This window comes from Malus sylvestris, chromosome 6, assembly GCF_916048215.2.
Source record: "Malus sylvestris chromosome 6, drMalSylv7.2, whole genome shotgun sequence".
NCBI lineage: Eukaryota > Viridiplantae > Streptophyta > Magnoliopsida > Rosales > Rosaceae > Malus > Malus sylvestris.
Genome location: NC_062265.1, coordinates 23,528,621 through 23,600,709, shown reverse-complemented (window position 1 = coordinate 23,600,709; position 72,089 = coordinate 23,528,621). Strand labels below are relative to the sequence as shown.

The 72,089-nt window shown below is 39.0% G+C and overlaps 3 protein-coding genes and 1 pseudogene across 3 annotated transcripts; all 4 read left to right on the top strand.

The window, feature by feature from the left end:
* The first annotated feature begins 2,522 nt into the window (after positions 1 to 2,522).
* On the top strand, positions 2,523 to 6,954 carry LOC126626032 (mitochondrial inner membrane protein OXA1-like). Its single transcript, XM_050295192.1, has 9 exons — positions 2,523 to 3,281; positions 3,622 to 3,712; positions 3,899 to 3,946; positions 4,317 to 4,375; positions 4,825 to 4,900; positions 4,996 to 5,127; positions 5,513 to 5,620; positions 6,037 to 6,091; positions 6,257 to 6,954. Exons 1-9 carry the CDS (start codon positions 2,809 to 2,811, stop codon positions 6,526 to 6,528), a joined length of 1,314 nt encoding a protein of 437 aa, XP_050151149.1. The 5' UTR covers positions 2,523 to 2,808; the 3' UTR covers positions 6,529 to 6,954.
* Positions 6,955 to 38,504: 31,550 nt separating this feature from the next.
* On the top strand, positions 38,505 to 45,359 carry LOC126626299 (long chain acyl-CoA synthetase 4-like). The gene is made up of 20 exons (XM_050295570.1): positions 38,505 to 38,692; positions 38,812 to 39,020; positions 39,715 to 39,778; positions 39,887 to 39,976; positions 40,093 to 40,149; positions 40,483 to 40,531; positions 40,680 to 40,756; positions 40,975 to 41,014; positions 41,113 to 41,207; positions 41,605 to 41,772; positions 41,892 to 42,002; positions 42,085 to 42,172; positions 42,646 to 42,712; positions 43,069 to 43,144; positions 43,262 to 43,379; positions 43,494 to 43,739; positions 43,831 to 43,970; positions 44,218 to 44,400; positions 44,514 to 44,633; positions 45,138 to 45,359. The coding sequence occupies exons 2-20, from the start codon at positions 38,863 to 38,865 to the stop codon at positions 45,171 to 45,173; spliced, it is 1,983 nt and encodes a 660-aa protein (XP_050151527.1). The 5' UTR covers positions 38,505 to 38,692; positions 38,812 to 38,862; the 3' UTR covers positions 45,174 to 45,359.
* Positions 45,360 to 49,154: 3,795 nt separating this feature from the next.
* Positions 49,155 to 50,643, top strand: LOC126625192 (probable protein phosphatase 2C 8). Its single transcript, XM_050294271.1, has one exon. The coding sequence runs from the start codon at positions 49,424 to 49,426 to the stop codon at positions 50,519 to 50,521; it is 1,098 nt and encodes a 365-aa protein (XP_050150228.1). The 5' UTR covers positions 49,155 to 49,423; the 3' UTR covers positions 50,522 to 50,643.
* A 7,149-nt stretch (positions 50,644 to 57,792) lies between these two features.
* Positions 57,793 to 59,232, top strand: LOC126626912 (uncharacterized; annotated as a pseudogene).
* The last annotated feature ends 12,857 nt before the right edge of the window (positions 59,233 to 72,089 follow it).

The window sequence follows — 72,089 nt, the reverse complement described above, 5'->3', positions numbered from 1 at the left end:
ACATTCACAATACAACCTGCACAAAGAATCTATAATCACGCTTGAATTCAAATTTGGTCAAACATACCAAAAACAAAACATAAACGCAGAGAGGCAACCACAGCCGGCCCGCCTCTTTTGTAACTGCTAAATTCATCTAAATTATGAGGAGAGAAATTCAGTTGTAGGTGTAAAGGTATAGCGCATGCTCTAGACAACTTGGCTTAAAATTAGTCTATACTTGATCTAATTTTATACTTTCATTTGATCAGGCAACAGCCCAACCATGAAATCCTTTTTCCTGCGTATTATACAAATTTCTCGTCTCAACTCTTAACAATAACCCCCACAATATGGTTCTTGACATTTACATGACAATAATTAAATTTTAACCACACAAACAAACACCCCATTTATCTGAAAATAAACTTTCATCGCATTAACACAACACATCAACTTAACTAATCAATATTAAGCCCCAAATATGACTCGTCTAACTAGGATCATTGCTATTGTTCTTTTGTTTGTGACTTCTGCTTCAACCAGGGGCACTGTGCCCTCCTGTCCGGACATTATGAACCGGTTGACCCCATGCATCTCCCACCTGCTGCAGGGGTGGCAAAGCCGCCTCCGGCTTGCTGTAACGGTGTGCAATACCTCACCAAGTACTCAAACGGCAGGGAAGATAGGCGGGCTATATGTGGCTGCATCAAAGGTGCAGCTAATATGATGGGGTCTATTGATTTTTCTCTCATTTCTGATCTGCCTAGCAAGTGTGGTGTTTGTGTTAACCTTCCACCTATCTCAAGAAACATCGATTGTTCCCAGTAAATACTCTTTCGATTGCTATAATTAACCTTCTCCCCTTCCTTTTATATATGGAAAGGGAAACACTGATTTTGGTTTTCTTTTGCAGGGTTTGAAAATAGAAGAAGGAGAGTTTGGTGATGTTTGAATAGATGTGGTTGTGTTCAAGGAAATTAATGGGGTTAATTACATAGATTTGAAATGTAAAACAAATGTGTGGAAAAAGAAATTGCAATTTGAAAATAATGGAACATGTGGATCATATGAATACCAGCTTGTTTTACTTGTGGAAGGTGAAATTGCTTGCATCTACTCTTATATTTGCAACTCCAACATCATTACTTTTTTTTTTTAATTTTATTATTATTAGACCAAACTCAACCCTGGGCTAAATGCTATTTTTTAGATTTTATTCTCCTCTCCCAACCCAACCCATGCTAAATGTGTGGGCTAAAAGTTAAAAGCCAAACAAAAACCAAATTCTCCCCAAGATTTAGCCCAGAAAATGGTGTGGGCACCACTAGCGAGACCCCACCCACATGGCTATATCTCCCAGGATTTATTGAATCCAACGACTGAGATTGAATATAATCAAATCTAACAATAGAAAAAAGGTCTAATGGCCCAAATTTAAATCCAATGGCTAAAATAATTAAAAAAATTATTTAACTCAAAATTCACCCAAATTTATTGATTTTTCAATATTTATCGGAATTAAAATTTTTTAGGTTAAAATGTTCATAAAATTAATTTATGATAGTGTACATAAATTTTTTTAAATTACTTTAAAAGAAAAAAATTAGCCTAAATTTATTATTTAATAATCTCAGGCTAAAAATTTTAGGCCATAAGGGTTAGAGTAGAAAAACTGTTTCTGGATTAAAAAATTTAGGTTTTAGCCCAATGGTTGGAGATGGTCTTAAGGGGTGGAATGGTTCCAAACTATTACAATAATTTAGAAGAATATGAAGTTTTGAAACTAGAATTCCTGGATAGAAACCCAACACCATATCCATTAGGATATTAGACCACATGCATAAGTTGAGTGTGTGCAAAAAAGGGGAAAGCCGGCACAATTTTTCCTTGGGATAGTACTTGCAATTCCAACTCTACATTTGCATGCACATGTTTACATCTTTTGCTATGGTCGGAAGTTGATAATCTTCTAATAAGCGACTAATCTTTTTATGTGAATAGAGAGATATTAACATGAATATATATTTGTAGAATCTCTCTAAATATAAATCTAAGATGATTAGGTTTTAGAAGTCTCAAAACCACCTTGCAAAACAAATTGCAAATTGGCAAAAACTAACAAGTCTAGCCGTAAAAATTCACTTCTAAGTTTTTTTTTTTTGTTCTTTTTGCTCAAAATCAAATTTCAAAGTGGCACACACTTAAGTCTCTAAGCAAATAGTGTTTTATCGTAGTGGCAGAAAATAATTATGTTTGTGCACTTCAGAGGAAACTCAATCATAACCGATCCTCCTCTCCCCTAGTAAGTATTAACTAACCATTTAACCCGCTAATGATATTGTTTGTAAAAAAAATCTTTAACAGAATAGCTTATCATGAAATAATTGTATGTGACATTGGGGTAATTAGGTGAATGTAAAAAAAATCTCTCAAAGATTTTCCGAAGTCATTTTTCCAAATCCTTTCAAAAAATGTTAACATTAAAAGACTAATGTGCCCTTCAACAACTAAAAGGCCAACGAACTTAAACGCGGGCACAAACCTACCCGCGCCGCCATTGCTCTGCTTCATCTCAGTTCCACCACTCTCGAACAGCAAAATCCCGGACTCTCCCTCCCTCCCTCCCTCCTCTCCTCTTTCGCTCTCCTTTCTCTCTCCCCCTCTCTCGTACGCTCCAACGGTCAACCCAATAAAAAAATTCAATTCGATTCAAGATCCCATTTTCCTGGAGAATTCGTTATTAGGGTTTTATTAGGGTTTAAAGATTCCATCTTTTCTCACTAATTCGTTTCAAATCTTGCCGGATAGAGGTATTCATATACATCAATGGCTTACCGGCGGAGCCTCACGACGACGAGCAGTATAGCTCGACGGCACCAGTACCATCCGTCCGTCACTCACATCCTCCGCGACGACGACCGCAAGCAAGATGTCGTTTCCGAGCACGCATCTGCTTCGCCGATATTGAATAAATTTCTCAGCCAGAAGCGGTTTTTCGGAAACAATTTGAGCAGAGTGTCGGGTTTCGGCGGTGGGTTCGCTCAGGATAGGAGGATTTCGAATGCTCTGCTTTCGTCCACTTCGGGATTCGCGTTCTCTCGATCCATGTCGTCGGCTTCGGAGAAGGTTGAGCTGTTGAGTGATGTATCTGGAGTTTTATCCGACACTGGGATCGAAGGCTTGACTTCTCAGGTACCGGCAATGAGCGAGGTGGCGGTTGCTGCCGCGGATTCGTGGTTGCCAGTTAAGGGCTTGCAGTACTTTATTGAAGCTGTGCATGTTCACACTGGCTTGAATTGGTTAGAAAGCTATCTGCGTATGCTTTTTTGTTAAATTTTAATTATTTGTTGTGATATTAAACCAATTATTTAAATTTGTGAAATTGAAAAAAGTGAAGGGAGTAACTCACAGATGAAACCATAGACCTCATAGATAGCAGATCATAACTCTGAGTTTGTAAAAGTTAGTTGATTGTTGTTAACATCTTGTTAAAGACGGAAGAGCTCAATGACGATGTGAATGGATTAGTTAGAGCAGTCTCTTAATCTATTTTTGTATGAATTCACAGTTGTATGTTCGGTTTTGGCAGTGTATTACATTATGATTGTGTATATATGTATTGTGTCGATTACTCTTCAGGTGGGCTGCCATAGCGATAACAACTATTTTGATTCGGACTGCCACGGTTCCGCTTTTGATTAATCAACTTAAAGCAACCTCAAAACTCTCTGTAAGTTTGTTGTTGTTAGTGCATTTCTTCTAAACTTGTACGATCACACCAAGCATGTTAACCACCGCTTATAGTCTCTCAGTGCGTCATTTTTTACAAGCTTTAAGCGACTGTACTCATAATTTAGTAAGTGTTCATTTTCTCGCCTGGAGGTGGTTCTTCTGTTGACTTTTGTGCTTTCTGCAGCTCATGAAGCCTCAACTTGAAGAATTGAAGCAAGAGATGCAAGACAGGGTATGATGTCTGGTTCTTCCTTATTATGCTACCACTTATTAACTTACAAAACTGTTGTGAATACATGTTAATGCATCCCTTAGCCTCTCCTGCCCAAGTCATTCCTATATATATATAGTGGAATTAGCAAGGTCACCTTTGTTACAGCAATCTCTTAGATAGACACTCATTTTGTTGTGCTTGTCTACTTCTACTTGCTCATATGACCAATGAATGTAATAGGATGGTGCGCGCTTTACGAAATGATTCTTTCTACTAGGCAAATTTAGAGAACACCATCCAGGGCATAGATTGTGTTAGTGAGCTGTCTAGGAGCCTAAGAAATTACTCTTTCGAGTATGTTTAACCATGCTCTTTACTCTTTTGTCAGGGTTCAGATCGTTCTGCTCAGCTTGAATTTCAACAGAAAACAAAGAAGCTATTTAAGGAGTAAGCAGCCTTTTCTTGGAGACTAAGAAATGTACAGAAATTTCTTTGTTTGTTGCCTTCTATATCTGTTTTCATGTAGTTATGTTTCAGTTAAGACAGAAGTATATAAAATTAAGCTTTAAAAAGTATTACTTGGTAGTTATGGCGATTCCTTTTCGTTAGGTGTCTAAGCTGTAATAGACTTTTGGTCATAAATCTTATGCACCAATCGGAAATTTATGTACAAATTCTTTGTTTGCCGCTTTGAACTCTTTTGTGTCCTTCCCCCTTACTTTGGTTTTCCAAATATTATGTTTTGACAAATGAAATATGAGATCCAGTGCAGTTAACTGGGATAAAAACTTGTTCCTTATTATCCATCGTTTTTGTACTAATTGTCTTCCCATCATTATGTCTCCCAAATCATCCCGAAAATTTTCATTTTACTTATTATGATATCGGGTTTGCAGATATGGTGTAACCCCATTGACTCCAATGAAGGGACTTTTGATTCAAGGTCCTGTATTCATCAGCTTTTTCCTTGCCGTAAGATCTTTCTCTTAACACCTTCGAACTGATGAAGTTTGATTTTGGTTGTGGTCTTTGGAGGTCTCAATATAGCTTTGTTTTTTGTTTGGCAGATAAGTAACATGGCAGAGAAAGTGCCATCCTTTAAAACTGGTGGTGCCTACTGGTTTCTTGATCTTACAACTCCAGATGCCATGTACGTTTTTCCAGTTTTGGCAGCCATGACATTCTTACTGACCGTGGAGGTAAGCCAGTTGTTTTTCTTATAATATGTTTAAATTTTGTTACTTTCTTTTAGAAGGGTTACTTCCACGAGGAAATAGTGTAATATACATGCTTAACACCTTGATATCATTTTGTTATTTACAGTAGAATGAATTTTGACAGGTTTCGATCGACAGATCTGAAACCAAGGCTTTTGCTTTCTTTAAATTTGGTCATGGAAGGTAAAAGGCATTCTAAATATATGGGAAAGGATAACATTTTTGAAAGAAAAGGATCAGTTAGTCAATCCTTGCCCCTGATAGTCTGTCAAGTTAGGGTGCTTGTGTGTGTACTTGTGCAATCAGATTGATTCTGAACCTTAGTTAAACCAATGAAAGAATTTATTTGCTTCGCTTTGCTCTTTAGTGCAATCTGCAAGAAGGTATGGAGGGAAATCCTGCTGCTGGCACCATGAAAAATGTTTCAAGAGGCCTTGCTGTTCTTACAGTTCCATTTACCATGAGCTTTCCAAAGGTATATTTGCTAATTTTAGTGGCTTCTGATACATTCTATGCTATCTCTAGTCATTTCGTTAGCAGATGTCAGTATCGATCAAGGCACATAGTTACATTTCAGGATGTACAGTCAAATAGTTGTTTCATATATGTCATTAACGATAGACAATTAAATAAAGGTCTCGTATATGTCTCCTGTCTCCTGGTCGATTGAATGTAGTTTTAAAGACCATAGTGCAGGCCACTTTTAAGACTTATTTATTAATTTAATTATGATAGTACCTGCACAGCAATAAAAAGGTGCTTAAATTCTTTTTATGTGGTTGATTTGTTTAGCTTTTATGTTATATACCGAAGTCACATGATGACGAAGGCTAATCATAGACTTTGAAGCCAGGCTGACACTATGTTGTGCTTGGTCTGTCAACTGTGCAGGCTGTATTTTGTTACTGGGTTACATCCAACTTGTTTTCACTCTCGTATGGGCTGGGTGAGTCCTTTTACCTTATACTTTTATCAACAATAGAGAAGCTTTCCACTGATGTCATGTGCACATTATTTGTGCAGCTTCAGAAATTAAAAGAATATCTCAACTTATTGTGCTGAAATTCTGGTGCACTTTTCCCCGTTTACTGATTCTGAATTTTGATTTCAGTGCTTAAATATACTGGGCTGAAGGAGGCCTTGGGTATTCCTAAACCGCCACCTTATACTGCTCCCCCTCAAGGATCACAACCTGCATTTTCACTATTATCCACACTGAAACAAGTCGCTGAAGGGGCTCGTGGCTCAACCTCCTCACCTGGTGAAGCATCAAAGGTTCAAGATCGAAGTACATCATCGTCGTCGTCATCATCAGTTCTTAGTCAAAGGATTAAAAGTTTAGAGAAACAAGTGAAGGGAAGAAAGAGAAACAAGAAGAGGTAGTGAGTATCGATTTTTACAAGTTCAACCATTACCATGCCCCATTGATGGGGATGTTTCATTGCTTTTTACCCTTTTAATATAATATCCCTTAAATTGGCGACTCGTCGGTTCACTTAATTAGAGATGATGGTAGATTAAACTATCAGAGTATGTAATTTTTGCTCAGAAAGTTTGAGAATTTTGTGGGAAGTATTTTTGCCGGTGGTTCTGTGTATGGTATACTCTGCAGAACCCAAGACGTCCACTTGCATTGTAGAAACAAAATAAAATAAAACTACAGAGATCTTTTGGTGGTGGTTTCTCTATAAATGTAGCTTGGAGTTTAATGCGAGAGTAAGTCAATCAAGACGTAGCTCTCAGTTTGTAACCGTTTAGACAATTTCGTTTATTTGTTTTTCGTTATTAAAACAATAATGTTCATAATTATATTTTGTTTGTTCTTCGTTTATTTTCAACTAGTTTGTGGATTGCCAGCCACTGCTCAAGTGTTTCGTGGCGATGTCAATCGTGAATTCACAATTGCTTCAGTTTGGTTACCGGGGTGGACGATATACAAAATGGCGAGTTGTGGCTTCGTCAGGGCGTTGAACGCGATCGCAAAAAAAATTGAGAAAAACGCACCTCGTGTAATATGCCAATGCATTCAGGGCATGGTTGATGGCATTCCTAAACACCCTAAACACTATGTGTGGATGAAGAAATTTAAAATTATTAAGGAATTTTAAAATGATGGAAATTGAAATGACAGAATTTTATTTTTTAAAATTTGTGAATTTTCTTGTTTGATTAATTTAAAAAAACAATGGAATTGAATACGAAATTTATTATTTTTAAATTCTCAATCATAGAAATTGAAAAATGACATCTATTTACATGGAATTTAAACTTGGAAATTGGAGGTTCTAAATTCTAAGGTTTTTTTTTTCCACAAGGAAATTCTAAATATCTATGTTTATGAATCTAAATAAAGGAATTGGTACATATCAATTTATAAATTCTGACTTGTACCTAAATTTTAAGTTTATTTTCTTCATCCAAACATAATGTAAAGGCTTAACTCAACTAGACGAACTATTTATATATGAGAAATTATTAGGTAATACAGTATTACCACGTCAGCATATGATACTTCCACTCAGAATTTAACACATGTACAATTATTATTCAATTGGACTTAAAAACTTATTTTAACATAAAAAGTCAAACTTAACATGTCAGCATATGATACTCTCCTCTCTCCTCCCTCTGATGCACTAACCCTCGCGGCAGGAGGATTCTCTACCCCATATTCCCATCCTTTTCCATCACCTCCTCTCACACATTATTTTTTATCTTACTATCTCTATAAAAAAATTAATATAAGATGTTGACGTAACTTAACCGTGACCGCTCAAATAGAAGGGGATTGAAGGGTAGAGAGATTAGGAGGGTGGAGAATCTTCCTCCAACCCTCGCGAGGCTAGCATCGTCGTCTCGCTCGCCATGACCGAGACCTTCGCTAGACTCGTCGAGGCTGCGCTTAGATTGCAAGCCCATGTCGTCTATTCGGACAGCAAGCCCATCCCGTCCACTGATTTCTCGCAAAGGCTGCGCTCCTCTCCATCTTGTCCGCTGATTTCCAACAGCAGGCAGGCATGGCTACAAAATTGGAATTATTTTTATTTTCCTCTTTTAAGATTTTGATTTTGTTTTAACAAAGTAAATATTTATGCCAAGGGTAATTTCTCATTTATATATATTTTTATTTCATTCCAAAGCTGAAAGGGCAAGAATTGGATGGACGCTTAAAACACCGAACAGTTCGGTTTTACGGTTTTGGAATAGAACCATAGAATAGAAAACGGTTTGATTTCAATTTTGATTTTTAAACCCGTATAAAAACCGCACTTCAAATTAAATGTGCATCCCTTTTCATTCCTATTCCACAAAATATCAAATTATCACTCTTATCACTCAATACAACCAAGGCCACGAGGGATTGCTTGAGCGGCCCACATTGCATTGTTTTACAAATGATCAAAATTGTCTAACTTTTGGGTCTATTTGTATATATTATGTTTGAAAAAATTGAAATTGATCAAAATTCATTTGCCCATTTGTTTGTCATCATAAAACTTTAGTGTTTTTTGGGCTCAATGTTCGTTAATTTCTTAAATTCATCAAAATTCATTTACCCATATGTTTGTCATCATGAAACTTTAATGTTTTAGGACTCTATGTTCATCAATTTCTTTTTTTTCAGTGATCAAAACTTATAACTAGTTCATAATTCAAAGACTAATGCTCCAATAAATTTCATACAAGTTAATAATTCATGGAGAGAAAAGACGTCTGGTCGTTTTTCGGTTTCTTATGCATGGCTTTAAATTTGAATAAATGTTTGGAAGTATTTGCAATATTTTTGTCACATCACTATTGAATTGAATTGGACTGCATTCCATTTCCATGTCTAAATATGTTTGAGCAAAGAAAGAAGAAAAGGATATGTGGGTTTTATTGGTTTGCGTGTCACAACTTCCCACCAATCTGCACCCTACGAATTTAATAAGGCTTTTAAATTAAAATGGTTTGTGAAACTGAGATAACTCTTCAGATTGATTTATGAGATTCAAAATCGATATAATTTTAATTTATTTTCTGAGTTTGTTTATCATCAATCATATTTTTTCTTCGGTAAAGAAAATATTCGTTAAATAAGGAAAAAATTACAAAATACTCTCAATTTTTGTCAAATCATTTTGGCTTATTGTTTATTAAATTAACATGTTTTTTTTTTGTTATTTTGTTCCTTATTTAACAAAGATTTTCAAAACTAGAACCAAAATAATTGACGGTGAACAAATTCAAAGATAAGTTCTATCGATTTCAAATTTCAAGTAGGGGTGGGCATAAAAACCGCCAAACTGGAAAACCGAATCAAACTGTGACAAAAAAAACCGTAAAAAACAGCGTTGACTAAAAAAGTCAAAACCGGAACAAAAGCCAAACTGAATGGTTTCAAACAGTTCCGGTTACGGTATGGAAATATTAAGAACCGGATAAACCGGACTGAATCGCTTTTAATATAAATTATTGTTTTATTATTATCTCTAATATCTCTAATATTAGAAAGCCAGAATGACATTTTGGTGTCTCAAGGCTTCACCAAAAAAAATGGGACCGAAAAGCCCCTTAAACAAAAAAAAACTAAAACTGGCTGAAAATAATGCAATCAAAATACAGGGATACTTCTGTCACAAAAACATTAGAAACAAAATAGAATTAAAAATAAAAAGAAAAGAAAATAATTTCGTGGGGAAAAGAATCACCACGTCCAGCACGTTTGTTCAAACTGTATAGCAGTTCCGTTCATTTTTCGAACTCCCACGTCCATTTATGAAATCACGTCAAAGTTTGAATTTTTTATAGACGTGTTTTTGGGATTTTGGGATTTTAGGTTGCTAGCAGATGGTCTATACTTTCAATGGGATGGATATTTTCGATCATTTTAGCCATTGCGTTTTTTGTACTGTCTTGGCAATCTATGAAGCATGGATACGGATACGGATACGGATACGGCGATACGATACGACACGACACGGCAATACAGAAAATTTCTAAAAATTAAGATACGATACGCTATGGATACGGCAAATAAAAATGTATATACAACAAAAATATACATTTTAAAACATAATTCATTTCAAATTCAAGTACATTTGAGTTATTAGAGAAGGAAAATTCGAAATCTAATCCTCTTTATACAGTAGAAGAAGTGTGAGAGTCGTATTCATGGTTTTAATTAGAGGGAAGCTCTTTGTATTTAGCAACTTTCAATTATAGATGTCTCATATTAATTTTCTCCTCCTCATTACCTTTTTTTGAAAGTGTAACTGTATCTTAAAAGCAGGATACGTTTATCCTAAATGTAGGATACGCATATCCATCATGTCAAATTCGTGTCCATCAACCAGGGTACGTGTCGGACGAGTATCCGAGAGTATCGGACAAGTATCGTATCCGATCAAGTATCGGATAGGAAATATGGGACCAAACAGAAGTATCCGTGCATCATAGTTGGCAATTGAAGATATCATACATGGTTTGAGTGAGCGTAGGATCATCCAGTTATAAGAAAGGTTTATATTTGTGATACAAACTAATACAACCTGGGTTGTGTGCAGTGGCTGCTCATCTTACAGGAATTCACAGTGCCATCAAGATGCTAAATAGCAGAATTAGAGTGCTTCATCACTATCTTCTTGCTATGCAAAAAGGTACGCACATACTTATAGTATAATTACAAGGTCCAGAAGTCATATTTATAGTATAAATTCAGAGTTTCTCCACCCAATTCTGTATTATAATATTTAATGGTGTCAGTGTTGTCCAATCCCCAGCCCAATTCTGTATGGTCCTCCAATTTCATGTTTTCTTTGTATTCAGATTCCAATTGCATGTTTGGGAATGATCAGGGTTTCAGTTTTTGCTTTAATCTTAGCTGAAGGAAGATATAAAGGATGATGAGGGCAGTCGAGAAAAAAGATGATGAGGGACCATCAATTCACCAAGGACTGTAGCGGCAAAATAGGATATGGAATGCACCAAAGCATCTCGGGGATTTACACACTTTGATTAGGTTTGTATCTTCGTTGGTTGATGTATTTTATTTTTTGTATTCAATTGCTGTGATTTTTTTTCTTTTCTTTACACACTTTGATTAGTTTCATAGTTTTAATAAGCAGAACAGTTCTACCATTTTTTTCATTTTAATTATGCTCTTACATGTACAATATAATCTAGGAGGAAGAAGAACGAGAAAGAATGCCACCAGTAGAAAACAAAAGAAGAAATCGGCACACAAATTACATATTATGGATTCTAAAGCAAAAAATATGAGTTAGAGCATGATTATGAATAAACGTGGTATATTTAAAAGATTTTTTAAGGGTCCGTAGCTCCCGTGAAAAATAAAAGGTCTAACAAAAGAAGAAATAGGCAAAGAAATTAAACATCATGGATTAATCTAAAGTAAAAGATAGAGGGACTCAGAGTAAGATTACAAATAAACGTCGTATATTTAAAAGATTTTTAGGGGCATGCAACGCTTGCGATTAATAGAATCTGTATATTGCGCGTGGTGCGCCATGATAAAAAAAAAGATCTTTCGCACGCGCAAGGCGCGTGCAAAAAGGCTAGTATACTGGAAAAGAATAGAGAAAAATAATGTAGGAGGAGAAAAGTGATAAAACAACAAAGGAGGGGGAGAGAAGTGAAGAAAAATATTGGGCTTATGCACATGGTCTTTTTAGAAAAATGTCTTATTTATATAAAAACTAGCCTTTTTGCACGCGCCTTGCGCATGCGAAAGATCTTTTTTTTATCATAGCGCGCTACGCGCGATATACAGATTCTATTAATCGCAAGCGTTGCATGCTCCTAAAAATCTTTTAAATGTACGACGTTTATTTGTAATCTTACTCTGAGTCCCTCTATCTTTTACTTTAGATTAATCCATGATGTTTAATTTCTTTGCCTATTTCTTCTTTTGTTAGACCTTTTATTTTTCACAGGAGCTACGGACCCTTAAAAATCTTTTAAATATACCACGTTTATTCGTAATCATGCTCTAACTCATATTTTTTGCTTTAGAATCCATACTATGTAATTTGTGTGCCGATTTCTTCTTTTGTTTTCTACTAGTGGCATTCTTTCTCGTTCTTCTTCCTCCCAGATTATATTGTACATGTAAGAGCATAATTAAAATGAAAAAATGGTAGAACTGTTCTGCTTATTAAAACTAATAAACTAATCAAAGTGTGTAAAGAAAAGAAAAAAATCACAGCAATTGAATACAAAAAATAAAATACATCAACCAACGAAGATACAAACCTAATCAAAGTGTGTAAATCCCCGAGATGCTTTGGTGAATTCCATATCCTATTTTGCCGCTACAGTCCTTGGTGAATTGATGGTCCCTCATCATCTTTTTTCTCGACTGCCCTCATCATCATTTATATCTTCCTTCAGCTCAGATTAAAGCAAAAACTGAAACCCTGATTTCAAGTACTAAAGTAAATAATTATTTTACTTTTAGAGACCATTTTAAATGAAACACTATTTAATAATAATCGTATTCTTAATTTTATTAATAAAAAAAATCTTGCTACATGACGTGTTTGACCAACCCACGAAAACTAGACTTTTGTTATATGGTCCCATCCAACTTTACACACGTCGTACCATTACTAATACCTAAAAACTGAAAAAAGGGAAAACGAAAAAAGCATGATTTTGGATAAAATGCTCCTCCATTGGGGACCTCCCTCGTATTTGGATTTCATGTGGATTCAAATGGTAGAGATTCTAGAGATTCTTATAGTTTAACCATTTATTGTACATCATACGGTCATAAATTATTTAAAAATTTTATTTAAAATTAAACACAAATAATACCTAATAAAAATTGGCTACACGATGTATAATGAATGACTAAGACGTAATGATCCCTAGAATCCCCATAAAGAGTATTTGAAGAAGATCCTCATTTGGATTTGGATTCCATCTGAATCCAAATGGTGGGAATCTTAGGGATCCTCACGTTTTAGTCATTCATCGTATATCTTACGATCAGAAATCATTTGAATTTTTTTATTTAAAATTAAACACAAATTGTACCTAACAAAATTTGACTGCATGATATACGATTAGGGGTGGGTTCAAAAAACCGAAAACCGAGAAAATCGAGAACTGAACAAAAAAAAATCGAACCAAACCGAACTGAAATGTTGTAAAAAAACTACGTCGTTTTATATGTAGTACTAGAAACAGCATGTCGTTCTGAAGGTTTGTATTCATATTGATCAACGACGTTGTTCAGTCTGAAACCCTAAAGCTAAACATCGATCCCTCGATCCTCATTCCCTTATTCGTCCTTCCTAGCCGTCTGGACCTTCTCCTCTCCTTCCCAGCCTCCGCCGCTCCGCACACCCTCTCTCAAGTCTTAACACAATCAATCTTCGTCTCATGGTAAATTATCTCATTGTTCTTGATGAATTCAATATTCTTTTTTGATATGAACAGTTATGTTTGCAGATTTTATGTTTTTGTGGATAAACACCAGAACATGTCCATGTTACTGACTACTGAGAGTGAATGGAGAGGTTGGATACAAGTTTTGGGCGTAGGATAGTTGGGTGCGACGCGGGGGTAGGAGTGCGAGTGACTAGGTTGATCTAGTAGGGGAGGTGAAGGTGGAGTGAATGGGGGTGGCTGGGTTATGGGGTGTAGAAGTTGAATTTGGGATTAAAAGTTGCATATCGAGAATGGAGTGGGCAGTGTTGGTTAGGCAAAGAACCAACCAAATTCAAATTACCAAATCCAATTCTTCAATAGAGAGATCTTGGGGACGCTAGTACGGGTGGGTGTCGACGAGGGGGTGGTGGTGGGGAGGTGATGTTGTTTAGAATGTGAGAATCTCTAGGATCCCCACAAAGAGGATCCGAAGAGAATTCTCATCCAAGTTATGAAATAATTAATAGTCATTGAGGATGTTGATGCAACGTTAAATCATGGCACATTGAATATGGTTGACAATAACGAAATGGTGAGCCATTGGTAGCCAATAGGATCCTCACCGGATATCCTAATGATTTGTGAATCGTGTTCATTCATTGTACATAGTGCGGTCAGTTTTTGTCAAGTATTGTTTGTGTTTAATTTTAACTAAAAATATTTAAAATAATTTTTAACCGCACGATGTACGATGAACAAACATAATTGATGGATCTCCGAGATCCTCACAAAGAGGATCCAGCGAAGATCCTGATTCCATTGCAGTACCCCTGAAATAACTAATAGTAATTGAGGATGTTGATGAAATGTTAAAATCATGGCACATTGAATATGGTTGACAATAATGAAATGGTGAGTGTGGAGCCTAAAATAATCCTAAAATTTCTAGAGACGACATGTGGACTTTTACTTTAGAAAGACAAGATTGCCCTCAATAAATGGGCAGGTTTCTCAGATGCTCCCACACGCAGCTTACATCTCTGGAGGTCTCAGCAGTTGAATACGATTGCCCACAGCTCGCCTGCCTTTGGCAAGGAATTAAAGATAAGAATTAATTACCTAAATCCTATCTTTAATACATTCCCAATTGAAGATTAACTCCAATCAAGTAAGTAATCTCAATTTAAATCAATTAGGGATAATTACTCCATTATCTTAAGATATTATTTCCTATTAAATATCTTGAGAATATTTAGAGAATATTTCTCCATAAAAACACTATGGCCGGCCCTATCCCTATAAATACCTCATATTCTACCAAATATTGGGGAGCTTTTGCAACCCTAAAAAAGCCCTCAACACCTTACTCTCTCAGAGAAACTAACTTAGGCATCGAAGATCCGTTGACCTAACCCCCCCCACCTCGTGGGCGCTTGAGGCTTAGGTCTTTGATCAAAGGTGTTGATTGTTTTGAAGGTGCATTTTCGTCAAGACTGAAGACAGCGGAAATTTGCATCGACAAATTAGTGTTATCATTGAGAGCTGATTCAAAATACTCAAAGAAGTCTCTCGCATTTGTTTCTTGAATTTTCTATTATGTTGAATTTCTCACACGTCGTATCAATTAATTTTTCCTAGAAAAGTTTCTTGATCAATCCCTGAAGAAAGGATACAATGGTAGGAAATTCAAAAACTACGACAAACGGAACCCTGTACGTGCAAGGATTTGGACCGGAGAGTGGAGACGAAGACATAGCCCCACGATGGAGATCCTCAAGGCTCAACGCGATGGTAGGAGAAGCCCTACCGCAATAGAGTTACACCACTACCACCACTACTGTGACCCAGCAACCACTCCAAGGCCACCAGGCCACGGCACCACTTCCACCGTCGCTGCCCTTGCAACGCCACACCTAACCAAACCTTAGGCAGGAAGCCCATGTCAATTTCCAAGCCTATGGGCAAGAGGCCTAAAACTTGGTACCTACCATAACAGGCCCAGGGCAAAAGGCTTAGCCCACTGTGACAGTAGGCTTTACTGCACAACAAGCCTAAACCCGAGCAAAAAACACGGCAGCTGCTGCCAGCCAGGCAGCTCAACAAGCCCAAGCCCAAGCCACTCAGCCAGTAGGCTATGATGTGGCAGCCCAACAGCCAGGAGGGCCCACGGCCATACAGGCCTAAGGCAAGTAGGCGCAGGTCCAGCAATCCTCGTGACTCGCTCTGACGACCCGGCTCGCGACCTAATCAATTCTAAGACCACCTCCAGTGATCCAAATTTTGACCATCGGTCCCGCGATCGATTCAGGGTTACTTTCACCCCACTTTTCTGCAAGAATGCCGACTTTGGGCTCAAACTTTATACCTGCAGTCCACTATACTTCCACCACACATAGAGACACCCATTTTTCATATTCTTCCAATCCAAATAGTGAGAACCACCAGCCCAGTAGGTTGTCAATTTGATGAACGCCCTTACGCAACATACCATTTTGGTGAACTAACTCCTCAAGCGCATCGATATGCAGCGTGCCTCAGACGAGGTGTCCCAAATTTCCAACGATGTCCCTACAAAGAGCCGCTCAGCCCGCCATAAATTATGCATTCAAGTAGTGTGCACTCTCGTTTGAGCCTTCGGGGAAACATTTTCTCCCGCCTAGATGCGCAGAAAAGCTTTCATTCCCGACTCGGCTCATAAGTCGGTGTGCATTCGAGGTTCGGTCTATACTCCAACGAACACTCAGGACATTTCAGGAGAATTGTCTACACGAGGCTAAGCCCACAAGGAGATTCTCTTACGAGACAATGGAGTAGGCAACCGTATGACATTCAAAGGAGAGCACAAAAGCAGTTCAGCTTAAATTCCACTAGCAACCTCCACCAAGAGCTACGGCGAGCAGCACAAGGCGAACCACGTACATCGTAGCCGCGACATATACGAGCAGGACATGCTGAAGAGCAACATATACCAGCAGGTCAACACTGGGGGCAGTTGGAGGCTCTGCTGCCCTACCAGGCACAAATTTATGAGGAAGTACAAAGGCTCGTAGCAGAACAGTTATGTGAATTCTAGCGCATTGACACTACCGATGATGCCCTTCGAAGAGACGTGGCCAACCTGAGCAGGTCACCTTTTACAGACGAGATCGAGCAAACGGAGCCACTGCTGAAGTTCAGCCTACCATATTTCACCTTTTTCAAAGGAGATGAAGATCTGGACAAGCATCTAATGCACTATCGAAGCGTCATGACCCTCTATGCCAACAATGACGCTCTTATATGTAGGATATTTGCCACGACGCTCTAAGGCGATGAGCAAGATTGGTTCCACACCCTGCCGCCACGTTTAATTCGGAACTTCAGCATACTTTTCATGGTTTTCACTATGGAATATTCATCCTACCGCTCGATCAAAAAGAAGTCTAACCAATTTTTCAACATAAAGAATAACCCGAATGAGTCACTCCGCACTTACGTCAAGAGTTTCAAGGCGGAGAAGGTGAAGATCGTCTGATGCGATGACAACATCGCATGCTTAGTTTTCCAAAACGGGTTCCCAACAAATCACCCACATTTTGAAGAATTGATCATGGACGAGAACTTGACCCTAGCAGACTCTTATTCTTTAGCAGAAAAGCACACCTTCTGGGATGAAGCCAAGCGATCCAAAAGCCGCCTGAGCAGCCATGCAAAGACGCATGGACAGATCCCTAACGAAATGAGGCATAATAACCAAGTCATACACCTAGTTCTCAAGGAGTCGAAGAAGAAGTCTTTCGCCCCAGCAGTAACAGCTGAAATGCAAAAAGACAATTCTATCTCCATCAAATAGCAATCACAACAGACAGATCGACAGATCAAGAAGATAGAGTCAAGGTTGACAATGCCCTGGCAGATGAATCAGGATGGAAACCCGAAAAAGACGCTGAGCACATTTACCTTAACCCTAAGCAGTGGCCAGACCATGCAAAACGCACATTTAAAGAATATCTGAGCGATCCTGGATATGAAGTCCCTCACCACTCTGAAGGAGATCCAAGGTCTGACTTGACGAGCAGCTGCACTCAGCTGATTCCTCTCACAACTTACCGACCGATGCAATGCAAGCCAGAAGCAGTGGAGGATCTATGCATCTATATGGCGGTATCTAAAACAGCAATAAGCTTTATCCTCATACGAAAAGAGCTGGGGGCCTTACCACCTGTATTCTATAGTTCAAAAGCTCTTCTCGACGTAAAAACCAGAAACTTAAAAATCAAAACTTTGATTTTGGCGCTAGTTGTTGCAACCCGGAAGCTCAAGTCGTACCTTCAAACGTACGCAGTCATCGTCATGATGCAATATTTTGTACAGTCCAGAAGCACGATGTTAAAGGCGCAAAAACTAACGAATGTTCCGACCAGACCAGCAACTTAGCCCATAAATACCTTGAAGGCAGCTGAGCACACTGTAGCTGCACCAGCCCCACCTATAGGACATTTTCGGCATTTACACGATGATGTATCATCCAACGACTAGGGATCGGGAGCAAACTTAGTTCTTACTACCCCGGACGGTTCGATGCTCGAGCAGGCAATGACTATAAGCTTTAAGGCATCAAACAACGAAACAGAGTATGAAACCCTACTAGCAGGTCTCTAATTGGCAAATGACCTAGCTGTGAAAAAGCTCATGATTTATTCCAATTCCCAGCTGATCACCAACCACACCTCAGGGGAGTACGCAACAAAGCATCCAATGATAACCTGATACCTCGAGAAGGAACGAGAGTAACTAGCGACGTACCAGGTGTACACACCCACTCAGGTTCCAAAAGAAAAAATGCCTACGCAGATGCACTGGCAAGCCTAGGCTCTGCATTAGACCATCAGCGCAAGCGCTCCATCCCAGTCAAATACTTGGAGGAGCCAAGCATAGATAAGGAACCAGTAATCAAGGTGGCGCAGATCAACACAACTCCAAGTTGACAAGATCCTATCATTGACTACATAATCAATAGAACTCTCCCCGCAAACAGACTAGAGTCCAGAAAGCTCCAGATGAAGGCAGCACGCTACTACATATGGAACGACATGCTTGTTCGATGATCATTTTCAGGACAACATCTCCGCTGCCTCTCGCATCTCGACGATCTAAAGATTCTTAGCTTAATCCACGAAGGCTTCTGTTGAAACCACTTTGGAGGCCCCTCCCTTGCCCAAAAAGGTCTTAACGCTGGCTACTACTGGCTAACCATGCATCAAGATACCAATGAGTATATACAATTATGCAATAGATGCCAGTGATTCAAGCCCGTGCTTGCACTTCCTGCTAGCGAACTCCACCCGCAAACGAGCCATTAGCCATTCATGCAGTGGGTGATTGACCCGATAGGACCAATGCCGTCAGCCATTAGGGGCAAAAACATGATGATCGTAAGAACCGACTACTTCATAAAATGGGTCAAAGCTGAACCTATGACTACAACTACCAAGACGGACATAAAGCGCTTCATATGGAAAAACGTCATCTACCGCTTCGGCATCCCATACTTTATCATCACCCACAATGGTCCGCAATTTGTGGGTAAAAACTTAGCAAAGTTCTTCGAAAAATATGGCATTAAGCAACACATGTCCACACCCCAATATCTGCAGGGTCACGGGCAAGCCAAGGTATCCAACAAGACCATCCTCGACTGCCTTAAGAATACCCTTTCAGACTAGAAATGCAAATGGCCAAATAAGCTCCCCGGTGTTCTATGGGCATTTCACACCACCAAAAGACGAGCAATCGGTGAAACTCCATTCTCTCTAGCATATAGTTTTAAGGTGATCATTCCTCCCAACGTCATAATGCCAAGCATCAACACTGTATTGCCAAATTTAGAGCAGAACGAGAAAGAGATGGTCATAAACTTAGACTTGACAGAGGAAGAGCGCGACAAGGTTATCACTCGCATTACAGCCTATCAACAATAGCTCATCTCCAACTACAACAAGAGGGAGAAAATCCGACAATTCCAGCCAGAAGACTTAGTCCTCAAAAAAGCCTTCATCACCGCTTAACGGGAAAAAAGATGGCTCCTATTTGGGAAAGTTCGTGCAAAGTTAGCCGAGTAAGAGGAATGGGCAACTACACCCTCATCACTATGAGTGACAAAGAAATCGACAAGCAGTGGAATGCTTACAACCTGAGAAAGTACTACGTGTAACCTTCTATCGTTCATTGGACCCTGTTCAAGACGAAAAAAGTTCGAAGACTCAAGCAGCTTGACGAACAAGATCTCACATGCCAAGGATTATCAATTGTTATGTCATTACCGCCTATGAGCAAAGTTAATAAAAGCTTATATCTTCAACGAAGATTGAAGGAATTATTCACAAGCCTGGACTGAATGCATAAACAAACTGACCAATCTTGCTATAAGCAGAAGACACCCTCTGGCTTGCAAACATGGCGTGAGCTCTTCAGCTTAAAAGGGTAAATTCATTCCCCTGACACCCATCCGGGTAAGCTCTCAAGTACGAAAGGGTAAACTAATTCCCCCGACACCCATCTAGGTAAGCTCTCCAGTGCGAGAGGGTAAACTAATTCCCCCGACACCCATCTAGGTAAACTTTCCAATATGGGAAATGTAAATTGATCCGGAATATCCAGACATGGATGGATGGTACGACTGCTCAGTTTCCCCTGAATACAGCGACTACCTGAGCCGAACGACTCCCATAATTGGTCATGATAGTCCTTCCCCTAAAATAGACTTAGCCGACTGAAGGATTCAATTCCGTAAGATCCTGGGTCTCTAACCAGAAGAAACACTAAGTGCAGGACATTTGCCCATGAAAGAGTTCGCTTGATAAGATAGTCTGTCCTCAACGTGCAAGTCTTCGTAAACGTGGCTTGGTTTTAAAGTGTTACAATACTAGTTAAACGTCCTGTAGAATCAAGTTATAGCTCAGAAATGATGTGGACTCTGAGGCATGATTCTGCCTACACCTCACACCTAAAACGCCTCCGAAAGCCAAGGATGACGCCTAAAGTGGTTACGCGGGTTGTCTACTTCTGTAAGTAAGACGCCCAGCCAACGACCTAATGGCTGGCAACCAGGGCAATCCGTAAGTTGAGACTTACACCTGCTATGACTACGCAAACTCGCCTACTTACTTAAAACAGCGCTTCCGGCCGATTGTCTACGGTTTAAGTTTTGCTGGGACAAAGTCGAGGTATGACTATAGCAGCTTCCCGGAAATCATCTACGTCCTACGAGAATCATGAGTATGGGCGACGACTTTATAAGTTAAAAACTTCACAACATGTCCCGGGAGGGCCAAAGCTCAAAAAGCCACTCGAAAGCCAAAATACAACAACAGTGGTTGCGCGAACTCCTCTGTTTTCTACGAGAATCACGTGTTCGGCTGCCGACCTTATAGGTTAAAAAGTTTCGCAATACCCCCCGAAAGGGCTAAAGCTCATGAAGCCATCCAAAGCTAAGATTTATAACTATAGTAGCTATATGAACTCACGTGCTTCTTGTAGAGGCAATGAGTTCGGCCACCGACTCCATAAGTTAGAAATCTCGCACTTTTTCCTCTTACAAGTAAAGCTCTAAAAGCCCCGAAGACAAAGCTAAAACCTAAGTGACGACATGAGATTGGCTGCTTCATTGAGGCAGCTTACCTAGCCGACTATCTTAGGGTAAAGCTTTGTAAAATACATGGCGAAACAAAAGGATGAAGCAAAATAAGGAAAGCTGTTTATTAAATTTCTAACAAATTGATAAACCGGCTCGAAGACCAACAAATTTCAAATAAAGTAGAACAAAAAGGAAAAGAAGAAAATTCCTAAGTCTAAGCAAAAAGACTACTCCTTGGTAGCTTGCGCAACCACTGGTTCCTCGACTGCCACGCCTTCAGTAGCCACACCGCTCCTAGCAACCAAAGCTTCCATCAACTCATCCTCAGCCGCCCTTGCCTGGACTGCCTGACCCTCAGTTGCTCCACCAAAGGAAGCCTCAAACAAGAATTCAAGCAGATCAACTGGAGAAATGGAAAATCCTTCTCGGAAAACTCATAATCTGACGGTCTGCCCTGAAGATAGTCTACATAGCCAAGCTTGTAGAAATCGGCCTGACAAGAAGCAAGTCCCACTTCGTGACCAGCTTTCTCATTCTTCAACTACACGTTCTCCTTAAGAAGCCCAGTGTGAGCACCCAACAAACAATTAATGAATCATCCATAACTAAGTATCGAACTTAAAACCTATTATGTAAATTGAACAAAAATATCACTAGAACGTAGCTAAACCTTGCCATTTAGCACACGTTTTTTTTCTCTTTCTTATATCATGCTTAAGCCTTGTAGCACGTTATTTTTTTCTTTATGTGGTTTTTGCCTAAGCTTTGCCCACAAATCACATCCAATATAGCATCAACACCACTGCTCTAGCCTTACGATATACAAAAACAAATTGTATTGTCTCGTTAAATCTACAGAGGCACGCATATGTTAGAAGAAGTTGTATTTGTATAAGTTATAACCAGGCAATATGAGTAATATAGAGATGTGATAGTCACCTAACTTTTGGTCTTGTAATATCCACAGTACGGTTGCCCTGAAGTTGTGCAGGTGGTGTCACCTGCAAAGTATCCTCGATTGCAAGCTCAAATGTCTCGATCACTTTCCTAATTTTGTTTTAATATATATTTTTCGGTTAAATATTAAAAAAGAGAAAATTAGAATGAGATGCCTCATTTTAGACTTTTGTAGACTAAATATTTTTACTTTTTGAGTTTTTTATTAAGCTTTTGAAACATTTGCTTAATTGAAATTAATTTACAATTAAATATCTGCTATATATTTTAAATAATTTCAACTATATTTAAGTCTAAAAATTTAAACTTTTCAAATCTAAATGTACACCCACGCCAAATGGAAACGTACCAACATTAAATGAAAACATACCAAAGTCAAACGAAAACGTACCAACCTCGAATTAAAATGTACCCAATTATAAACTATATTGAAATGAATATTCATCTTTTTGGAATGCTCTAGATAGTCTTGTTTTTTGGTAGATAAGTCTCTGGAACAACTTTTAGTTGATCGGAGATAAATCCTTATTATTGTAGATAATGCTAAATAATAATCATGAATCATATAATTTTGAATTAACAAAAAGGCTATTGTCCGTTGATTAATGACTCTTTCTATAGAAAAAAATAATTAATTAAAGTAATTTAAACTTTTACATTGTTAACGACTCTTTCTATAAAAAAAAATAATTAATTATAGTAATTCCTCATTATTAGGACAAAAAGTAATAAAACTTAAGTTTTGAAAACAAACGTACCAAAAAATTCAAATGTACCAAAAACTAAATGTACCAAAAATTCAAATGTATCAAGAAGCCAAATGGACCAAAAATTCAAATATACCAAGTAACTAAATGTATCATTATAATCAAATTGTAACATCCCACATTGCCCAAGGGAATGGATCCTCTAAGCCTTATATGTATATTTCCATCTCTACCTAGCACGAGGCATTTTGGGAGCTCATTGGCTTCGGGTTCCATTGGAATTCCGAAGTTAAGCGAGTTCGCGCGAGAGCAATCCCATGATGGGTGACCCATTGGGAAGTTCTCGTGTGAGTTCCCAGAAACAAAATCGTGAGGGCATGGTAAAGGCTCAAAGCGGACAATATCGTTCTACGGTGGAGTCAAGCCCAGGATGTGGTGGGGGCCAGGGCCGGGATGTGATAACTTGGTATCAAAGCCAATCCATGGCCGGAAGTGTGCCGACGAGGACGTCAGGCCCCTAAGGGGAGTGGATTGTAACATCCAACATCGCCCAACGAAATGGATTCTTTAAGCCTTATATGTATATTCCCATCTCACTGGCTTCAGGTTCCATCGAAACTCTAAAGTTAAGCGAGTTCGCGCGAGAACAATCCCATGATGAGTGACCCACTGGGAAGTTTCATGTGAGTTCCTAGAAACAAAATTGTGAGGGCGTGGTCGGGGTCCAAAGCAGACAATATTGTGCTACTGTGGAGTCAAGCCCGGGATGTGGTGGGGGCCCGGGCCAGGATGTGACACAAACATACTGATATAACCAAACGTACCTAACAACAAGTTTTGTTACATTCTATTTAATTTACTAAAATAAATATTTTAATAAAAAAATTAAAAAAAATCTTAAATTATCATAATAAGAGATGCATAAAAATATAAGGAAAAAAAGGGAATGCTAACGTGAATAGACTTCTAATGAAATAAAATTAAAGTACCAAAATTGTAGGAAAAATATTTAATCAAATTTGCAAAAGAAATAGATGTTTCGTCTATGACGTTTAAAAACCAAATGTCTATATCAAAACTTCCCATTAAAAAATTAGGTGTCAATTCAATATTTATGGATCTGGATGTCTCTGCTTGTTGCATCCTTCTTGACTTTTAGATTGCTGATTGTGTAGTGACATAACGTAATCAATTCGTTTAATAAATGAGTTTACTAAGTCAAAGAAGACAAAATACAGGGAAGAAACCTTTGAAAATGTTAATGTTTAGTGGCTTATATTACTTTCAATGCCAGCCGGTCTACAAAATTTTGGTAGTCTCGAATTGCTGATACAGATTTTTTTTAAGTTAGTATTTTAAACTGATAATAATATAACACACACAAACAGATTACAAATCAATGACATATTGTAACAAATCTTGATAATATTATTAAATCAAAATGTTATGAGATTGTGAATTCGTTCCATGCAAATTACTTTATTACACACTAGGGTTAATTGCGAGACTAGCACTGAGTATAGCCGAAGTAGGCAGCAGCCTGGGCTCCCACTTTGAAGGGCTCCCAATTTTTTTAAAAATATATAATATAATTTCAATATGTAAGGTTTATGAGTCTATATATATGTATGTATGTATGTATGTATGTATGTATGTATGTATGTATGTATGTATGTATTATTAGAAATATAAATTTTACAATTTAAATTCAATAAAAATATTAAAAAAATAAAATTTTAGGCAATAATTTAATTTTACACAAAGATAATTTTACTTTTTTTTTCTTTTTCTCCACCCACATGGAATTATATTTTAACTCTTTTAAATCTAATTAAAATTTAAAAATCAAAATGTCAATCTTTTTTCTTGATATAGTCCCAATCGTTTTATCTCTTTGTTTTTCACAAAAACTATCACTCTTTTGTATCGCTCTTTACACTATGAGCATTCTGATATTGATGGGAAATATTTATTTCTAGAGCTAAGAATATTGAGAGAAACTTTATGGAAGGAAATAAATCGGGCAATAGAAGTGTTGAAATATTTGAGACAAATGGATGGTTGTTTTCCAAATGCATGGGTTGCTTATAGAACTTTGTTAACCATATAAGTTACAGATGCCTCCAGAGAAAGAAGTTTTCAAAATTAAAGTTGATCAAATCTTATTTTTGATCAACTATATCAGAAGAAATATGGAATGGGTTATGTGACAGCCTGTTTCGATAACGTGAAATGACTTTTATTCCCTTGGACGTTAGATGGTGTTGTGTGACATACATTTTGGTTATAGACCAAATATGTTAAGTTCTAATTGTTTGGACCCAATTAGAACTAAGTTTTTCTTTGTTTTTGGTTGGTAGCCCAAGCTGGACCACACACACACACCCATACCACTTCGGTTGACCCTCTCTCTCTCATTTTCTCTCTGATTTCCTCCATTGTCCCTATAATTGTACGGACAACTTCTCTATCAACCATTTCATGCACGGATCGAGGTTGTGAAGGTGATCTTTGTGTTCTTTGCAAGTCCAGGAGCTCATCCATGCCATTAGTTCGACGTGAGAACTCGTAGAACTCGAGAACCAGAAAACCCCGATTTGGTGCACTGTTTATCTATTGTGATCATAGACTTTTCTTCAAGTTTGGAGGTGTTAGAGAGCCTTAGAACTTCTTCACGAAGCTTAAGGAAGGATTTTGAAGTGTTTTGTACGTTAGGAAGCTCGGGTTTGACAAGATGCAAGGGTGGCTGGATTATCATGATTTTTTCAGCGAGATTCTGTGAGTTTTAGGACCTAAAAGTGGTAAGGTTTTGTTCCTCTCATCCTAAGCTTCAATTTGGTACAAATTTCGTGAATTTTGGTTGAGAAATTAAGAAGATATGAAGATTTGAAAATTTTCCAGTTTTCGGTGACACAGACGGCGACGGCGACGGAATGCGGTGACTCGCCGAAGAAGAAGGCGAATATTCCGTCAAAGTTGACGGAATATTATAACAGCGTCAGGTATCTTTAACGACATATGCTTATATTTTAACGGAATATTCCCTAACGACATTACAAATTCCGTCCATTGTGCCAGGCACGTGCCTGCGCATGGTCGTGGGTGTGGTCGTGCCTTGGCCGGCGTGTGAGGGCGTGTGGATGCTCGGAGAATTTTTCTAAAAATATGGGGTTGTTCGTGGGGTGGAGTAGATCACGGTGGTATATTCAAACACCCCAATTGAGCAATGTATGAGAAGTTATTACCTAGTTTTGGTTATGTGCTTTAAAATAATGTTTATATACTTGTTTCACATATAGGTGAGACCTATCCAAAGGACGAGCGTAATCAAGCAAGACTCAGGGGCTACGACCCTTCCACATATCAGTGAGTGGGCTTTTGGTTTTCAGTATATACTTATACTTGGAATTTTTCCCAGAAAATATGTTTAAATGAAATTATGTTTTGAAATGCCATGCCTATTGATTTATGCTTAGACTAGAAATTAGTATAGTATGTATAAATGTGATTTGACGATGTGGACGCTCAGGTAAGTACCAGGTGAATTGTAGATTGTTATTGTGAATTGATGATTATGTGAGATGTGTTGAGAGCTCATAAACCTGCACCTCGGTGTTAGTGCTCCCGCCTGTGGTTAGGGCTTAGTCCTTCACATGATGTTCACCTCCCGCACCATACGCTCACCTTGGATCTAAGTTAGGTGCACATTCCTGTCGTACAGACCACTATAGGTAGTTCCGACTTGTAGGTAACCCACGATTATTTGCACAATCTTCACATGATCGTAGCACTAGAGCGTATTTATTTACACCCAGTCCTGTCGTACAGACTACTTTAGGTGGTTTCGACTCTTGTGCGGGCATACTTGTTGAGCTATAGATTCAGCCGTACATGCCATTTTAGGTGGATCCGGCTAATATGTTATTTGAGTTAATTCACCTGAGTTACTTATTCAGTTATTTGAGATATTTGAGATATTTCTCATGGTTTTGAGATATGTATATATTATATTTTCTAGGAAATTATACAGGTTTTACGGCGAGGGGTTACTCTTTGATGTTGAAATGGTTTTGAAAAGCTTTGTTTTTGCCCACTCACACTTTCTGTTTTGTGCTCCTCCAAGTTTTAGGTAGGAGTGCTTGTTGGTGGCTTACGAGGATTTGACGGAGGTTCTGACAGATTATCACCAATGTAGGATCACCTTTGGGTGTTGTATAATTAGTATTCGTCCTGCTGGACTGCACTTAGGCTACTTATGCTCTGATTGTGCAATCATACTTAATATCGCACTTGCACCTTATCTTATCTAGTACTCTAGTTGGTTTGGTTTTTGTTTATTAGCATTCCTTATATTAATATTGCTTCCGCACTGTGCATATGGCTACGTCACCCTCACGTGACGGCCAGCATGCCTCGATCTAGGTCGGGGTGTGTCAGGTTAACTATTTTATCAATTGAAAAAGAATTGGTTGAAAAATTAGATTATATAAACTTAATTAATACACTTGTGTCTAGAAATGCGAGACGTCTAAATATTTAAGTATTGTTTGTATATCATTTTTCTTTTGATATTAACTTTTTATGATATTTGACGTAGAAATAGACTTTTTCATGTATTTAGCAAATCATTTTTTAGGGTTCTTTAGATTTAAGCCCTTGCAATTCTTAAACTCTAGACAAAAACCTACATATACTATAACTTCTAAATAAAACCCAAATTTTAAATATGATGTCATGTTGGATAAAAGATGTCCATAAATTTGTGTTTATTTACAAAATCATGCCACCAAATCTCTTATACATTTCTTTTTAGACATTTAATTTGTTTAATATATTTTTAATTTTGTGTGAACTCCTCCAATCCAAAACCTAATTAGATCAAATATATACGGACAATTATTCTATATTTATGTATACTATTACCATAAAAAGAAGTAGGTAAATTAATTTTGTTACAAGTTTAAAGAGTAGGCACATTAATTTTCATGTAATTATATAGTAGGTAAATTATTTTCATAAAATTAAACAATAGATATTGTTTTCAAAAAAATTAATTTTTATACTAGGTAAATTATTTCATGTAATTATAGAGTAGGTAAATTATTTTCATAAAATTAAACAATATGTTGCAATCCTATTAGATTAGGAATGTGGTTGTGTAAATCCTAGTATATCTTAGAATATCTCTTATATTCCTATTAGGAGTTGATTACCTATTAAGAGTTGTAATCCTAAAAGGGTAAGGAATTAACCTTCCCTATTACTATAAATAAAGACACAATGGGGTGGAATAGAACACACCCATAATCACACATCTCTCTCTTCTCTCTACTATTGCCGCACCTTTTTCTCTCTCTATGGCCTCCATAATCATTTAGTAAATTATGCCTACAACACGTTATCACCACGCTCTTAACGCTGCGCTAAAGAGAGTTTATTCTTTAATCAGGGGATTATTACGTTTTAATCATTCTTTTTATGATTAATTTACTATTTTATTGAATTGATCTACAAGCTATTGTTTCAATTTAATTTTTCTATGTTGAACGTGATACAATGCATTGGAGATGCAATTCCAGCTTTTCGAGAATGATCTTCTACAAATTCAAAGGCTTTTGTTGCTTTCTGCCAATCAGGTACGCTTAAAATAAAGGAAGATATTTGAAACGACCTTGAAGTATGAAAACATTCTCCATGATGCATGAACCCCTCTATGTTTATATTTTTCTTACTATATATATATATTGTATATGTTTATATATTTGTCAATATATATTTGTTTCATGCATGACGCAATTAACTTGCTATGTGGAATATGTGAGTCAAAGTATATTCATAAATTATAAGCAAATTTAGGGTTTGTAAAACCCTAACAATTTTGAAAAAAAAAAGGATAGGAATATGGGATTTTGCGGCACCACTGTCATGGCACCACAACAAGGACCACTGTGCTAGCTTGAAGCCCAACCACGTGGAGACCCCATTGAGATGATGTCGTTCGACGTCTTGGACCTTTTGCCAAAGCCCTTGGGCTTCGCTGCATCTGTGCATAACCAGGCTGTATGCCTGGTCCAGTTTCTTACCACAGACCTGCAGCCTCGACCCACATCAGCGCCTACTGGGCTGGTCATTCCGTCTCGGCACACGCCAACAGCTATGCTACTGGGCTTAGCCTTGCCACGACCCGCTTTTCCATAAGCCAGCTCATGGGGCTGGGCTTAGTTCTGTGCCCAAAACCGAAACCCAGTTACGGCTGGGGTTTCACTCGCAACCAGCAAGCCTTTGGGCTTATTCCCTCACATTTCCTTGGCCCAAAATCACGCCAGCCTCTTGGTTAGGCTTCCCTCGCCAAAACCAGTAGCTTGGGTTGCCCTTTTTTGTTTCACACCCGGGCCTGTGGCCTATAGCCCACTCTCGAGGCCTTTAGGGCCTTTGCCTATTTACGGCACCCAACCCAAAATTTTTGGACTATGGTTTTTGACCCAATGCTATTATTTAGCATTCTCTTTCGACCCAATGCTGTTTTTAGGCATTTTAAATAAATTTAACCTGAATGTCATAATTATTTTTGCTTCTACGATCGACCCCAAATGATCCCGATCTATTGAATTAATTAAAAGTGACCAGCAGTTCATTAATTCGATAATGAATTCAAAATTATTGACCTAAATATCACTTTTGGACATTAACAATTCAATTATTTATTTTCATACTTTGAACCATTGACATACTTTCGTAGTAACAAAGCTGTCACACTTGAGTTCCCGAAGAAACTCAAATCCACTACACTTAGTTGTATATTGCATTCTGTGTTCTTGCAGGAACCTTTCTTTTATGAACTAAACATTCATAAACTAAATTGAACCTGTAGTTTCAAATTTTGTGCCTTTGAAACCCAAAGTTTTCATAAAACAATACACCCATGAAAACCATTTCATAGAACTCGAATGTTCTAACTTTGATGCTTATGGATGATTCATTCTCATAGCACCAATCACAATCTTGTTCCCTGCAAATTCAATGGATTGTCAAACCGTCACAAGTTCGATTTCCCTTATTTGGACGTTTCTAACGTAAACCACTCTATGTGGGGTATAAGATTTGAATCTCCACTTGACTATCAAGAAGCTGAGAAACCATTGTAGCCAACAATGGCATGGAAGAGCTGAATAAGCCTCTGCCCTAATCTTCATTCGAAGACTTATGCCTGAAGCATTACAAATGGAAATACCTCCCAAACGAGGATTTCATGGCTCTTTGGCTCGCTCCTATGGACTGTCTAATCATGAAAGACATTGCTTGAAGAACACCATGATTATGTCCATGAATGAGTACGATTTTGAATTTATAAATCCGATCGAATTTTGATTAGAGAATACTTTTCTCGACATTCCATGTTTCTAACTCGCCCCTGAAGCAGTAATGTAGAAAGTGGAAGTTTATCAAATTCTCAGATCTGATTACTACCACAACATATGGTAGAATCAGGTCCTGCCAATGTATGGCATCATGCTCGAAGCATAATCCTTGGCACCTAAGACCTAAAACTTTGAGAATAAGGGATAATATTTCCAAACCTTAACCCTGCAGAATCTACTTCAGTCTTGATGGAATAGATCATTGGTTATACACATGTTAGTGCCCCTACCAATGTTGTTAAGGAGTACCATTCTTGTGGTCAATATGTGAGACTAATTTTACTCCAATAAATACCGTTGGAAGAGCAGAATTTTGACATGGATGGCCTTGTTGGCCGAATCCCCTTAGTAAACCATTTACTTTGTGAACATTTTTCCTTGTTCTTGGATTCAAGTTTGGTGTATGTTTTACTTATGGATAATCTTATTGATATTATCCTCGAATATGAGTTAATTGAATCATGTTTCTTAATACATGTGACTGATTCAATTAAACACGTGATTAGGTAGGAATGTGGGAAAGTTAGTTGTCTAGATGAATGTGTATTACGCACACTAACTTTACACCTAAATCACATCTCTAACAACGACTTTAGGTCTATCCAACCTAATTAAGAGCATTGGCATGCTCTTCGTTGTATGAATGGTACTGAATTACCATTTAAGGGACCTTAAATTCTCACTGTCATTGAGTTTTTAAGGATATTCAAGAGAACAATGATCATAAATGAAACCATTGAAGAAAATAGAGTGAATATCTTTGCACCGCCTCCAAAAATAAGCTTGAAGCTTTGCTTTGGGGCCAATGAGCTGTCTCCCAACTGGGAATACACCACATGTGGTCGACTTGGAGCCTGGTGATTGAGCAGTTTACTTGATTTGGCACGACCATTTGGGATACTTAGGTCGAACAATGATGCTACAACGCATCTCCTTACCCGAAGTAAGGATCTTGTGCCTACAAACACACTTTGCCAAACCTACTCATTAAGGAAATTGATTTTCTAAATCAACCCTCGCAAAGATATGAAATCACCCTTTTCACAATGGATTCAAGGGAATATATGTGGACTAATCCAACCAAAATGCGGACCATATATGGTTTTGGTTGATGAATCAACAAACTAGTCACATGTTAGTCCACACATATTGCTGCAAAACTTCTTGGCCGATTAAGGGTTCACCACCTTAGTTATCCCTTAAGGTCCGGGAGACTGGATAATGCCGGAGAGTTTATATTGACGGTTTTCGATAAAGTATTGCATGTATTTTGGATTTATAATTGAACATTGAATTCTCATGCTCACCCCAAATAGTCTCGCATAGCGATCATAAAGCGCAATTTAAATGATCACCCGAATTTTGGTAAATGTACTAAGTTTTCGGTTTCTGCCTAGGGCTATGCAATCTTGTACGCAGTTATGTTGGTCTGCCTTGAGGCCTATTACCACCTAACCTATATGACGTTACAATTGGTTACTGGGTACGAATCTGATGATTTTCGTATTTATGCATTTGGGTGTGCATTCCATGTGCCAAGTTACGCCGCCGCAACGTACCAACCTCAAAGAAAGATGTGAATCTTTGTTGATTATGATTCTCCTTCACATTAGCTTTCTTCAAGCCCTTGCACGCGATCTCTTTACCGCTCATTTGCAGGTTATCACTTTAATGAAACAGCCTTCCCACAGTTAGGAGAAGATAAGAACATCAATGTTCTTATAGAATAACGTGAATTTGCGTGGACATTGCCCACTATGTCTCATCTCGATCCCTATACAGCACAAGTATGATAAGCAAGTGCGATGAATTCTAGCTTTCAGAATGTTGCTCTTGACGTATTCCTCTGATCTAGCTAAAGTGACGAGATCATATACCAGCTGCAAACATGCCTGCAAGGATAGACGTTCTTAACGGATGTCGAGTCAACATCATTGGAGGGTGTGCCACCCCTGTTGGACTGTTTGGACACCCTTGTTGGACGGTATAGTACACCAACGGATAGCCAATCAATCTGTTTTGGCCTGAAGCACGATAGATCACTCTGTTCGTATGATTCACTTCCCTAGAAGAGGAAGACATGGCACAACAATGAATCCATACTTGATCGCTGTCTTAAATCATTTCCATCTCATGAGATTAATCTGAATTACTCCCGAGACTTGAAGTTCTTCGTCCAGTATACTAGTTTGGATGAGCTAAATGGAATTGAAATGAGATTACCATCGATGATGTTTTCACTTATATGGTAGCTACCGACATAAATGAAAAGCGACGATATCGAATCGTGTTCCGTTGATTAAGTGACAACGTAACACTGATTGGACAACTGAAATTACAATCCAGGTCAAATTCCTTACCAAAGTGTGTATTGGACCTGTCATTCCTACACTGCCCAAAGTAACCTTGTTATGTTACAAGTGGGAAAGGATGCATTATTATATGAATGAAATAATGCAATATGATGCATGCCTTACAACGCAAGGTTTCTCTCAAACGTCTTATGATTGATAGCAACATTATGAAATGTGGTTAGTGTTTTCTCCATAGGGATATAAATACGGAGATTTACATGTAAGTTCCCGAAGAATTACATGGACTGGTTCAAATAGTTCCAAACCACGGAATACCCTTTTAACTTGTTTGAGGCGTTCACCTACAATCTGACGGATATGTTATACTCGTCTAAGTGATTATTTGATCAGTCAGGGATGAATTATGCCCTTGCATGTTAAACTATGAAGTCTTATTCCAAATTACTAGAGTTACAGTTTATGTCGTTAACACGAATCTCGCTATGACTCTAGAAGAGCTTGAGAAAATTGACTCGCACCTAAAGATGAAATTTGAGATGAAGGATCCTGGGAAAACTCGTTTATGCCTTGACCTGATGTTGAAGCATTGTTCTGACGGTATTTTGGTCTACCATTCAAACTACACCCCGAATGTGTTACATTTGAGTATACATTTGATCATCCATACGTTATATGCAAATGAGACCCTTGAAGAGGTTATGGAATCCGAAATTTTATATCTAAAGTTCAACTTTGCGCTTCCTTGTACTTACCTCATTGTATTTAGAAAGGACATCTCCTTCGCTGTTGATCTTGGTAAAGATGCAGTACAGCGCCTACACGCAACCACTGAATTTGTATTAAAAACGTACCCTAAAGGTATTACATGGGCAAATCCCAACGCATCTCAACGAATCTAACCCTTTTGATCCTCGAAATGATGTTTGCCTTGTTTGTTATGCTAACGCATGTTACTTATCAAACCCGCATAACGCAAAATCCCTAAACGGTTATGTCTTTACCGTTAGGGATATCGCAATATCTTGGAGGTCCACGACATGACCTTAGTTGTGAAATCTTCGAATCGTTCCAAGACTCACCTCACTTCATTACGCCACAAGTGAGACATGGTTAGGAGTTCTTGTTGAGTATTACGAAGTACTTGTTGTTTTTCATCCATCGTTGAGTCCTGACGACTATCCATGAAGACTATGCCACATGTATCCATCCGACCAAGACATGATACATCAACAAAGTCAATGCCAAGACATATTGCGTCTATATCAGCAAAGCATCAGAAGATTGAAGTCATGCAAGCCGATCCCAGACAACCTTGCCGACCTCTACACGACGTCACTGCCGAAGTCAACCTTCCAAAAGCTTGTTTGAGGAATTGATATGCCTAACTATTGATATGCAATGCTTGTAGTTCTCATTTGGAAGTTATGTCAAACTCAGGGGGAGTATCCAGAAGTATACTCACTTGATCTTAATGTACTCTTTTTCCTTACAATTAGAAGCATTTTTTCCACTGGGTTTTTGCTACCTAACTAGGTTTTAATGAGGCACTCATCCTGGGTTGATCATACCCTTGTGAGCTCTACTACTTGCGTCCCAAAGACGTATAGTTTTGATTTAATGCAACTTCTCACTTTTCTCCTTAGTTTATGGGTTTTCTCCCACCTTGGGTTTTACCATAACGAGGTTTTGTGAGTTTTAATTTTTATGCATTCTTCCATTGATCTAAGACTCGCATTCGCTCATTGTGCCAACGACTTCATTAAATGTACTTGCTTCATCACTGAAGACTTGATGCACCATTTACTTGAGTATTTACACACTCAATGGGGAGTGTTGCAGTCCTATTAGATTATGAATGTGATTGTGTAAATCCTAGTATATCTTGAAATATCTCTTATATTCCTATCAGGAGTTGATTACCTATTAAGAGTTGTAATCCTAAAATGGTACGGAATTAACCTTCCCTACTACTATAAATAAAGGCACAATGGGGTGGAATAGAACACACTCATAATTACACATCGCTCTTCTCTCTACTATTGCCGCACCTTTCTCTCTCTCTATGGCCTCCATAATCGTTCAGTAAATTATACATACAACACAATATATATTGTTTTAAAAAAAATAATTTTCATAGTAGGTAAACTATTTTCATGTAATTATACTATAGGTATAAAATTAAACAATAGATATTGTTTTCATGAAATTAATTTTCATAGTAGGTAAATTATTTTCATAAAATTAAACAATAGATATTGTTGAAAATAAACAATAAATTAGGTATATTCAAATTGAAATTTATTGTCAAAATTAAAAAAAAAATGTAAATTAATTCCTCCATCTAGAACCATATTTCATGGCTACAAGACCTTGCCAAATTCAATGCACGTGATCAATTAAAACAAAATTACAAGAACTTTCCATACTGGCTTAGATGGGTATATTAGGGATCCAAAAAATATAAAAACGGACACACAAACTTAATTTGGTAAGTTGCTTAGTTGGATCCTAATTAGACCTGTAAACGGGGTCGAGTGTACTGGATTTGGGTCGGGTTGAACCCAACCCCGTTAAACTAACGGTTCGCCCGTTTCATCCGTTAACCTTTGGACCTTCAAGAAAGTGGTACTTCGATAAATTATCATGCAGTGCAGGTATAGCAAAGAACCTATTTATTAGCTTGATATTTCAGATACTGAAACAACAAACCAGAAGAACACAAATATCTCTTAATATTCATGAATGCCTTCATTGTTAAAAGAAGGGCAACAAGAACCAGAAGCAATTTCGTTATCCCGTACTGCAATAGTGCAATACTGCAGTATTGTGCACGCCGTCGAGTTGAAGAAGACACCGGAGTGGAAGAAGATGAGGGCACGCGGAGGACTCGGAGGAAGAAGATGAGGGCATGCCGGAGTGGAAGAAGACGTTGGAGAGAGTGGTAATTTCTGAGGAAAAAGATGAGGGAGAACTTCTCAAAGATGTCATGCTTGTACAACAATTGTGCAATGCAATGCAAGATAGAGGGAGGGTTTCATTATTGACAATTGAAATTACACAAAAGTCCTCAATAACGGGTGTTAACGGGTGGTTAACGAGTTTTACAGGTTCGCCCAAAATGACCCATTATTTAACGAGTGCTTAACAGGTTGACCCATTAACCACCCGACCCGTTAAACAGTCACCCGAATACTCATTTTAACATGTTGGGTCAGATCAGGTTAACGGGTCGGGTTTGAAATGCCAAGTCTAATCCTAATCATTGGGTTTTATTCGGACAAATATTATATGATGGGCTAGAGGCTAGGAAAAATGAGTTTGGAGGGGGGAAGTTAAATTTTCAGTAATTTTTTTTATACATATTAGTGTGCAAAAGGATCGAGAGTTAGAGAACTCTAAAACCCCACTTCGAAAGCTCGCCTAGAACCTTCAAATTTTCAGAACCGGCCCTAGTTAATAGTTATAATTCCGATTATGTAGGCTTCGTTTTTGGTGTTGGACTATGGGTTGATAAGAAAACGTCAAACAAAAAGGAGACCGAGTCTGAGTGGTTTACCAACATGCATAATGCATTGCCCATAACGTATGAATCTGGGTGAAGAAAATAAGGAAATGCATCCCCAGCCGATTCCAATCGGTCAATTACATCGCCTCACTTTTTTTCCGAAAATAAAAATGAAAAGAAGGGAGAATTCAACCATTGGACAAACAGAAGATTGCCACAAAGAATGTTAACCACTATATTCTGAGTTCAAACTTTCTCTTCTTATTATTATTTTTTTTTGTATAATTTGAAGTAGCGTGTATCCTTTGCACCTCCCAATGAATAAATTAAAAATATTTTATTCATCAACCTGTTTTAAACACTAAATTATCCTGTCAACGTTAATTAAACGGCTAGACAGTTTTTAGTTTAGTTTATTATGTGCAGATATGATTTTTGAAAGCTGATCTCGAAACAAACACTTTTGATTATTGTACAAAGCTTGCGGAATGGGAACGAGAAGATATGACGAAGCTACCATCTTATGCATGATTTTTCAAAATGATATGAATAATTTGTTAAACCTAATGAGATAGAAGAGGGCCACATGACGAAAAGTAGAAGGTGGATTGATGGATTTGACCTTAGAGCACAATTAATAACTTTAGTTGCAGCTGCAAGCCTGCATTTAAATTGAAATGCAAGACAGTTAACCATTATGTAGTTCTTTGGTCTGGCGAGTGTCAATTTAACAATTTGCACTCGAAAGTAAATATAATCTGTATTTTTTCTCGCTCACAAAAGTGCATAAAATTAAAGGAAGAGTATTAAAATCACTAGCCGTTCATAATTATGTACTTCGACTACAAATAATGTTGGTCAGATTTAAGAGAAAGTTCCTTGTAAGCACCGATCACCAAACCAAAGAAGGGGAGTGCGAGTTGTGGGCAGGAAAGCCGTTCCTCCGACCACACTTGCATTTTGGTTGGTTTGTCTACATGAATAGACTAATGGCGCGTTTACGTAACCGTAATCAAAATACAGGAATTGGATTGAGGAGGAGTTTGAATCGGATTACTGTTGAAGTTGTTTACTTCGATGTTCTGGAATCGGAGTATAAATGAACTTTAGTTCATATAAGTTGTTTACTAATTCAAATGAATCAGAATATAAATCAATAAGATTACTGAAATGCCCTTATTTTTTTTTGTTTTATTTTATCCTATATTTATTTTTAATAACATTTTAGTTAGGAGTTAAGATCAAAGGGCAAACATTTAACAAATAATTTTACATTTTATTACCTTGTAGAAGCACATCTATCTCTATTTGATTTTAAGAAGAAGAAAAACATTTCATAAAAGTAATTTATTAAAGAGAAAAATAAATTGCAATAAGTAGTAAGAAGAAAAGAGGTCAGAGCCCTCTTTGGTTCTCAAAACAGGACGGTCTCCGTCCTCTTTGGTTCTCAAAACAAAGGTGCGAAGGAACCCATATCTTTCGCTCATTCTGGGTTTTGTTAGAAACTTGATTCTCATGATTGTTTTGATTTGTATCATTGTGTGTGGTTTTGTATTTGTTTGCACCGCCATCGCCGTTGAAGCTCACCGCGAGTTGATAAAGATGAAATTGCAGGACTCTGTGTTAGGGTACTTCCAGATTAGCCAAAATTCATGAGGGTCGTTTCGGTATAAAAGTTAGAATCCGGATGAAAAGTTTCTCCAGGAATCCAAATCCGAGAATTTCGGAAGTGTGATTACGGATTTTAGGTGGCCCCATGTGTTTTTGATTCCCTAAAATTTTAAATTTTAGTAAACAACAAAATGACTTGAAAACAATACAATTTTGATTCATTCATTTCAATTTCAATCTGGTAAACACGCCATAAGACTTGTCTTTGTTTCCTTTTGGACCAAGAAAAATATAACAAATGACTTTGAATCCAATTTTGTTCAACTTTTTTGTTGTTCTAGAAATTTGGTTTTTTTTTTATTTTTTTTATTAAAGATATGTTAGGATTACATTTAGATGGGGCTTTGAAAAAAAAAAGCAAAATTTGGTTGTGTGAAATTACATTTCTACCCCATATTTCTTATTCATATTCTGTTTTAATTAAAGAGTTAAACTGATAATTTTATAGAATTTTGATTGACAATAAATATTTTATTAATTAGTAGAAATAATTGTACAAAGGCAATACCTAGCCAAAGTGAGAAAACTTGATTTGTTCAAAAAGTAAAAAGAAGTTCTCTTTCTTAGAAAAGGATCCTCGCCTGGGGATCCTGGGATCCTGGGATCCTGTGATCGCAGTCGTTTATTGTATATCGTGCAGTCAATTTTCATTATGTATTATTTATATTTAATTTTTAATTTTAAATTTCAAATAATTTTTTACCATATGATGTATAATGAACGGTCAAAAACAAAACCAGACCCTGAAATCACAGCCGTCAGTTCTACTGACCAGTCTTATAACTTTGAACTCTCTCCGCACAGAGGCTCGACCGCAAAACCACCACCCAAAAAACCAAAGCGAAAATCCCCAAAGCCTTCCTTTTGTGGTCCTCTCCTCTCTGCGTTTTCCTGACTCAGTGACTCAGTGAACTCGTCTTCGTCTACAAGTAAAAACACCACCTGCGAGCGGTTGAGCTACGAGCGGCAGAGCCTCTGAAATCGTGAGCGAATTTACCAAACTACCCACCCACTGCCACCTAAATTCATTGACTATTATTTTTTCCCATATAAATATTACTAACTACCCTCCCCATTTTCTGCGTTCTCTCGATTTTCTCAGATTTGCAGAGAGAGAGGGGGTGCTCCGCGCGATCCGACTGTGATTTGAGAAATGGCGGCGACGAAGTACAAGTATCTGATAGAAGTGGAGAAGGCCAAGGAGGCCAAGGACGGCAAGCCGTCGCAGGGACCTGTGTACCGGAGCCTGTTCGCCAAGGATGGCTTTCCACCTGCGATTTCCGGAATGGACAGTTGCTGGGATGTTTTCCGGTACTATTATTTTTTAATCCAATTCTTCTGTTTGGTTGCCGAGAAAGCGCAAGGAAACGAAAGAAAATTAATATTAGTGATTTTTTGCTTGGAAGTTTGTCGTTGGATCCAATTTTTTATTAAAATTAAGTTTAAAATAACAAGTTGACTGAGGTTTGATGCTTCGTTTATATCGGATTATGAAATTCTGAGGATTTGAAGTTTGAATTTCCGAAAGGATTTTGTTTCTACTTGATTTTTTATTTCTCAGTAATCGAGCACGGTACGGATTTTTCTGTGTATATTCTGAGAATTCTAGTGTCAAATTCTGTAACTTTGTACTTTCGGTTGTGAAGTTTGTGGCTTTGACTGAAAAAAAACTGGCAGCTTTCACAATCTGAATGCAATACATTCAGTTTTGACCATGCTAAAGTGATGCAGTAAAAATTTAACGGTAAATATTGTTTTGGTTTTTCGATCCCGAAATCCACAATGATTGCTGAAGAACTCTGTTTTCAATCCGGTAATTTAATCGAAGAAGTATGGTTTTCTGGGTCATGCTTGTTAAAGAGCTCTGCTTTGTTATGAAAAATGGGTGGTTCAGTTTTACTATGGAACAAGCATAACACTTTGATCTGATCTATCCACAATCGAATACTAAATTATTTTATGTATGAATTTTTCTTGTTTGTAAGTTATCTTGCTTATTTTACAGCATGTCAGTGGAGAAAAATCCCAGAAACCCCATGCTTGGTCGTCGGGAGATTGTGAATGGGAAGGTATAATATCGTAGTTGTAGATCATCTGTGTCTATCAGACGCCATATCATGCTTTCTAACTCATTCTTTTGGCTTGTAGCTAATATGGAAAGTTTTGGTTCTTTGCAGGCTGGTAAATATGTGTGGCTAACTTATAAGGAAGTGTATGACATGGTAGTCAAAGTTGGAAATGCCATGCGCATTTGTGGTGTGGTCGAAGTACGTCATCATCTGTTATCATTCGCTAATTTATTTTTTATTCAATACTTTGCGAATTACTTTTGCGTGGAATTGACATGCAGATTATGATTTAACGTATTTATTGCTGATTGCAGGGAGACAAGTGTGGTATATATGGTGTCAACTGCCCAGAATGGATTATGAGCATGGAGGTATGCTGTATTTTTCATTTTCATCTACCTGTTTAGAAAAATGCTTACATGATAAAGGCAGTAGTACCTTCAAGCCATAGTTTGTTTTGTTACTTCATATTTTCTACTGATGTGGTCCATGAAAGAAACAAGAAAAGAAGTCTTTTCCTGTCCATTGTGGTACCTCTTGAATTCTGAAGTGAGGAGTTTACATCGAGAAATTTTTATTTTGTGTCTGGTATCTCTGCTTAGGCATGCACATTCTCTGAGTTGTAGCTCATTCATTTTTTGTTACTTTTACATAAATATCCTTTGCTCTAGGAAACTCTAGTTAACAATAAAACATTTCTGCAGGCTTGCAATGCTCATGGACTCTATTGCGTGCCTTTATATGACACTCTAGGTAGGCATATCTCTTCTTTATTATGTAGCCCACCCCAATCAGTTGGGTTGAAGGCTTGGTTGAAATAGTTGAGGTGTACCTTAACTCACTTTTCATGATTTTCAATAGTTATTTATATTTTGTCCCTAATCTCCGATATATGGTTTAGGTGCTGGTGCTGTGGAATTTATCATATGCCATGCTGAAGTTTCAATTGCTTTTGCTGAAGAAAAGAAGATACCTGAGGTACACAATTTTGTATCTTTTATTTTATTGCTTAGTAAAGCTTTAATGTGGTACATGTACATCAGAGGATACTGTTGGCAGATTATACTTCAAATATAGGTTGAATATTGACAGTAACTGCGTAAAAAAATGCGAATTGGTGACAATTTTAGAGTTCAAACATTTTAAAGCTGCTAGTGCTTATTCAAGCTCTGTTCTTTCACTGCCCTTTATTTCAGCTGTTGAAAACATTTCCTGGTGCAGCAAAATATCTGAAGAGTAAGTTTGATATGTCTCAATTTATTTTCGAGCTTCTTAGTGTATGGATCTGTTGCTATCAATTAGAAATAACTTCTTCATCTTTATTTTAATTACAGCACTTGTGAGCTTTGGCAATGTTACACCTGAACAAAAGGAAACACTTGGGCAGTATGAAGTGACGTTATATTCATGGAGTGAATTTCTGCAATTGGTGGGTTATATTTTTTTTCCTCCCAATCTCTTCTCATGTAATAAATTATATTTGTGAGCCAAAGAAAGTTATCCGAAAAGAAAAGAAGGACAAGGGCCTCAACATCACTTTTATGGAGAAAATAGTTGGGAAATTTCTTATGGGAGTACTCTTCTTGTGTTGAGCGCTGTTTAAAAGTTGCAAATGGTTCTTCTCTATCTGTGTGGAATTACTGAACTGCTAATCAGTTTTTTGAAAGATAATTACTGTCTGATAATTTAGAGGAAATCTGTAATGTGTTCGAGGAGGGGATCTGGCTTTAATTGTCATATTTCATGCACAGTTTGTTAATTATTCATTTCCAAATGATCAATACTGTTCATTTTTGCTGGCTTAAGTTTTAAATATGTTCCTGCAGGGAGAGAATAAAGAGTATGACCTTCCAGTAAAAAAGAAAAGTGATATCTGCACTATAATGTATACTAGTGGAACAACTGGTGACCCCAAGGGAGTACTGATATCCAATGAAAGCATCATTACTCTTCTGGCTGGGGTGAAGCGTTTGCTAGAGAGTGTAAATGAACAGGTGAGTTCCTTTTCATTTCAACCTACTACCTCATTTTGTGAGAATAAGAACTGGTTACTTGTGTTTTAAAATACTGACAATTTGCAAAATATATTTGGTTTTCGTTTTCATTTTTAAAGCTCAGTGAGGAGGATGTATATCTTTCATTTCTTCCCCTGGCACATATCTTCGATCGGGTGATTGAGGAGTTATTTATCTGGACTGGCGCCCAAATAGGGTTTTGGCGTGGGGTGAGAACAATTACTTCTTGTTCGTTTCTAACCATAAATTACAAGTGTGATATTGACTTACAAGTTATATCTTGTTCTGCAGGATGTCAAATTATTAACTGAAGACATTGGGGAGCTAAAACCGACTATCTTCTGTGCTGTTCCACGTGTATTAGACAGAATCTACGCAGGTACTGTTCAACTATTTAAGTACATGCCAACATCTTAAGCTTTTGGGAACAGTGACAAACCAACAAAACATGAACATGGTACCTGAACAAGAGACCCTAGGTTGAAATTCGTGCAGTTGCAACCTTCTAATATTAACAAGTGGGGCTCCAATGGTGGAGAGAGGCTCACATGTGAGGGGTCTGTTTTAACATAAAGTAATCATAGACCAGTTGTAACATCATAAGCTTTTGGGAATAGTGGAAATACAGGTACATTTACCTGAATGAATTTTCCAATGAATTTGATATTCTGGATCTTTCACATGAGTGGAAAGTAACGAAGGAACCTATTCATCTCAGTGGAGGGATCCCTTGTTAGTGCATGATTTTAGTCACAGAACTAAGGCTTCATACTCGTTGATGCAATTATATCATCAAATAAATGCGTAATAACTAAAACTGATATGCTATATAACTTCTATGCACATTTCCAGGCTTGACACAGAAGATTTCATCAGGCGGCTTTCTGAAAAAGACCTTGTTCAATGTTGCATATTCATAGTAAGAGCCATTCTTTGCTTTGATCATTAATAAAATATTATTTCTTATCGAATTCTACATGCCTGTTGTGAAAAGAAGCTTGAATTTGTGAGTTATCCTATCCCTTGTACCCTTCTTCTCTTACTTTGTAAACAAGATGCATTGTATTTGCATGTGGAGTGCTATTTTTCCCCTAAAATATCCTGTCTATTTGTTTGTTGTGTGTATACAACCTGTGTGGATTCAGTGCAAATTTAGTGACCTTATGCCTACTTGATATTAAGGCTTGAAGTAGATATAGATACTTGTGTTCTTAAGGGCAGTAGATAACATGATAGTTGTTATTACAATCTGATATGTCTGATCTGGTGCTGCAGCAAGTATCATAACATGCAAAATGGCTATGGGCATGTACAGGCGTCTCCAATTGCTGACAAAGTTGTGTTTAGTAAGGTAGTGGAATATTTTATTTTTTATTTTCTTCTTCAACATGCTCTATATGCTATGAACAGCAATTGGAACCATATTTTCTTCCTAGATTGAGCCTAATTTATGTTCTGACCACTTCAGGTAAAGCAAGGATTGGGCGGTAGGGTGCGACTTATTCTATCTGGAGCTGCTCCTCTTTCTACTCATGTAGAAGCTTTCTTACGAGTGGTGGCTTGCGCTCATGTTTTACAAGGATATGGTAAAGCAATCTTCAGGAGCTAGGATTATATAAGCTAATTTTCATTTTATCTTTTGACTTTATTGAATCTTGCTGGATATATTGATAACGCATTCCATATATATGCTACTGTAGGTCTAACAGAGACTTGTGCGGGGACATTTGTATCACTGCCAAATGAGCTGTCAATGCTGGGCACTGTGGGTCCTCCTGTTCCAAATGTGGATGTGTGCCTAGAATCCGTCCCTGAAATGGGATATGATGCTCTTTCAGACACACCGCGTGGAGAAGTATGTGTAAGGGGAAACACTTTGTTTTCAGGGTACTACAAACGTGAGGACCTCACCAAAGAGGTTATGATCGATGGGTGGTTCCATACAGGTTTGTATATTTATGTATTTCGTAGTCTACTATGGCTCCCATATCTTTCACTTCAAACATTTAACTTTGCCCATAATTATCTTTGCATCAGGGGATGTTGGTGAGTGGCAACCAGATGGAAGCTTGAAAATCATTGATCGAAAGAAGAATATTTTCAAGCTTTCACAAGGAGAGTATGTTGCAGTTGAAAACTTGGAGAATATTTATGGACTTTTTTCTGATATTGACGCGGTATGCCCTTCAGCTTTGTAATTATATTTCAAAATTACACTATTTTGTCTGCAATTTTCTTTGTGCTTTTATATTCTCATGCACCTCTTTAATATAAAAATGTTCTTTTAGATATAATGACTTGCGTATTTAAGTGATGCATGCATTAAATGCAATATTCTTATTTTATTATAGTGGGATTTGTTTCAACCGCTTGACGTGAATTTATACTAGTCTGATGATTTGTAATTTGTTCTGCAAATTGTAGATATGGGTTTATGGGAACAGCTTTGAGTCCTTCCTGGTCGCGGTAGTTAACCCCAACAAGCAAGCAGTTGAAAGTTGGACTCAACAAAATGGTATATCTGGTGACTTCAAATCTCTTTGTGAAAATGCAAAGGTGAAAGAATACATACTTGGAGAGCTGAACAAGATCGCTAAAGAGAAGAAGGTTTCTGTTTTCTTAATTTGAGTACCTTAAATTTGTTGTCATTGGGCAGGGAATTATTTTTGGCTTTTAAAAAATATTATGAAGCTGTTTATGACGCTCTTGTGTTCTTGCAGTTGAAAGGTTTTGAGGTTATAAAAGGTGTTCACCTCGACCCAGAACCATTTGACATGGAGCGTGACCTTATCACTCCAACGTACAAGAAAAAGAGACCCCAGTTGCTTAAATACTACAAGGTAGCTCTTATTGCTGTTATGTTCTCTGAAATTTCTAAATGCTTATTTTTTACATACACATAATGTCAAGTTTGAACACCGTGTTCAACACCCTTTTGCCACTATGGTAACTGGACATTCATTGCTTGATTTTCGCTTGACACATTCCAAAAAGCATTCTTAGCTTCATTTGAAGTCATGATATCTGATATAGGGACCTAAGAATGCATATGCAATGTGGCTGTTTAGATAGATGATTTGTTTCCGTCTATCCATTATGACCCATGAAGCCGGGTTGAGGGAGGTTAATAGTTGTTACCGTTGCATCGATCATCCAAGCGGATAATCCATTTAGATACAACAATTTTTTCTCAGCTCAAATCTAGAGTGCTGACTGGAAGTTATTTATGATCAAAATTACACCCGATTAATTTCGATGAGTCTTCATTTATGGTCACTTGCTTCTTACATGTAAAGATGTTAATTGCGGTGAAAACGCTGAGTGAAAATTCTTTTGATGCACAGGATTTGATCGATAACATGTACAAGAATGCAAAATAAGGCTGATGCTTGAAGATGCTTATGTGGAGCCAGAAACCCAAAGACGTTCACAAGTTCTGTTCTAGTTTCTGTTTTTATATTTGTGACTGTACATATGCTTATTTGTACACTCAACCTGAATTTATGTTTACTGAATCTGGATCTTCTTCAGAAAAATACTGATGTGGTACATTTTCTTTCAAATGATCTAAACCGTCTCACTTTTTAACCATCGTTACCACCTCCCCGTACCATCGTCTGACTCTTTGCCATGACCACGGCCATCTTCTCGTCATCATTGCTACCACCTCTCCCCACTATTTCCACCCCTACCATCGATGCCAACACCAATTCCCTCACCACCACCACCAACAGACACCACCGCACACCATTGCTGCTGCTACCCTACCCTACCCTCCATGGTTGACACCACTGCCACAACGATCACTATCATCCCATTCACCATAACTCGTCCATTTTAATCGTTATCCACAACTAAAGTAGTTTCATATAATTACATTGTTTTCACACGTTAAACACTTTAAATTACGATTTTCTAAATTCACAACTGCTTTACCATATTACTGATTATCATCAAACAACATGCGTCAATCTTATAAAAAGCTACAGCAATCCTCCAATAACAACCGTTGAAGAAGTTCAAAGAACCTAGTCATGAACCACCACGACGGAGGTCAAGTGGTTGGGGACGAATTTCAGGCCGGTATTTGTATTCCGCATGGCATGTTCTAGGTTCGATTCCCGTCGCAGGTGAATCGCACGATAGTGGTTAGGAGGAGGCCGAAATGCTTATATAAGTCTTTCCAGCCTCTGAAAAGATGAACTGCCGTGACGAAGCCACATACTAGTCTTTTTTTACAAAAATAAAAAAGAAAGAACCTGGTCATGGACTTGATTCTGATGCTCGTCAAAGATATGCGCAACACAAGTTGGCCCAAAAGGACAAGTAGTTGGCTAAAAGTTGAAAGAAGTTTCTGAGAGAATTGACCAGAGGGAGCGAGAGTGCTGAAAATTATCCATGTCAGAGCAGCGGGACTGATTGAAATGTCGTCATATGCATGCAGTTCCAAACAAAATTCAACCTCTGTCAGTGCTACTAACTTGCGTTAGATATTTATAAAATTAACTTAATATTGCATGCAACTTGAATATATGTGTCTGAGGAAAGTCTGAGATACAAAGACATATCCATATATCTGAATATGTAGTCTGAGGAAAGTCTGAGATACAAAGACATATCCATATATCGAAGTATTTGTGCATGTAAACCAATATATATCCATATATAGCGTATTTGCGCATGGAAAACTACGCTTGGGCTTGGGGTTCAAACTTCAAAGGGTAATCATGCATCGTCATCGCAATAAAGAATACTGAGTACCACCACCTAGCTAGCTTTTGTAACATCTCTCTTACGATCTTGGCCCTTTCGGTATCAACATATTCAACCGCCCATCGTCTTCTTTTTATAATATCTACAAGTATTGTTGGTTTATAATATACACGGATGTATTCATCTGTCAAAATATTTATCACGAAGACATTCATTAGAGCATCTCTGATAAGCCAATTAAACACACTGGTTTTGACTATTTTATATATGTAGAAAATTCAACAAAATTAAAAATAAGTTCAAGTCCAACAGACTAGCTATATCTCAAGTTAAAGTAGAAAAACGAATAGTTACTAGCTACATTTAGCTTGGAGGAGAGAAGATTTAGCAAACTGTTGGATATTAAATAACATTGAAACACACTCACACGATTTACTAGTTACATTCTTTTGTGGACGATAATGCACTTTTTAAACATATAACAAACAACTATGAAATAATGATGTCATCAAGATTAAAACTTAGTTACATCGTAATGATACCACTTATGAGAGTAACTATTAACTTATATATAAATGATTAGGAATTAATTCTGAACTGAATCGAAGGAACGTATGCAGTTAAAATGGAAGTAAATTATCTACAAATCTCAGTGTTTCATTGAGGAAGAAGGAGAAGAGGTCACCGTTGTACGAACTCTCTACAAAGTTGTGAATATCAAGTGGAAATCTACCCTCTCTCAACTCACACCACCAGCTGCTATGACAACTGGCAACATTTGAACCTTACTTCAAAAACTAATTTCAGCCATCCATTTAACTTACTAACAGACAAAAAAAAAAAAAAAAAAATAAAATAAAAATTGATGATGTTCTTTAGGAATGATGTAGTGATACATTCCATCGATGTGTTTTGATCCTTGATCAAACACAAATTTCTTGTCATTGCAATGGGTGAGGTATTGTCAAAATATAGTAGAGTTGCATCTATATTTGCATTTCTCCAAAACCTTCCAAGACAAACGTAGGCCAAACTGCTTGTATAGTAACCTCTCATACTCTCACATATTCAGCTTCAGTTGCGGATAAAACCACATTCTGTTGTTTAACAGAAGCCCATGAAAAAAATGCAACAAATGGAAAAGCTTATCTTATGTGCTTTTAATATAAGTTTTAAAATTACCCCGATCATTGTCACAATATCTAACAAAAACTGCGTAGATTTCCCCTTCACATACTTAATTAATTCCAAATTTGAAAGCTCCTTGAATATGCATATGAGTACTTTCTTACCAGTTTCAATATGCTTCTTTATTAGATTGTGCATGAATCTAGATAGTAGACTGGCAACAAACATTATTATCTGGCCTCGTTGCTGTCAGATAAAGTAAACTTCCCATAGTCTGTCTATAAAGAGCCTCATATATAGGTTCACTATCATTATTTTTTTTTTCAATTTGTCATTCACAATAAGAGGAATGCTCACTGGTTTATAGTCATGCAAACCAAACTTTTTCAGCAAATCCATCCTCACATTGAATAATTCCCATGTCAAGAAAGTCATATAATAAAACAGGATCAGTCATTTAATATTTCTTCAGCATATCTACTTTAAACTCTGCAATCAATTCATCACTGCTTCCTGTATACATTATGTCATCAACCCAGGTTGATACTATAAATGACTTTGCATTTCTCGTCTTGATGTACGTATGGGTTCACTTGGACTCCTCTGAAATCTAGTACGGAGCAGATAAGTGTTAATGTCTTCATACGATGTTCTTGGAGCTTGTTTCAAGTCATAAAAAGCTCAAAAAACACTTCGTCTTTAGAACCTGGAACTATAAATCCCTCAAGTTGATCAACATACACTTATATCATAGACACTATATTATCATAGGTCCTAGTGTTGCTTGGACTTCCCTATTTACCCCTCGATTCAGATCAAACGGAGCTTTGATACCATGTTAACTTTTGTATAAATGATAAGGGATTAATCGAAGGAAAGTATGCAGCAAAAAGAAATTATCTGCAGATCACATTATTCATTGAGGAAGAAGGAGAAGAGAAGTAATCGTTGCACTCTCTCTTTACACTTCAAATTTGTGAACTCACACCACCAGCTGCTATGACAGCTGGCAACATTACGAGCCTTACATCGAAAACTAATCTCAGCAGTCCTTTTACTTACTAACAGACAAGAAAAAACAAAATTACATTAAAAAATACTTGCTTGAGCTTTAAGAAATCAGCTCAATGCTTATATTTCAACCGTTACGTGTTGTTAAATTAGCTCCTGCATTTTCCAAACGAGCTTAACGAAGTGAAGAACCAGTTCCAAATACCACGTAGGGCATCCATCCAAGCATTCCCATTAAACTGAAACGACGTGTCAAACAAACGAAACTCAAACCACTTGGAGTTGGGGAGAGAGGAGCATGCAGCGGCGGCACGGCACAGCACCGTTTGGACCGCCGCGGTTAGAATTCTAAACGCAACGTCTCTTGACTCATGGGGACCCGAACGTTTGGGTATCCTGGAAGTGGCCACGTCACCATCTCCCACCGAAACCCTAACCACTTGGAATTTAACTGCACTGTCAACGTGTCGCGGTTCCCCTCCACCCCCCTCCCAAAAACCTCAATCCTCATCACTCCTTAAACCTTCAAACCCTACCGCCTTCACACACACAACGCTCACACGCGTCCACCATCCCCCATCCATCCCCTCCCAACGGTCCAGATTTCATCTTTCTCCCCTTTTATATAAATGTTTCAGTCCTCCTCAGGCTGATATGTTGTTTCTCACCAGCTCAGAAAACTCTGAAATAACAACAAAATGGTGGAATCTAAGTGACAGTTTTTTCAGTCTCTGTCCGCACGATTCGATTCGCCAATCCGATTCGACTTCTTCTTCAAATGGAGAGCCTAACTCTGCAGGATGTCGATTCTCGATTTGAGAATTGCTACGTGAATAGGAGGCAGAGGAGCATCACCGACCGGAGCTCCCACGAGCTTGCTTCGGTTTCGTCTTCGAAAGAGCACGATCCCTCCTCCTCCTCCACCCACTGGTCCTCCGAGAATCCCCAATCCCCCACTGAAATCCTTGTTTCCGCTGTAGGAGGAAGCGGAAACGCAGAGGAGGAGAATGAAAAGGATATGTTGACGAGGACATCCTGCCTCTCATACGGCTCGATCTCCTTGATAGGACGGCGGAGAGTGATGAATGACGCCGTGGTCGTGACGACGGTAGACTCCTACCAGTTCTTCGCAGTCTACGACGGCCACGGCGGCTCTTCAGTGTCGAACGCGTGCCGCGATCGGCTGCACCACCTCCTGGCTCAGGAGGTGGAGCCGTGGATACGCGGTGGCGAGGGGGTGGTCGACTGGGAGAAGGTCATGGCCTCGTGCTTCACCAAAATGGACGAGGAGGTCGGCGGCAGTGTCGTTGGCGCCGACACGGAAGGTAATAGGGTGAACACGGTGGGGTCCAGTGCAGTGGTGGTGATTGTGGGGCAAAACGAGGTCGTAGTGGCCAATTCTGGAAACTCACGTGCCGTTCTGTGCCGAGGCGGCGTGGCGATTCCCCTGTCACGTGACCACAACCCGGACCGACCCGACGAGCGCGAGAGAGTGGAGGCAGCGGGAGGGAGAGTGATCAACTGTAACGGATGCCGCGTCCTCGGAGTTCTGGCTACGTCGCGGTCGATCGGCGACCACTACCTGAAGCCGTACGTGATATCGGAGCCGGAGGTGACGATAAGCGAGAGGACCGAGTACTGTGACTTCCTCGTGATTGCGAGCGACGGGATTTGGGATGTCGTTTCGAACGAGCATGCGTGTCAGGTAGTGCGGAGGTGCCTGGATGCGGACAAGAAGAGGAGGTCGTCGGAGGGGATGAGCGGATCGAATGCGGCGGCGGACGCGGCGGCTTTGTTGGCGCAGTTGGCTTTGGCGAGGGGGAGTAAAGATAATATTACTGTGATCGTCATTGAGCTCAACAAGTCCGCCTCCTGATGAATGTTTCGTACGAGTTGATGTCTCCTAGTGTTTTTGTGGCATGTACTATAGTTTTGAAATTTGCAAACTTCTTTCGTTGTACATATTATTATGTTTTAATTAAACCTGTACTTTTGTTACTCATAAGTAAGCTTATAGGTTTAAGTGCAACTGCAAGCATGATATACATTTCGGGTTGCTGGGAGATGAGAAGGTGGTTTATTTCTCCATCTTGAATGGAATGTTGTCTGACATCAATCTTATGATTAGAAAAGGATAATAATATTTTATCTGCTCGGAATGTACATATTTTTCTCATTACGAATGATATATATTGATAATATAAACTTATAATCAAATCGTTCAATATCTTAATCTTCATTTGAAGATCATTCTAGTATTAGCCACAAGGATAATTTAATGTGCTCTTCAGCGCTTGACCCTGAGATGTAGACCGTCCAAGGCACATTAGCATGGTTACTTCTTCTATTCGAACTGAGGTTTGAAACCAAACTTCTACTCAAGAGGATAGAGGGGGCGGTTCAAGTGAGATCCAATGTAGATCCCAACTTTCTATTCACTCGTGGGATCCAGGCAGTCCAGGAGGCCGGACCACCATAGCTCATCTCTTCTTGAGAATTCATACATCCCTTATCAGTATATGGACAGCTATATCTCAAGGATAAATTTAGGTTCGGCCTCAATGGAAAAGAGATTTTATACCGATGGAGAAAATAACAATGTGGAAAACTGGGCAGGGATTCTGTACAATGACCATGGTAGTCTAATTGAAAGGGATGTAGTGCTCATTGGCAGCGCCTTTTTTTGGGTTACAAAAAGTTACAAGTACCAATCCTGTCATTCCTACCCATGACTTCTCCTGGGCAGTAACGAAGGACCCATTCGATTTGATTCAAATTTGGGACATAAAATTCTTTTTTTAATGAGACTATGCATGCAAACAAGATGTATTGAGGGTACAAAAAAATCATTTTCTTTATAGTGGTATCTACTGTGATAAGAAAGCATTCTTAGTTCAATCTGGTCAAATAAGCAAAATAAGGTGTAAATATAAGTAGATTGAATCGTGGTTCTAGTCCATAATGATCAAAGTCGAATCGTGAGCCTATTAATGAAGCAACAACTAGAACTATAAAGAAGCAGCCATAAACTAGAGAATCTTGACCAGTTTAAAAGATCACTTGATGTAGTTGAATAACTGTGTTGATGTACAAAATCAGTGAGGACTTTGGTACAACAGAAAGTGTTAAGTTTGTGACCTTCGCTAGATTGCTCCGGTCACTAGTGTGGATAAGTATGTAAATGGATAGGGACAGGGAAGCAAACACAAGATGTACGTGGTTCATCCAGATTGGCTACGTCCACGGAGTAGAGGAGTTCTCATTAATTGTGAAGGGTTTACACAAGTACATAGGTTCAAGCTTTCCTTTAGTGAGTACAAGTGAATGATTTAGTACAAATGACATTCGAAAATATTGTGAGAGAATGATCTCTATTTATAGAAGAGAGTTTCTAGTTTCATTCTGACATTGACACGTGTCGTGTTGTGATTGGCTTCTAATGTTGACACGTGTCGTGCTATGATTTGCTTCTAGTGTCGACATGTGTCGCGCTGTGATTGGCCTCCTGGTTGGAGGGAAACTCTTCTGGGTCATTGACGGTATAACGTTGACCGGTGCTCAGTAGTTTCGGGATTGGTCAAGTATGGTACAAACAGTGCTCCCCTAAATTCCCGAGTGAGGGAAGCTCCTCGGTTGGGGACTTGCAAGATCCAAGCCATTGAGTAATCACGAAACTTCTAAGTACCGAAGTGTGGTATTATTTTCACTTGCCTTATTTGTCTCATACGTAGATGTGGCATCTTCTGTGGAAGTACTTTTCCTCCATCCAGGGGTGGTATCTTTAACCAATGAAGATGCACAAGGTAATGTATCAATTTCACATGAAGCTTACTTGTAGTTTTGGGCTTGGTCAAGTGCAATACAAAACCCTATAGTAGGAGTCCCCCAAGTCGCCGAGCTAGGAGATTTGCCGAAAGAAGTAACAGACAAGGTAAGCAATCAGACTTCCAAGCAAGCAACCTGGATCGAAGGTTCGACTTCGGCTTTCGGTTGATTGTTCTCCTTCTTCTTGTGTCGTAAACAGTAACAAGGATAAGGAGAAGCAAATGGAAAAGAGATGATATGAGATACTTTTGCTTTTGAAGAAGTAACTTTCCATAGGCTTATTCTTGAACTGGGCTGGAGGGTTTTCTGGTTTCCTCCAGAGTATAAGGCCGACTCAAGAATTTGAGGGTCAAAACAAGTCTATCAAATCAAGAGTGCATTCGACCTTGATGATATGGGATACTTTTGCTGTTGACGAAGTAATAGATGAATCGGCATGTATTTTGTTGCGCTTGTCTCCACATGCTTCCTTGTATCCTTCTCACTTGCCTTATATGTTCCTCAGGCAGATGTGGTATTTTTCTGGAAGCATAAGATGTTGAAGATGAGTACTTGAGATTCAGAGGGCAGTGCCTCTTCGATTTTTGAGCAAGTAATAATGCTATTCATTTACCCTTCTTGGTCATAGCAATGTAGTGGGAGCTGCAAGCTTCACATGTTTTAACTTTGTCATAGCGCTTTGAAAAAGTGGTCTATGGTATCTGGAAAGCTGATGTTGCGTGTGAAGATTGCAGACAAACTTTATCCAAGGAAATCTGGCTTTCGAAGATCGGAGAGCGGTGCCTCTTCGGTTTTCGAACAAGTAATTCTGTCGGGGATCTGGCTCTCGAGATTCAGATAACGGTGCCTCTTCGATTTTTGAGAAAGCAATCCTGTTGGGAGTCTAACTCTTGAGATTCAGATAACAGTGTCTCTTCGATTTTTGAGAAAGTAATCATGTTGGGAGTCTGGCTCTCGAGATTCAGAGAACGATGCCTCTTCGATTTTTGAGAAAGCAATCATGTTGGGAGTGTTTTCTCGAATGTGAGTAAAGGTTAGGCATTTTTGCCAATCTGCCTTGCCACGGAGCACGGAGGTTGACACACATTGGGACTTTCTAGTTATCAAGCAGTGGTGCTGTTCCTTTACCCTTGTGGGTAATAGTAGGGTAGCTGGATCTTCAAAATTTATGTGTCTAAACTTTGTCAGAGATCTTTGGCAAAGTTATCTGTGGTACCCGAGGAGCTAATGTTGTGTGTGGAAAGTGGTGCCTCTTTGAAATTCGAAGAGTGGTGCCTCTTCGATTTTTGAACCAACGGCCCTGTTGCCCTTTCTTTTATAAGGGCACCAATTGTGTGTAAGAATTACATTCAGAGAGTTATTGCTTGTAGGAATTTTCCCTTTACTTCAGAGATTTATTGCACCTCATTTCTCCTTCATTATTTCTGAGAATGTTTGGCCCATCCGACTGTCGTTTTGACTTGAACTTTGGTGAAGAGGCAGCAATGCCTTCTCAAGACAACATATGGCGCCCATCCTTCTTATCTCCTACTAGTCCTCTTACCGTTGGGGACTCTATGATGAAGAATGATATGACAGTTGCGGTGGTGGCCAGGAACCTTCTCACTCCCAAAGATAACAGACTATTTTCCAAACGGTCTGATGAGTTGATTGTTAAGGATTCTCTGGCTCTCAGTGTTCAGTGTGCAGGTTTTGTGTCTAATATGGCCCAACGCCTATTTGCTCGAACCTTCCAAGTTGAATCATTGGCGGCTGAAGTGATAAATCTCAAACAGGAGATCAGAGAGCTCAAGCATGAGAATAAGCAGTTGCACAGGCTCGCACATGACTATGCTACAAACATGAAGAGAAAGCTCGACCAGCTGCAGGAATCTGATGATCAGATTTTACTTGATCATCAGAGGTTTGTGGGTTTGTTCCAAAGGCATTTATTGCCTTCGTGTTCTGGGGCTGTACCGCTTAATGAAGCTCCAAATGATCAACCTTTGGTACCTCCTCCTTCTAGGGTTCTGCCTAGTACTGAGGCTCCGAATAATCACCCTCTGGTGCCTCATCTTTCTGGGGCTCTGCCGACTGCTGAGACTTCTCCTGAGCAACCTTTGTGAAGGCTCCCTCTTGTTTGTTTATTTTGATTCATGTATATGTACATATTTGTAACTTATCGGAGATATCAATAAACAAGCTTTGCTTCATTTCAAGGTATTGTGTTAAATACACCAAGACCTTCTTCACTAAGTTCTTTGAATTTTTCCTTTTGTTGAAGCTTGTATGTTGAAGCTTTGTGAGTGAAGCATGTAGGTTGAGGTAGTGCTCCCTTAATTTCCCGAGTAAGGAAAACTTCTCGTTTGGAGACTTGAAAAATCCAAGTCATTGAGTGGTCGTGAGACTTCCGAGTATCAAGGTGTAGTAGCATATGGTAGGAGTCCCCCAAGTCTCCGGTCGAGTGAGTTGATGAATGAGGCATTTCCTTTCTAAGTGGTAGCCCAAAACTTCTTCTTCATATATATTTGTTATGAAAGTTGTTAGGCCCAAAGAAGAGGAGGCCTAGGCAATTTTTTTTTTTTTTTCGAAATTTTTTTTTTCGAATTTTCGAATTTTTGAATTTCCCAAAAAAAAAAAATATATATATATATATTAAAGCTTTGTAGGTGAAGTTTTGATGTTGAAGCTTTGTAGGTGAAGCTTTGAGGTTGAAGCTTTGTTGGGCACCATGAATTGATTTTGCTTCACACTATCTTGATCAAGATAGTGTGAAGCTTTTGTAGGTGAAGCTTTTGTGTTGAAGTTTTGCAGGTGAAGCTTTTGTGGGTCAAGCTTTTGTGGGTCAAGCTTTTGTAGGTCAAGCTTTTGTGGGTCAAGCTTTTGTGGGTGAAGCTTTTGTGGGTGAAGCTTCTGTGGGTCAAGCTTTTGTGGGTCAAGCTTTTGTGGGTCAAGTTTTTGTGGGTCAAGCTTTTGTAGGTGAAGCTTTTGTGGGTGAAGCTTTTGTAGGGTAGGCTTTTGTGGGTCAAGCTTTTATAGGTCAAGCTTTTGTGGGTCAAGCTTTTGTGGGTGAAGCTTTTATAGGTCAAGCTTTTGTAGGTCAAGCTTTTGTTGGTGAAGCTTTTGTGTTGAAGCTTTTGTGGGTGAAGCTTTTATAGGTAAAGCTTTGGAGTTGAAGCTTTGTAGGTGAAGCTTTGGAGTTGAAGCTTTTGTTGGGTACCATGAATTGATTTTGCTTCACACAATCTTGATCAAGATAGTGTGAAGCTTTTGAGAATTTGTAGTTGTCATCCATTGATGAAGCTTTTGTGTTGAAGCTTTTGTGGGTAAAGCTTTTGTGTTGATGTTTTGTAGGTGAAGCTTTGGAGTTGAAGCTTTTATTGGGTACCATGAATTGATTTTGCTTCACACTATCTTGATCAAGATAGTGTGAAGCTTTTGAGAATTTGTAGTTGTCCTCCATTGATGAAGCTTTTGTGTTGAAGCTTTGTAGGTTGAAGCTTTGTTAGGCACCATGAATTGATTTTGCTTCACACTATCTTGATCAAGATAGTGTGAAGCTTTTGAGAGTTGTGGTTAAACTCCTTTGATGAAGCTCTTATTGGCACCATAAATTGGTTTTGCTTCACACTGTCTTGATCAAGAGTGTGTAAAGCTTTTGAGAATTGTGGTTGCCCTCCATTGATGAAGCTCTTGTTGGCACCATAAATTGGTTTTGCTTCACACTATCTTGATCAAGAGTGTGCGAAGCTTTTGAGAATTGTGGTTACCCTTCATTGATGAAGATCTTGTTGGCATCATAAATTGGTTTTCCTTCACACTGTCTTGATCAAGAATGTGTGAAGCTTTTGAAAATTGTGGTTGCTCTCCATTGATGAAGCTCGTGTTGGCACCATAAATTGGTTTTGCTTCACACTGTCTTGATCAAGAGTGTGTGAAGCTTTTGAGAATTATGGTTGAACTCCATTGATGAAGCTCTTGTTGGCACCATAAATTGATGAAGCTAATGTGTTCCCCTCCTCTTTGTTTTTTTTTTTTTTTTGAGGGGGAGAGCGGGTGCTACAAGTTTGAAATTTGAAAACTCCGTAGCTTGTGTGGAAGTTTGAAAACTTTCCATGTGGGGTTTTCTCATGGTTTGAATTTTGAATTTCTTTGGCCATGTTGAACTCTATAAGAATGAGAAGTTTTCACTCCTTTCATTGTTTTCATTTGCTCATTTTGTAGTGATTTTTAGAGATAGAGTGCTCTTATAGTTGAGAGGGATTCTGGCATTGCTTTGCACCATCTTCAGGTTGGTAATCTTCTCCACTAGATCACATGCTTTCATTCTTATTGAATTGTTTGAGTGTTCATGTATTTGGTTGAGAACATAATGAACTGATTGAGCTTTTCTCCACGCCCTAGGAACTTCCTTATGTTTCGATCTTTCATGTGGTGATAGAGTTTGTTTCCGTTTGTTGTAGATGTCAGAGTTTGGAAGTCCTAGTGATGGGGGCTCCCCTAACTCTAACTCTAGGTTTGAGCTTGCAATGTTAAAGTCTTCAGGGCCTTTGTTGGAGTCTTGTACAAAAAATTCAAGATTGGGTGATCCTCGCAATTGCCAAGCCTTAGCCAATATTGGTTCTTCCTCCTTAATGTTAGTGGGTGAGGGGGTTGTTTGTGACGCCATACCCATATTTCGCTCTGAGTTCACATCAGACCATTTAGTGCAAAACTTGTTAAATAGTGAAAAACAGCTTGAGGCCCTAAGGCAGTCATGTAGTATCCCCCGTAGTGTAGGAATGCGTTTGGTGCATCATGAAGAATTGTCCTCTGAACCACCCAAGGGTCATGTTATGTTCTATACGCATATATTATTGACTTTAGGGGTGAAGCTGCCTTTGCACCCCTGGTTGCAACGGATGCTATCTTTCATTGGATATGCGCTTGGGCAACTCTACCCTGGGTTTTGGGATACCTTGATCGGGTTTTATATTATTTGGATGGAATGTGGGTTAGGTGAGCCTTCCTTTCATCAATGGCGTTACTGCTATAAAATGCGCCCGGTGAAAGCATGCACTGGGTATGCCGAGTGTGCATGTCAGAATGAGAGAGAGCGTATTGTCTTTGGTAAGAAAAAGGCGTACTGCACTTGGAAAAACCGTTGGTGCTTTCTTTATAATGATTGGGAGTATGCTAAAGGTGTCACGCCTGAGCGACGTGTTCCTACTCACTTCCAGACTGTAGGTTGTAATGTATCCATTGTTTGCATTATTTGTTATTTGTTGTGATTTTCTCTTGCTTCTAACATTTTTTCTTGGTGCAGTGATGCCAGGGACCATCAAGCTGTCTGGACGGGAGCTAGCTGACATAGAGAAGGTGTTGAGGGTGCCCAAAAATGATAGACATTTGGGCAAGCTACAACCCTTATTTCAAAAGTACGGTTTCCATCCCCTAGTGTCGGAGTGCCAGAAACGAGCAAGTAAGTTGTGTCTTTCATTTCGCCCCTTCTTGCTTTTACAAAGTTGCATTCCTTACTTTGATTTTTCTTGTTTAGTGGAGAAAGTGGGCAAGAAAGGGGAGACTAACGCTAAGAAAGGGAAAGTACCCATGTTAGTTCCCGTAGACGACATTTTGTTTCACAAGGGAGCTCATAAGCACCAAGTGAGGCCAACCCCTAAACCTAAGTCGCAAGAGGATGTCCTCAAGATTGCTGCCGTAAAGAAGGCTGAAGCTGAGGCTATCGGGTGCGCTGCTACCATAATTGTAAGGGAGGAGAGACGACTGTTGCCTCCTCTTCCTACCATCAATCCCATATTTCCTCCAACCATGGAGTCTACTGACCAAGAAGGTGGCCCTAGCTGTAGCCGTAAGAGAAAGTACAAGGAAAAGGTTGGCAACATTCATTGGAAGGACTTGAAGGTTGCCATGTAGCCAAGTAGTTTTAGGTATGTCAATAATTGCCTGGCAAGACGTCGATCCACTGTTGATGAGCTTGGCGAGCCGCTAGATGAGAACGAATTAGATCGTGACCGGATGATGAGGCTATCTTCTTTTGTAAGTGTTACTGTCACTTCTTTGCTTTCTCCCCTCTTTTTCCTGGTAGTGACGATTATCTTGTCATGTAGGTCATGACCGAATACGATGATAGATTACGAGAAGTCGAACGGTACAAGGTAAAGTTTAAAGAGAATAAGCAGTTTGTGAATGACGCCAGAAAAATGAGCAAAGCTTTAGCTGATGCCATCCGCCTTAAGGATGAAAACTTTGAGAGTTTAAAGAGGCGGAATGGTGAGAACGTGAGGCTCAAGAAACAATTGAAAGTGACTAAGGAACAGTTGGAGACAACCATCCTTGAGGTTTCCAAGGTTAAAGGGGAGTTGGAGAGTGCCTTGGTTGAGGTTTCTGGGCTGAAGATGAGTATCCCAACTGAGAGGGATGCTGCTGTGCATAAGTTCTTAGGTTCCTAGGCCTTTCACGATGCTTTTAGACCTCACTGCATCCGAGCGGCTAATTTTGAGAAAAGGAAATGGATGGTCGTCCTTGAGCATTACGACAATGGAAGCATTATCCGAAAGTACCGTGATGAGATGGATGAGTACCGACAAAAGGGTGAAGCCTTCGTCCTCACAGTTGATCCTAATAGTGATGATGACTCTGATAATAAGGCTAGTATCAGTAAGCAGTCTCAGGAAAGTGAGGATGGTCCTAGAGATGTTGAGGAAGGTGGTGATGACGATGGGGTTGAAACGCAGAGTGATATTATCAGGGGTTCGGCCTCAGATGAGGATGACTCGTAGTGCCCTTTCTTTCTGCATGTACTCTGGATATATGAGTTTGTTGTTTGTGTAGCATGTGCCATGTACTCTGGATGTACTAGTTTGTTGTTTGTGTGGCTTGTGCCATGTACTCTGGATGTACTAGTTTGTTGTTAATTACCAAGTATTTGCACTATCATTGATGAATGCTTGGCTATGTTTGAGCAAATCCTTTGTTTAGATATAAGCCATAACTTGGATGTACTAGTTCTGTCCAGTACTGTTTGTTTATTTGTATGGTCTTGTTGACATATACTTAGACTTGATTTCCTATTGAAAGCATTCATGTCGAAGCTTTTAACCTGAGTGTTTCATTGCTAGGAATGTAAGACGATTAGGACCGAGTTGTCTAAATCGCCTCTTTATTGAATTCATGCCAAATAGTCTTCGTTACATAGGATGTCGAACGGCTGAAGCTTAACACTTGTACAATGTGAATTTACTAGTAATAGTACTTCAAGTGATCAGCATTCCATGGATGGTCAAGGGTCTTGCCATCGGAGCTTCTAAGCTTGTAGGAGCCAGGGCGACTGATGCCAACAACTTCAAACGGTCCATCCCAATTTGGACTAAGTGTTCCTTCACTCGGGACTCTGTCGCAGAGTAATCTTTTCTTCTATACCCAGTCCCCCATTTTGAAAGAACAAGGTTTGACCCTGGAGTCATAGTAGTTGGAGATGCGCTGCTTGTATGCGACATTCCTCAAGTGAGCCTGGTTTCTGTGTTCCTCGACTAGATCTAAGTTGAGGGTAAGTTGTTTGTCATTTTCGCTTTGCACATAGTTCTGGACTCGGAATGTTGTTTGCTCAAGCTCAACTGGGACAACTGCCTCTGTACCAAAGGTAAGTGAGAATGAGGTTTCTCCTGTTGATGTCCGATACGAAGTACGGTATGACCAAAGAACTTGGGGTACAAATTCTAGCCAACAACCTTTAGCCTTGTCCAAGCTGGTTTTCAAAGTTCGCTTGATTATTTTGTTGATGGCTTCAACTTGTCCGTTAGACTGAGGATGAGCTGGGGAGGCAAAACATAAGTTGATGTTGAACTTAGAGCAGAACATCCTAAACTTATTGTTGTCGAATTGTCGCCCGTTGTTAGTGACTATCACATTGAGAATGCCAAATCTGCAAAGGATGTCCTTCAATACGAAGTCTTCTATTTTTGTCTCAATAATGGTTGCCAAAGGTTCTACTTCGGCCCACTTTGTGAAGTAGTCAACTGCAACGATTGCATAGCGAACTTTGCCCTTCCCTGCAGGCATTGGGCCGATCAAATCAAGTCCTCATTGGGCGAAAGTGAAGGAAAAATTTTGTCCTAGCTAAGAACAAGTAAGAACATTTGAATAAATATGCAAACTATTAACACATTAAAGTAGGCATGCATTAAAAAACAATTCATAAAACCCATGACTTTCAAAGCCTAGTATATGGTGAACCAATAAACTCTTTAACAAACTTAAAGAGTAGAAAAGATTTAGAGATTCTTTACCCTTGAAGCTCATCCTTGATTACACAAGGGATTCACCCAAGTGGAGGGCCTTCAAGTCACCTCCTTGCTCCTTGGATCTTCCTTTGAGGATTTGAGGATAGAATCTCCAAAACACCAAAAGCTTGATGTCTCTAAGTCTCCACACCAAGGATGTAGTGTGAAGATGAAATGGATGACTTAGAGAAGATTAGATTGCTAGCTAAAATTTCTCTAAGTGGCCGGCGTCTATAGATAAAAAGAGAGAAAATGTTTCACCTTCTTTCCATCAAGAAAACCCTAATGAACATAAAGCTATAAAGTTGCTTTTATACTTCATCACAAGTGAGTGGCAAACTTGTAATTAATCCAAGTTTGCATCCCCTCACCCTATGGCCGGCCTTACCTTGTTATTGGGCTAATTTGCCCATTTTGTTTTAGTTGTCATACAACTTAAACATAATGGGCCTTGTGGACCAAAACGCTTTTGGGCCCCGAAGCCCAAAACCAACTTAAAAGCCTAATACGAACATTTCGTATAATTAATTAACTAATTAATTAATCTTGACCATTTTTCAATTAAACAATTTAATTGCATATCCATCTCATTTATTTCTTCACTTTAATCCTTTCTCGGTGTACGATCCATTAGGTTCCAATTAGTGAGGTAGTGGGCGATTGTTACTCTTAACGATCGATTGTGAATTGAAACTATTTCAATTCTCCCTTTGATTAGTGTTTGCTAATCTTCAAGGCTTCCACAAACCATGAGTGACACCTAGCAGCATGTCATGGTTACCCAAGCTAAGTAGAAGTGGTTGGAGAACCTATCCAGTTACAACTACAATGCAATACGGTCATTCTCTAATACAATACTCTTAATCACATTGTTTGAGTGATAGTTTGTTTCATGTCTACTATCCAATGTGATACTTCTCCATATGATTCTGTTGAATATTATTTGGAACAAACTTCCTAAGTCATATTCATATGCTTTGGCCAAAGACTCTCGAATCATATCTTAGAATATTCTCCTTCCACCATGGAAGGTTAAAGATCCCTTGTTGCGCATTCATATGCCTACATGACTAGATAGCTTGACCCTAACAATGCCGTGGACACTCTCAATGGAATGCCTTTGACATGATCAAAGATCAAGGACCTAACCATTAGACATCTATGATGCCTCAGGTCAAATGACTACTTTGCATATTGCAACTATCGAGTTCTTACATGACATGTACGTTCGAACTCTCTTTTGATCGTTGTTCAGTGTACTCGATCACTCTTTCGAGCACCTATGTGTTTGATTTAGTGTCCAACACTAAATGACTTGAAACTAGTCATACTCACGCTTGAGTCAACATAACACATACTAACCTTAGCGGATTGTCAATGCCCAATTGGCAATCCTATGGCTAGGAACGTTTTAGGAATGAACATAAGAGAAAGGTCTCGATAATCTAACTTACTTAAATCACTTTACTCTTAGATCAAATACATTCCTTGGATTCCCTTATTGCTTAAACACATGGTACAATAAATAATGATTAACAATAAGCTTTGCCCTTCATTAAACATATAAACGTTTAATACATTAAGTATTCCAAAAGCTATTACATCAAATGAGTGGCTTTGTGGGCATACTTCCAACAGAAGGCCAAAGGGCTGATCATGGGAGTGAGCGACTCGGGAAGGGAGTGAGGAATAGTTGCGTAGCGTTGACACTTATCACATGAGCGGGATATTCTGATGGCATCTTGGTTGAGTCTTGGCCAGTAATATCCTTGGCGAAAAGCCTTGTGTGCTAGGGATCGAGATCCAGCATGATCTCCACAGACTCCTTCATGTATTTCCCGAATGACAGTTTTCGCCTCTGCGGGCGTAAGGCATCTTAGGTATGGTATGTTAAAACCCCGTTTGTAGAGTTGGTCATTAATTATCAAGTAACGGGTAGCCTTGTATCGAATCTGCTTAGCTTGGACTTTGTCATTTGGAAAGGTGTCATGAGCAAGGAATCTATAAATCGGGGTAATCCAACTATCCCCCTGTTGTAAGTTGCACACTTCCTTAGCCATGGTGCTTGGTGCTGCCAACAATTCGACTTGAATTTTTCTCCCAATCTTGTCTTCCACCGCTGAGGCAAGGCGAGCCAAAGCATCTGCATAACTGTTTACCACTCGAGGAATTTGGGTGATCTGGTAGTGGAAGTGCTTGGGCAACAATTGTGTTTGTGCTAGATATGCTACCATTGAGCTATCCTTAGTGTCAAAGTTGTTAGTGACCTGGTTAACCACCAATTGGGAGTCACTAAAGATATCAATTCGTTTAACCCCAAGGTGTTTGGTCAAACGTAAGCCTGCTATGAGGGCTTCATATTCGGCCTCATTGTTCGACACCTTGAATTTGAAACGAAGAGCATACTCCATCGCCACTTTGTCAGGGGTCGTAAGGACCAGTCCTGCTCCACAACCCTGTTGGTTGGATGAGCTATCAACATATAGACTCCATGTTGGGGCTGTTGGTTCTATTTTCTGAGCTTCCGAGGGTAATGAAACCACTTTTTTAGGCGTATAAACAATGTTAACAGGATATGTGAAGTCGACGATGAAGTCTGCCACTGCTTGGCCCTTCTCAACTGGCTTTGGTTGGTAGGAGATATCAAACTCACCTAATGATATCGCCCATTAGATCATTCGCCCGGAAGTGTCAGGACTTTGCAGTATCTGTCGAATATGATGATTGGTAAGCATGATGATGGAGTGTGCTTGGAAGTAAGGGCGAAGTTTTCGAGCAGACATGACCAATGCTAGAGCCAATTTCTCAATGTTGGAATATCGTGTCTCCGTATCTTGTAAGGCCTTGCTAGCGTAGTAGACAGGCCGTTCAACATTACCATCCTTTCGAATGAGAACGGAAATTACTGTTGAAGCCAATACCGACAGATAGATAATGAGAGTGTCACCAACCTCAGGTTTGGAGAGCAAAGGGGCTTTACTCATGTAGTTTTTTAAGTTCTTGAATGCCTCAGCACATTCATCAGTCCATGTAATGTACTTCTTACTTCCCTTAAGTGCTTTGAAGAAAGGAGCACATCTGTCGGTGGCCTTAGAGACAAACCTAGTTAAAGCTGCCACCTTGCCAGTAAGGCACTGGATGTCTTTTGAAGTTACCGGTTCCTTCATGTCGAGGATTGCTTTGATCTTCTCGGGATTAGCCTTAATGTCTCGTTGGCTTATCATGAAGCCTAAGAATTTGCCAGAGCCTACGCCGAAGGCACATTTGTTAGGGTTCAACCTCATTCGATACCTCTTCAGAATGGTGAAAGTTTCAGATAGGTTGGTGATGTATTGGTCAGCATGTTTGCTCTTGACTATTAAATCATCAACGTAAACTTCCATGCTCTTCCCAATTTGTTCGGCGAACATTGAATTGACCAGTCTCTGATAAGTCGCTCCTACATTCTTTAGGCCGAAGGGCATGACTTTGTAGCAATATAGTCCCCTGTCAATAGTGAAGGCTATGTGTTCTTGGTCCGGAGGGTACATGAGGATTTGGTTGTATCTTGAGTAAGCATCCATGAAGCTCAGAAGTTCACACCCTGCCGTAGAGTCTATAAGTCTGTCTATGAGAGGAAGAGGAAAGCTATCATTCGGGCATCCTTTGTTTAGGTCGGTGTAATCGACACACATTCTCCACAAGACATTTTCGAGCAATAGACTTTTCTTGGTCGGATTCTTCTTAGCAAGGACAACATTTGCTACCCACGTTGGATAATTGACTTCGCGAACGAAGCCTATGCCTTTGAGTTTTTCAACTTTTGCCTTCATTGCCTCGTACCGTTCAGCGTCATAAGATCTTCGCTTTTGTCTCACTGGCTTAGTCTTGGGGTCAATACTTAAGCGAGGACAGATTATATCGGGAGAGATGTCTGGCATGTCCTCATATGACCAGGCGAAGACCTCAGTATTCTCTTGCAAAAAAAGAGATCAATATCAACCAAATGGGTGGTGACAAGGTGTTACCAATCTTCACCATGCGATCCGAATAATCTTTTGAGATAGAGACCTTCTCCAACTCTTCAGTGGGTTATGCTTCCTGGGTGAAAAAGTCATCTCGAGGAACGTCGGGTTGACTGTTGCCACCGTGAAAATCCAAGTTGGCTTCGTCTGGGCTGGTCTTTATGACTTGGTCATGTATAAAAAAGGTTTCCTTGGGCACAGGCAGGTGATGTTGCTTGACCGAAGTGTTGTGACATGATCGTGCACTAAGTTGATCTCCTCTGATGTAACCATTGCCATAAGGGGTTGGAAATTTCATCAACAACATATGTGTGGATACCATGGCCTTGAGATCATTGATGCCTGTGCATCCGAATATGACATTGTATGTCGTTGGGTAATCAACCACCAAGAAGTTAATGGTAATGGTAGTTGTGTAAGGGCCTGTACCAATGGTGAAAGGTAAGTGTATGCTCCCCAAAAGTTGCACGATATCACCAGAGAAGCTTATCAGAGGGGAAATCGAGTGGTCGAGCAAGTGTTCAGCTACATTAAGTACCTTGAAAGCTTCAGCAAACATGATATTGACCGAAGCCCCCGTGTTTACCAGGATTCATCGTACTTCCAAGTTGGCTATGTGAGCTTCCACGATCAATGGGTCGTTGTGAGGGTAGATGATACCTCTTTCTTCCTCAGGGTAGAAACATATTGGATCCCAGTTAGGCTTTTGATACTTACCTCCCCTAATGTCTTCCACGTGAAACACTTGGTGGCCAAACCTTAAGGCTTGTTCACTATTTTTCATGGCCCTGTTGGAAGATTTAGATATGGGTGTGCCACCACTTATGGAATATATCACATTTACCTAGCGTTGGTTACAGTTACCCCTTGGAGGGTGAAGGAGGAATTGATTAATTTTTCCTTCGCGTGCCAAAGCTTCAATATGATCACGAAGAGTGATACACTTCTCGCCGTCATGGCTGTTATGCTCATGGTAGCAGCAAAACGTGCCCGTGTTCTTCGTGGGCTTGTAATCCGAGTGCCTCGACTTTGGCTTCGGTATCAAATGTGCTAAACTGGGCTAAATGGCCATGCATGTGGCATTCAAAGGTGTGTATGCCTCATACCTCGGGGTAAGGGCTGTCCTGACACGTGCTTGACCCATTGTGTTGACTACCTGTGGTCGGGGATTATCATGGTGATACCCTTGGTTATCGCGGTAGTGTCCCTTACTCATTTTACTAAAATGAGACTGGTAAGGATGAAAATATTTCCTTTTGCCCTGAGATTGATATGTCTGTTGACTTGGCAAAGTATTAAGTAAGGCAGGGGGAGGCACCGCTGCCGTTTGGAAGGTCGAGGTCTTCTCATTTAGTTGGATCTGGCTTCCACTCCCTACTTGCTGATAAGGGGTGGTTGTGGGAGGTTTCCCTTGATATGTCCTTACCTCGGCGGAGGCATGGTTGTAAGCCTATGCCATCACTTCAGAGTAAGTCTTCTAAGTGTTGGCATTGATCATGTACTTGAAGAAACAATCACGTAAGCCTGCTGTGAAGGCCTTGAGGGCAGTCTTGTCATCTGCCTCAGCGCAGCGAGAATACTCATGGCTGAAACGACCAGCATACTCTCGTAGTGACTCATCCGGCTTCTGGCGAATAGTGTACAAGTCATCTGCTGAATGCAAGCGATTGGTCTGGAAGATGTGTTGAGAGACAAACAGTTTCCTCAGTTCCTCAAATGAGTCTACTGTCTCAGGTGGAAGACGGCAATACCAGTTTAGAGCTCCGTCAAAGAGGGTAAAGGGGAAGAGAAGACATCAATCTTCGTCGGTGTGCATCCGATATGCCATGGTGGACTCAAAGAGGTTAAGGTGTTCAATTGGGTCTTCCCTTCCAGTATAGAGTTGTAAACCAAGCTTTTCTTTTGTCTTCTCTTGAAGATAGGTGTCAAGGATCCTCCTTGTGAGAGGGTCAGGCCTGGGTTGGTTCCAGTTAGGTATCTCAGCTTGACGTTCATCCTTCAACTTGTTTACTTCATTAATGAGCTGTAGGATAAGGGGGTCTTGAGTGGAGTCATGTACCACTGGGATTTTCTTTCGTAAGTCTCCATCACCTCTTGGAAGTGGGAAAGTTTGAGCAAGGGCGTGTGATTTTTCCTTGAACTCGCCGTACTAACTTCTAGGGCGAGTCTATCGGAATACCTCAGAGTCCCCTGTACCTTCATGTTCTTCTAGGACATGTCGTTCCTTTCCTAGATTGGCAGCTAGCCTGGGTCGTAGAAGGGGACCGAGTCTTTCAGAAACCCTTGGGTCATTGCTCTTCGAGCATATGCGGAGGGGATTCTCTCGACGTTGCTTTAGGAAGTCTCGGCAATGACGATAAATGGCTTTCGATCCTTCCAACCCTTCTGCATGGAGGTGTCTTCCTCCACTTCTCCTGCTTCGGGTCGAAACAGCTGGGTTGAGAGAAGTCTCATGTTGATCAATGTTTTGATGATTAGCTCGCTCCTCATCAGGGATACCCATGTCGAAGGAAGGTGACCCTCCGTGTTGGAGGGCACACAAATGATGGTTGATGTCCACAGGGGCAACAAGCTCACGTGTTTGAGTACACATCGTTTTGTGGAGCGTCTCAAAGAGCTTCTCATACTGCTCTTGGAGGACCTCATTCTTCATTGTTATTTTGTTGTTTTGAGCTTTTAGCTCATCGACTTTAGCTTGAAAAGCAACCCTCTTTCCTTCCTTCTTTCGTTGTTTCACACTAGGTGCAAGAGGGGTGTCATTCTGTGTGTTGTGGCTTCCTTCGCTCCCTATGTTGGAGAGCGATGCCTAGTCAAAAAAGAGTGTACGAATGGTGGAAACCAGCTTGACAAAGCTGAAGAGAATGGGAATAAGTGTCGTTCCCACAGACGGCGCCAAATGTTGATGCACAAAATCAGTGAGGACTTTGGTACAACAGAAAGTGTTAAGTTTGTGACCTTCGCTAGATTGCTCCGGTCACTAGTGTGGATAAGTATGTAAATGGATAGGGACAGGGAAGCAAACACAAGATGTACGTGGTTCACCCAGATTGGCTACGTCCACGGAGTAGAGGAGTTCTCATTAATTGTGAAGGGTTTACACAAGTACATAGGTTCAAGCTCTCCTTTAGTGAGTACAAGTGAATGATTTAGTACAAATGACATTCGAAAATATTGTGAGAGAATGATCTCTATTTATAAAAGAGAGTTTCTAGTTTCATTCTGACATTAACATGTGTCGTGTTGTGATTGGCTTCTGATGTTGACACGTGTCGCGCTATGATTGGCTTCTGATGTTGACACGTGCCGTGCTATGATTGGCTTCTGTTGTCGACACCTATCGCGATGTGATTGGCCTCCTGATTGGAGGGAAACTCTTCTGGGTCATTGACGGTATAACGTTGACCGGTGCTCAGTAGTTTCGGGATTGGTCAAGTATGGTACAAACAAACTGAATTTTGGGTTGTTTGATCAAGAAAAGAAATTCAATAATGGAAGTCATAACTGAATAATAATTACATATCTAATTTGACTATGGACGAATAAGCAAGCACACATTTCATGCTTGTTTGAGTAATAGTAATGAACTTCCCCAATATCGTACTAAGAATAGTTAGGATTTCCAAAAGAAGATGCCATTCGTTCCTTTATGAGGTCGTTCCTTTATGAGGTCCTATTGGGATATGTAGGCCTAATCCTCCCCCCCCCCCCCCCCGCCCCACCCCACACAAATACCTTATTTCTCTTTCCCCCTCAAGAAAGAGAAAGAAGATAATAACTCCTTTCTTTCTTCTTCTTTTTTCACGTGAACGGTCCCTTCTTGTATCGAAGGGTTTTACCATGCCACATTGAGAAAGACCAGCCTCCTATGTACCGAATTCCCTCGTTGGCAACGCAAACACTATCCGTTAGAAAATTAAATGGTTTTCACAATGATCATAGTTTAGTCTATATGTACTAAGGGTAATACTAGGGAGACTAAATTTGCAAACTAAATGATGTGTCAGCAATAAGAAATGAGTACGTTTATCAACATTTAAGCAATAATTCAATCGTCACCCTTCACATCATTTAGTTTACAAAATTTTATCTACAAATTTAGTCTTTCTAGAATTACCCATGTACTAATTATCGTACACTTATCAATTGTGGGACTTGTATTTACATGTATAATAATGATCATCTCGATGGTTTTAGATAAAAAAGAAAGGACTGATAGTGAAAAAAAGTTAATACTTGTCAAATGAAGTTAAGTGCTTGTTAACTGTTTACAACAAAGAAATAGCTTGCACAAAAAATAATAATATGAAGGTACTAAGGTGGAGAAGAATACAAAATATAAGCTCTTTTTTTTTTTTGGTAACATAAGGGCGTACAAGACCACAAACTAATTCAATAATTACTACAAACAGTTAGAGTCTTAGGGGGCGTTTGTTTGCCTTCACTAAACCTCGTTGGACTGGACTGGCTTAACTGGGATTGCTAAGCCGTGTTTGGTGTGAAGAAGGACTAGCGTTAATGAGACTAAGTTGGATTCGTCCCGACTAAGTCCTTCGCTAGGTAGTCTTGGCAAGTCCCCCCGAAATGTATGGGATTGTTAGTCCCGTCTCCAAATCTACTTCCTTTTTACATTGCATCGTCTGTACGCTGCTTCGTCTCCGTTTACCCACCCTCAAATCAGCTTCTCCCACTGCCAAAATCTCAAAATCAAACCACCAAAATTCAAAAAAAGAAAAACAAAATATGCAAAACAATAACAACAATGGGAGAAGCTGATCAGCAAGCATTCTTCCTTTTTCCTAGAAAATTCTGAGATGGCTATCTCATTTTGGAATTGCAAACGAAGAAGCTGACACATGTATCAGAGGGAGGAGAGAGATTCGAAATTTTTTGGGAGAAAAAGGGTGAGGAAGGTGGAGATGCCTAACGACAGGAAGAGGGTGAAAGGGATGAGCTTGTCTTGAAAGATCTACCATGACCTTGTTTTGAAAGACTGCGTTTTGCAAGAAATACAAGGAGGAAAGGAGAGAATGGATGGAGTCATAGGGAAGAGATGGGAGAAGGTTCCAGAGAGAGGTAGAGTGGGAAAAAAGAAAGAAAATGGTTAAATTAATATTATTAGATAAAATAATAAAATATTATTAGATAAGTGTTAAATAATATAATATTATAGTTTGTTTATATTCCGCTTTTTAGTCCGACACTGCACCAAACGCTTCACTAAGTTAGTCCATCTTAGTCTAGTCTAAGCCAGTCCAGCTTAGTCCCTGAAGCTAGTCCAGTCCGAGACAGTCCAGTGTAACATACACACCTTTAGAGACTCCACTCATATCATCGAATAAGTGAGCCCCAATCTATTCAGTTGGATTCTTAAAATAATGGTACGTAAAATTCATATTATAACACCAATTGGCAAGGTTGTCCGTCACGACATTCTTCTCCCGATAGATATGAACCAACTCACAATCCGCTAGGCATACCATTAAAAAAAATACAAATTTTTGGGCAAAGTTTAAATTAACCTATTCGACTATTAGGGCAAGTTCTTGCTTAGTGGAGGAAGTGCTTTGAAAGGAAGTTTCAAGGAAATCGAACTACATGTAATGCATCAGAAGGAATTTGTTAAAAAAAGTTAAGTACAATGGAAAATATGTTTGAACTACAAAAATAAGAAGGAATTTGTTAAAAAGTAGATTTGCTTAAAAGCCTAGCAGGTTGGGCCTTAAGATAGGCCCAATACATAATTTTATTCCAAACATATCACTTGTAACCCTAATGTGTTTGATGCTTTGTCTGGTAAGATTCAGTCATCACCCATATCCCTTTCGCTGTAACCGGCGAAGAGAGTATTTATCTCACTTCATGTCACTGCGCTACCCATTTCTATCCTACATTGTTTTTGGAGTACCACTAGACTCGAGGGACGTGGGGTAAAAGGATAGCGGGGTTGTACGTACTAAATTTTATCGGCTGCACAAGTTTAAGATCAAGTCCTACGAAGTTCGGAGTGACAATGTCAGTGTCAAGCATCAGATTTGAGTATGGCACCGACGTTGGGACACGCCTTTCGCTGATCTTCGATGCCTGTTCCTATCAGTATTTACTCAACGTTGTCTGAAATGGGGTTGCTGAGTTGGTAGATAGACCCAATGTAATTTGCACAAACTATATTCCATTCAAACAATGTTGCAAAGCTTACAACGTTCACAACACAAAAAAGTCAAAAAAAAAAAAAGCAAAAGGACATCCAAAGCTGCTTTTGAAGTACAAAGAAACAAGACTTCTTGAAACCAGTTGAGAGAAGTCATTTTTTCTCAACTGGATCGTGGTACTAGTTTAGTCTGGTCAAATAAGCAAAATAAGGTGTAAATATAAGTAGACTGGATCGTGGTACTAGTCCATAATGATCAAAGTCGAATCATGAGCCTATTAATGAAGCAACAACTAGAACTATAAAGAAGCAGCCATAAACTAGAGAATCTTGACCAGTTTAAAAGATCACTTGATGTAGTTGAATAACTGAATTTTGGGTTGTTCGATCAAGTACAAGAAATTCAATAATGGAAGTCATAACTGAATAATAATTACATATCCAATTTGACTTATGGACGAATAAGCAAGCATACATTTCATGCTTGTTTGAGTAATAGCAATGAAATTCCCCAATACCATACTAAGAATAGTTAGGATTTCCAGAAGAAGATGTCATTCGTTCCTTTATGAGGTCTTATCAGGATAGGTAGTTCTGTTTCCCCCTCAAGAAAGAGAAAGAAGATAATAACTCCTTTCTTTCTTCCCTTTTTCATGTGAATGGTCCCTTCTTGTATCAAAAGGTTTTATGTGCTATAAATCATGCCACATTGAGAAAGACTAGCCACCTATGTACCGAATTCCCTATGTACCGAATTCCCTCGTTAGAAAATTAAATGGTTTTCGCAATGATCATAGTTTAGTCTATATGTACTAAGGGTAATACTAGAGATACTAAATTTATAGACAAAATTTGCAAACTAAATGATGTGTCACTAATAAGAAATGAGTACGTTTATCAACGTTTAAACAATAATTCAATCGTCACCCTTTACATCATTTAGTTTACAAAATTTTATCTGCAAATTTAGTCTTTCTAAAATTACCCATGTACTAATTATCATACACTTATCAATTTGTGGGACTTGGATTTACATGTATTTAAAATAATGATCATCTCGATGGTTTTAGATAAAAAAAGAAAGGACTAATTGTGAAAAAAAGTTAAGTGCTTGTTAACTGTTTACAACAAAAAAATAGCTTGCACAAAAAATAATAATATGAAGGTACAAGACAATAAGGTGGAGAAGAATACAAAATACAAGCTCTT

Excerpts from the sequence above, each read along its gene's own strand:
- LOC126626032 (XM_050295192.1), top strand. The coding sequence starts at position 2,809 with ATGGCTTACCGGCGGAGCCTCACGACGACGAGCAGTATAGCTCGACGG. Across the intron at positions 3,282-3,621 it reads GTTCACACTGGCTTGAATTG|GTGGGCTGCCATAGCGATAA; the intron begins GTTAGAAAGCTA and ends ATTACTCTTCAG. Across the intron at positions 5,128-5,512 it reads CATTCTTACTGACCGTGGAG|TGCAATCTGCAAGAAGGTAT; the intron begins GTAAGCCAGTTG and ends TTTGCTCTTTAG.
- LOC126626299 (XM_050295570.1), top strand. The coding sequence starts at position 38,863 with ATGGCGGCGACGAAGTACAAGTATCTGATAGAAGTGGAGAAGGCCAAG. Across the intron at positions 42,003-42,084 it reads AAATAGGGTTTTGGCGTGGG|GATGTCAAATTATTAACTGA; the intron begins GTGAGAACAATT and ends CTTGTTCTGCAG. Across the intron at positions 43,145-43,261 it reads ACAAAGTTGTGTTTAGTAAG|GTAAAGCAAGGATTGGGCGG; the intron begins GTAGTGGAATAT and ends TGACCACTTCAG.
- LOC126625192 (XM_050294271.1), top strand. The coding sequence starts at position 49,424 with ATGGAGAGCCTAACTCTGCAGGATGTCGATTCTCGATTTGAGAATTGC.